The sequence below is a fragment of the Phoenix dactylifera genome, chromosome 2 (genome assembly GCF_051530095.1).
Source record: "Phoenix dactylifera cultivar Ajwa chromosome 2, Ajwa_hap1_PhDact_Kaust_v1.1, whole genome shotgun sequence".
In the NCBI taxonomy this organism is placed as follows: Eukaryota; Viridiplantae; Streptophyta; class Magnoliopsida; order Arecales; family Arecaceae; genus Phoenix; species Phoenix dactylifera.
In genome coordinates, this window is record NC_143191.1 from 9,598,569 (window position 1) to 9,670,657 (window position 72,089).

A 72,089-nucleotide genomic window follows, 5' to 3' on the forward strand; every position below is an offset into this window, starting at 1 on the left:
GATTCCGCTGCCATCTGAAAAATTTTTGAAATATCAGCGGCATGGGCGGGTTCCCAACAGTGGTATCAGAGCCTAGGCTTCGTAGATTAAGGTAAGAATTAAATATCTAAAGGCTTATTAGATCTGAAAATTGAATGATCATGCATGCTGAAAAATTCTGCATGCAGATTTTTCAGGGGTGCTGATTTTTTGCATGCTGATTTTTATGTGATAAAAAGATGATTCTAATTGCATTGTTAATGGGATTACAAAGTTTAGAATCATGATTAGCATGATCAGCGACCTAAGTCATGATATAATCAGTTAGTTTTCAGATCTGAAAATTATAATTGTTGCATACGGTGATGATCATAGGATTCAACCCCTTTTGGTATCAAATGTAATGACCTGCGATGTGATCTGCGATGTCATGTAATTTTTCAGATGCTTGCATGCATCTTATTTGATGTTTTGAGAGGCCTGCGTGCCTCCTAAAAGGAGATGTAATTTATTTTTATTTTTATTTTACATCTGGTTGTATTTCTGTGATGTGATGTACATCAACGATCAAGTTGAAGCAAAGGCATGAGATGAAAGGTGATCTAAGCGGTTGATGGCGATGGGATCAAGAGTTGATCAAGAATCGAATCAAGGAGGCTTAGAACCAATTCAAGAGTTGAAGACCACTTGATCGATTGATGTGCATGTGCTTGTAATACGACCTAATTAGAATCTATGATCATCACCTATTTAAAGTTTAGCTTTAATTTGATGCTGCGATTATAACTGCCTGTGATGAGCCGTTTGCATGTGATGTGAATGCGAGTCGGGTAGATAGGTTTACATATGATGTATCAAACCCAATTGAGACCTAAATCAAAACCTCCTCAATCAAGTCGAGAGTGAACCGACATGAGCAAGTCATATTAGATTAATTGATCTAATTGGTGTCTAGGAAAGCATGAAAGGTGGTTACTTAATTAGGACCTTACTCTCTGAGTAAGGAGAGCCTCCCACCTGCTTACCTGGCCAATTGTTCGATTACCTCTTATGAAGGGCTCAAGTTGCAAACACTAAGACCTGATTAACCAATATTAAGTCAATAGGTCTTCCACTGTAGTAGAGCTGCTAAGGCCTTTCTGATGTTGATTTGTCTCGGCTGGACACAGTGGTCAAGTTGCATCGGGGGGCTGGACCTCTCTATAGACATGAGATGTTGTAGGGTAAAGGTGGGGTTGGGCACCAATAACTGTTAGGTGAGGACCCAATGACGACTTTATTCCTACGGTTATACGGTGGGTCTGACTTAACTAAGAAATGGGACCAATAACTGTTAGGTGAGGTCTTCATGGCTTAGAGACCAAGTTACACTGCACCATGCTTGAGAAGCATTGTACAAGAGTTGTACACTCATCCATCTATGTGTCACCAATAACTGTTAGGTGAGGTGGTATTGTAAATCGGTGGGACCGCAGTACCCACTAGAAACCCTAGTCGTGTGGGATTTCCGTTTTCCTACCAGGGGAGTGTGAGGGATTCGAGAAAATAGTGGGAGTTACATTTGTTCTAAAAGACCTTAGAACAGATTAGGATCAAGTACAAAAGTCTAACTAGAATCTTTACTCTCTGCAGATACAATGTCAGCTTCAAACCCTTTGACCCGTATTCTTGAGACCAACCGACTGACCGGAACCAATTACAAAGACTGGCTTAGAAATCTCAAAATTGTTTTGGACTGTGAAAAAATAGGCTACATACTCGATTCAGATATCCCTACACTACCAACACGTCCTACTGATGTTCAGCGTGAGATGCATAAAAAGTGGTTGGATGATGACATTAGAGTAAAATGCTATATGATGGCATCCATGTCTAATGAACTCCAATGCCAGCATGAAAATATAAAGACTGCTAGGGACATACTGGCACACCTGCAAGAGTTGTATGGTGAGCAGAGTCGCACAGCTCGTTTTGAAGTGTCCAAGAGGCTTTTCAAAGCGAAGATGCGCGAGGGGCAGTCTGTCCATGATCACGGTCTGACCATGATCAAGGACCTAGAGGAGCTTGAGAAGCTCGGTATGGACATGTACAAGGAATTACAAGTGGATTTGATCCTACAGTCACTTCCTGATTCATTTGGTCAGTTTATAGTAAACTACCACATGAATAAGATTGAATGCACTAAGACTGAACTCATAAACATGTTGGTAACTGCTGAGGGAGCCTTGAAAGGTTCAAGGGGCAATGTCCTTGCTGCTGAGTTGACTTCTGGTTCCAAGAGAAAGTCTACTTGGAAGAAAAAGAAGTCTGCTAAGAAGCAGAAGAAAGACAAGAAGCCAAAGAAGGAAGTTCAAAAGAAAAAGGCTGACGACAAAGAAAAATGTTTCCACTGCAATGTCGAAGGCCACTGGAAGAGAAACCGTCCTTCATACCTCGAGAGCCTGAAGAACAAGAAAGGTGACACACCTTCAGAAGGTATAGACTTGCTCATAATTGAAACTAATCTAACGGTTTCTTCTACTTCTAGTTGGGTTATAGATTCTGGTTCTAGTGCTCATTTGTGCACTACCATGCAGGGTCTAAAGAAAAGTAGAAGGCTGGCGGAAGGTGCAGTAACCCTTAGGGTTGGCAACGGGGCAAAACTTGCTGCTGTGGCTGTGGGCACCTACCATCTGCGACTACCGTCTGGATTTAGTTTAATACTTAGAGACTGCTATTATGTACCTGTTGCTAGCAGAAATTTGATTTCTGTTTCATGTCTAGCACAGGAAGGTCATGTTTTTACATTTGACAAAGACTGCTGTTCTATTTATTTAAGAAATAAAATAGTCGCACGTGGTTTTATGATTGACAGTCTCTATCATTTACATATGGATGTATCTGTGAATGTTACCGAGCAAGATGTGAGTGCCAAAGGATCCAAAAGATCCAGAGATGAGATCAACCAAAGATATTTGTGGCACCTCAGACTTGGCCATATTGGAGAAGACAGAATGAACAAAATGGATAAAGATGGGCTTCTCGGCTCATTGACTTCCGAGTCATATCCAACTTGCGAGTCCTGTCTTCAAGGAAAAATGGCTAGACTGCCCTTTGTAGGACATGGGGAGAGGACCACTGAAATACTTACCCTAATACATACAGATGTATGTGGCCCATTCGATGTGCTAGCCAGGGGACGTTATTCTTACTTCATTACCTTTACCGATGATTATTCACGGTATGGGTATGTGTATCTTATGAGACACAAGTCTGAGTCTTTTGAAAATCTCAAAGAGTTCAAGAATGAAGTAGAAAAACAAACTGGAAAACCTCTTAAGGCTCTTCGATCAGATCGAGGAGGAGAATACCTTAGTGGGGAATTCTGGGACTATCTCAAAGAAAACGGCATAGTCTCACAATGGACACCTCCGGGTACACCTCAACTCAGCGGGGTGTCAGAGAGGAGGAATCGGACCCTATTGGATATGGTCAGGTCCATGATGAGCTTCACTGATCTACCTATGTTCCTTTGGGGAGATGCCTTACTCACAGCGATTTATTTATTGAATAGAGTTCCCTCTAAATCCGTTCCTACCACACCGTATGAGATATGGCATGGTAAGAAACCAAGTCTGGGTCATCTCAAGATTTGGGGATGTCCGGCCCACGTCAAGAGACTACAGGCGGACAAGTTAGAGGCTAGGACCATAAGTGCTCGTTTTATAGGATATCCTAAAGAGTCATTAGGATACAATTTTTACGTCTCAGAGGATCACAATGTGTTTGTGAGCCGTCATGCCATCTTATTGGAAAATCAGTTTATCCTTGATAGAGGCAGTGGGAGGAAAATTGAGCTTGAAGAGAAAGTCTCTGAAAAGCAACGAGTCATAGATCCTATAGAACCCATTCATAAAGAGCCAGTACACGATGTCCCTCGACCACCTCGTAGATCTAGTAGGGTCTCCCATCCTCCCGATAGATACTTAGGTATACTAGAAGAGGATACCGAGGAAATGTTCCTAGTGGGAGATAGGGATCACATACAGGATCCCAAAACCTACAACGAGGCGATATCTGATATCGATTCCGAGAAATGGCTGGAAGCTATGAAGTCAGAGTTAGACTCCATGCATTCCAACCAAGTCTGGACCTTAGTAGATCCACCAGAAGGTATTGTACCTATTGGATGCAAATGGATCTACAAAAGGAAGATAGGTTCGGATGGAAAGGTAGAGACCTATAAGGCAAGGCTTGTGGCGAAAGGGTATAGTCAACGCGAAGGCATTGACTATCAGGAGACCTTTTCACCTGTAGCCATGCTAAAATCCATCCGAACATTGCTTGCCATTGCAGCATTTCATGATTATGAAATCTGGCAGATGGATGTGAAAACTGCTTTCCTGAATGGATATCTTGATGAAGATATCTATATGGAACAGCCTTTGGGTTTCACTTCCAGTGATGGAGATCACAAGGTCTGCAAGCTGCAAAGGTCCATCTATGGACTAAAGCAAGCGTCTCGGAGTTGGAACACTCGTTTCGATGACGCAATCAAAGCATTTGATTTCATCAAAAACGAAGAGGAACCGTGTGTTTACAAAAAGGTTAGTGGGAGTGCTGTCGTTTTTCTCGTACTGTACGTAGATGACATTCTCCTGATTGGGAATGATATTCCCATGCTAACCTCGGTCAAGGTCTGGTTGTCAAAAGAATTCTCCATGAAAGACCTTGGAGAAGCATCCTATATTTTGGAAATAAAGGTCTATAGAGATAGATCTAAAAGGATGCTTGGCCTTTCACAGAAGATGTACATAGAGGAGGTGCTGAAGAGGTTCAGCATGGAAAACTCCAAGAGGGGTCTCTTACCCCTTAGGCATGGAATTCATCTCTCCAAGAAGATGTGCCCCAACACATCTGAAGAGATTCAACGCATGAGCAAGATTTCCTATGCATCGGCAATAGGAAGCCTCATGTATGCCATGCTGTGTACACGACCTGATATAGCTCTTGCTGTGAGTGTCACAAGCAGATATCAGTCGAATCCAGGTGAAGAACACTGGACAGCTGTGAAGAATATTCTTAAGTACTTGAGAAGAACTAAAGATTTATTCTTGATTTTTGGAGGATCATCAGAGTTAAAGGTAGAAGGGTACACAGATTTAGACTTCATGACTGATGTCGATGACAGGAAGTCAACATCTGGATATGTGTTCTTGTGCAATGGTGGTACGGTAAATTGGAAGAGTTCTAAACAACCGATCATTGCTGATTCTACTATGGAAGCTGATTACATCGCCACCTCTGAAGCTGCTAAGGAAGGCTTCTGGTTCAAGAAATTCATTGCAGAGTTGGACGTGATGACATCAGATGCCATAACACTTTACTGCGATAATAATGGCGCCATAGCCCTTGCTAAGGAGCCAAGGTCTCATCAGAAGTCTAAGCATATAGAGCGGCGCTTCCATCTCATACGCGACTATGTTGAGAAGAAATATGTAGAGGTGCAGAGAGTAGACTCCGCGGATAACGTGGCGGACCCGTTCACTAAGCAGCTGAGTCAGCAAAAGACTGAAGCCCACCTTGAGAAGATGGGCCTAAGATATATGACCAATTGGCTTTAGTGCAAGTGGGAGATTGTTAGATGTATGCCCTAGAAGCCAATCTGGCTGACACATTATTAATTCTAGGGACATAATTTTGTACTTGACTATTTATTATTGAATAAATAAAAGGCATCTTTTCATTCATATTGTTTATGTGTCTATGAATCGTCCAAAGAATTAATAAGATGATGATACATATTCTCAAGAGTTGAGAATTTGAGCCATGTATCATTAGTGATTAATTTCTAAATGCTCCTGATCAATGGATCATCACGAGGACGGTGATCGATCCGATCAGTGCACAGATCACTTTCCCTCTGGATGGACGAGACTTGAGTCCACAGTGTAGTGACACTGACGTGATAGTGCAGGTGCTTGTTAGAGAACAAGGGTACTGAGCGTGACCAAGACAAGAAGTCACTTGGATGTCTATCCACTCGTCAGTGACTTGCTTGATGTTGCAGTAGTGTGACTGGTCCTTTGACCTGCGGTGCTTCGGCTACTCACAGTGAGGTTATTGTAGTTTGACTGCACACATACATGGTCTCTAGCCATATGGGTCCATGCAGTGTAGATTGGCTGCAGTAGGTTCACTGTAGGAGTAGGGTATGCACCTACAAGGAATCTATCGACCTTGATAGAAGAGGAGAGATCCTATGTGATTTGTTAGACTGAGTTCTAAGACCTTGGCCAGGGCAGTAATATAAAGTGGAGAAAGAGTTTTCCACTATCGAACTCGAGTCGAATAAATCTTGACATATGACAGACGATGGGGTTTCACGAGTTGTCCATGACCTCCGTCCTGTAAGGATCCACGATAGTAGGACTGTATCACATGTTAACTGCACCTAGAGGTTCATCATTCCATTCTGCTGGGTAGCCACTACATCCTGCTAGGTGTCACTGGTGGATGGTGGGACTCACAGGGATTATCTCGATGATCGATAAACCCTAATGAGTTGAGTTGGAATCGTTCCAACCCATTGAAAGGAGTTTTCAATGATATTGAGATAGAGTTCACAATATATCTCACTACCAGTCAGAATAGAACCTATGGGGTCACACACACTAGAAGTATTGACCGATCCGATGGTTGAAATCGTGATTAGGAATCACAAGTAATCAATATGATTGATAAGAAGTTGAAGAAGGAACAAAGGGAATTAACTAATTGGACTTAAACACAAATCCTACTTCGGGTAGGATTCCTAGAGTCCTAATTGGATTAGGACTGGGAATCCTAGTTGGAGTAGGACTGGGATTTCTACTTGGAATAGGATTCCTACAATCCTAATGAGATTAGAAATTTTGAATTAAAATAGGATTCCTACTTAGAGTAGGATTCCTAGAAATCCTAATTAGATTAGGACTTCGGATTCAAATAGAGTCCTAATTGGATTAGGACTAAAATTAAACAAATCCTAATTGGATTAGGATTCCTTAAGTCTAAATTAATTATTAATCTAATGAATCAACATGACTCCTAATTGGATTAGGATTGAAGAGTTCAATTGAGTCATGGTTCATTCAAGTCCTAATTGGATTAGGACTAGCATAAATTGAACACAATTTGGCCAATCCTAATTAGATTAGGATTAAACCATGAAAGAGGGACCTAATCCTCTTTGGAAGAGGATTAGGTTAACCAAGTAAGAGGGGCATCAGCCCCTCTCCACATGGCTAGGGCGACATGAAGAGAGGGGGCCGGCGCCCCCTCTTTGGTAAGTTATCATGGAGCTCCTAATTGTTAGGAGCTCCACTCCCTTTAAAAGGAGGACTAGGGCCGGCCCCCCTTAAGGTTGAATCCCTCTTCCTCCAAGCCGTGGCCCTCTCCTTTTCCTTGGTGTTCAGCCGCAAGCAAGGTGCAAGCAAAGGAGAGCTTGGCGACATCCCTTCTTCCTCCTTTTGGCTTCAACGCGTGTGAAGAGAAGGAGGCTGCGAAGGGCTTTGATCTTCTTCCTCTTCTTCATCCTTCTTCTTCCTCCTCTCAAGTGCAATCAAGAGTTGATTGAAAGAGAGGACATCAGCCATCAAAGCTATCTCTGCAAGGGAGCTAGCACCCCGGTGAGATAGAAAGCTTGGATCGGATCCTGCTTCGTGTGGATACCTGTAGAGGCCGGACGTTTGAACGGCTTCAAGCGAACCCTCTTCCAAAACCACGAATTCAGATTTGCGATGATCATCTACCCGCGCAAGGTGAAGATTTGATCTTCCTAATAGTTCTAAAAGTTTTAATTCTTACCTAATTACGAAAGGTCTCGAAACAACGTTCATGCGATGAACGTCGAACCCGTGCATGCCGATTCCGCTGCCATCTGAAAAATTTTTGAAATATCAGCGGCATGGGCAGGTTCCCAACACTCCACAATCTCGACTATTGACTTGTGTTGAACAAAGCCTTCTTGCAGGAGGAGTATCTCGGCTTCCACCACCTTACAAGCATGCACGGTTCAACCATGCGTTAGATTGTTACATCATGACCCTAAAGTTGTTATACTATATCAGTAGTCTGTTGCGACATAATCTCGAGTTTGTTACGATATGATCTTGGAAGATTCGGACTCTAGCTATAAATAGGTCCGAATGATTCTCTAAAAAAGATAACATAGCAATAGCAATAAAAGTCATCTTAGCTAAGGAAGACTCTCTCTCTCTATTCTCTCTGGTTCATTTTTCATTCATAAAATATTTACCGACTTAAGCATTGAAGGGTCAAGCTGGAGCCAATTTGGCAAGCCTTCACCCTTTGTTTGTTGTTTTGTAGGTCCATGGAGGCAATCCCCATCAACGTCCCGCGATTGGCAGCAACAAATTGATACCATCTATCAAAAACAATGGAGAAAATCCATGAGGCTCGAAGGAGCAATCGTCAAGTACCCACCCAACCTACTCCAGATGGTTCCCCGAGTAGGCCTTTTGATGCAGCGGAAAAAGAAAGAAAGGGTGACTTGATCAATGAGGTTATCCTTCAAATATCAACATGCAAAAGAGAAGAAAACTGCATTGAAGAATTCTTCCCTTGATGAAAGAATTTATCTTGAAAAGAATTTTATCAATATCTCAAAAGTTATACCTTATAATATATTACATGCATATTTATAGGACGTGATACCAAAACCTTAATTCGGGCATTAAACCCGAAAAGAATTTTCTCTCAATAAGAAAATATACTAGAATTATTTTATTACAGATATAGAAACCTGACTAAAATTTGATAGTGTCAGCCAAAAAAAATCCCTACCTAAAAGTTTAGGCTCTACCGTGAGATCAAGAAGATGTGTCGCCGGATCTAGATGTTGGAAGAGTAGAGGGCCAACGTAGAAGATGACCTAAAAGTGATCAGCAATCCTTCTGTCACTAGAGAGATCTTGTAGGAGCCCCTACCGAAGAAATTCAAGATGCCACAGTTTGGACATTACAATGGAAGCACTGACCCGGTGGATCATCTAGCGAGCTTTGGGGTTCTCATGCTGATCCAAAGAGCTAATGATGCTATGATGTCCCATGCTTTTTTGGCTACTCTTAAGAAGCTACACAACTTTGGTTCTCTAGCCTGAAATGCTAGAGCTACATAAGCTGGACTAGTCCATTGTTGTGGCTGTAGTGATGAACAAGCTAAAGTTTCAACTTTTTATTGGATAAAAAGACCCCCCAAGATACTTAGTTGATCTTCTTTTCTGTGTGGCCAAATACATAAGAGCCGAAGAGGCTGGGGCTCCCTAAAAGGAAGCTGCAAGAAAAGAGAGCAGTGGAAAGCATCAGAGCTTCGAAGAAAAAATCGAGCTCAGACGTAAGCATGGCTGAGATTAGGGCTGGAAGTGGGCTCGGGCCAGCCCGAAGCCCATCGGGCCGGGCCGCCCGCGGGCCGGGCTATGGGCTAGGCTCTAGACAGTTCGGGCCGGGCTCAGGCTGAATGATTAAGCCCATATCTATTTCGGGCCGGGCTCGGGTATTTCATTGGCCCGGCCCGGGCCCGTCCAAGTCGGAGCCCACCTCCAGCCCGAATCGCGGGCTAAATGCCAAATAAAATATCGCATTCGCCTCAAGAGATGGACCAATGCGAAATAAAACAGAATAAAGCGGTGAAAACGATTTCCTTTTTTTTTTTTTTTTTGTTTTCTAGAGGAAAATTGGATCAAACCTTTCCGTGGCAGCGTCGGCGGCGGAGGATCGCCGTAGTGGTGAGGCCGAGGACGGCGCTTCTTCTTCAAGTAGCAGACACAGAGAATGCTCAATAGCAGCAGAACAACCACTGCGCCCGCAGACAACCCCACGACGAGCACGGTCGACGGGGAGCCGTTGGTCGAGGGCAGGGAGGAGGAAGGAGGAGTGTTCCTGGAGGGCGTAGAAGGAGAGGAAGGCGGCGGCGGTGGTGACTTCGACGGGATCGCCGGGGACGGAGGGGAGGGTCCCTACGAGCTGGGCGGAGGGGGCGGGGTGGAGGGGGCGGCGGGGGAGGGGGGAGGGGTGGAAGAGGGGGGAGAGGGAGTGGGGACGGAGGCGGGGGGAGGGGAGGAGGAAGGCGGGTAGGGGGGTGAGGTGGAGGGAGGAGGGGAGGTGGAGTTGTTGGACGGCGGAGGGGCGGAGGGGGTCGCTGGCGGGGGGGCGGACGCTGGGGCCCGAGGGGAGGGGAGGGACGTGGGCGCCGGGCGGCGCCAGGGGAAGGCGAGGAAGACATCGGCCCGATTTCCGGCGGCCTGCTTTCCTCTCTCTACTCTTTTTATATTTTAACGTACGCTGGCCTCCGTGATATTTTTGGTTCATTTTTAAGCGCTCGCTCCGTTTTCAGGAGTTTGGAGGGGTCTGGAGGGGAAAGATTCTCAAATTAGCTTATAAACAAATGGCAAGCCCAAACGGGCTGGCACAAATGGGCTGGCCCAAACGGACTCGGGCCGGGCTCGGGCTACATTTCTGTAAAATTGTTCGGGCCTCGACCCAGCCTGAAGCCCGAAAAATAATTTCGAGCCGGGCTTGGGTAAGGGTGTGGCCCGGCCCGGCCCGGCCCACTTCCAGCCTTGGCTGAGATAAGAGGGTTTACTAAATGACCTCATGATCCACCTCGAAGGTTTGAAAGGTAAACTGTTCTCAAATGCTCTGTGGGCCCAAATTATGGTGAAAATCCAAAATTGGTGGTACGTTGGTTAACCTCAAAGGATGAAGACTCTAGCCAGTAAAAGGAATCCAAACACGTTCTGTTAGTTCCACAAAGACCATGGGCAAGATATTGAAGAGTGTCTTCAAGTAAAGGATGAGATTGAAGCCCTTATCCAATATGGACATCTTCATCACTATATTGGGATCCAATGAAAAAATGCAGAGTAGAATAGTTGACCCCTAGATGAGCGAGATAGCAACAAACTACTCGTTGAAGTAATTATCCTGATCCATGAAGGACCAGCAGCAAAGGAGAGCCCATGGCTTGAAAGTTTAGGTGGCGATGCTAGACACTTGACAAGGTTAAAACCACTAGATGAGGAGAGCCCTGAACAATTGAGCTTTGACACACTCAAAGTTGATAAAGTAGGACTTGTAAAATTCATTCATGTTTTTGTCGCTCATGAGGTTGTATTTTAGCTCTTCTCTAATGCAATGCCTGAAACCGGCACAACCGACCTATGGAGACACTCCAAGGGTAACTAGGACCTCCATTCTATGAGCCTACATAGCTAGGGACCTAAACCTGGAGAACCAAACTTGAAGTACTCAGGCAGAGACACCCTAGAAGTAAGTGGGACCTCCGTTCTATAAGCCTACGTGGCTAAGAAGCTAAATTCAAAGTGTCAAACTCTAGGTACTCTCATGGAGATAACCTAGAAGTAAATAGGACCTCTATTCTATGAGATTATGTGGCTAGGGAGATAAACTCAGAGAGCCAAACTTCAGGTACTCTCACCAAGATACCCTAAAAATACTTATGGCCATCTTTCCTTCTTGACCGTATTGCACATTAGTTCAACTCATCCAATCATGGTCTTGTCTTATATGGTTTTTGGGTTTATCTTTCTTTTTTAGCTAATATTCAAGAGTATTATGCATTGTGGCCTTATCTTGAGTCATTCAAATGATCCTAGATGATTGCATTCCATCGACTACAACTCTATCCTAACTATCTAGCTTAATTTGCTCATCTTAACGTCCTGTGGACAACCTGACACAAGCAATCTAGGTGGCTGAGGTAAATATAAGAACCCTTTCATTATTTCATTTATAATATTTTATTACATGATAGGTCCAAGATCAAGCTAGGCTACTAAAAAAAAGAAAGAGAGAAAAGAAGGAGGAGAGGAAAGTTGATGTGTTCAAAGGTCTACTCACTGTGCCCGGGAGAAGGATGTTCTTCCGATGAATCCTACCTCTTCTTGGGATGACTCCTACAAGAAGCAAAGAAAATGAGATATGGCTGAAATCTAGCAATTCCCTTCTAGCATGTTTGAAAGCCTTGTTGGAAGAAATCAGTGATCTCTTGTTGGAAATCAAACGAGGACTTGTATTCTTCAACCACTTGAAGAGCTTTTCTCTCAGCCTCGATGACTTGCAGCTTTACATTCAACAATTTTCTATTGATCTCGAAAGTTCGAACTTCATCCACCTCAACCCTCAGTGATCCTTAGTTGGACCTCTATTTCAGCGATCCTTCATAGAGAATTAGTGCCCATAGAAGCTGATTCATCTATTAGCCTCACTCGAAAGGACCCTATCCTAGATTCCACTTCAGTCACCTTGTACATGGCCCATCAAAGGGCTAGCTGGAGTACCTTAATATGCTCATAAAGGCCTCCTCCCAAGGAAGGATCTATAAGAACACTATGTCGTAGTGGGGAGGAGGAGAAGAAGATTAAAAAAGGATTGAGCCCCTAGGAAGAAAAGAAAAAAGAGGCCAAAAAATAATCCTACAAGTTGATTTCAAGAGAGGCCATTTCCTATCTTCTTAGAGGCGACTTGACGACCTACACTGATCCAAACAAGTGAATTACTGGAACCTTTTTGTTTCTGAAAACTATCATCCTTTTGGAAGACTAAAGGATAGAATTAAACAATCTAGTGGAAGAAGCGGCCGATGAATCCATACCTTTTTTGGAGCGGTACAAATTTCAATGGTAGTTACTTTCTTCGCTCGAGCCAAGGTGATGGTTCGGACTCATGAGGATGTGATGTGGGGTAAGAGGATTTGTCCAACGCATGGCCCGTGCTGTGGTCCCTATACGTTCGAGGGTCCTCCAAGATAGTTTGGCCTGATCTTGTTAGTCATACATGGAGGGTAGGTCGAGTAGAGGAGAAGCATTCAACCCCCAAGGTCGACCTCCTCCTAGCTTGGCTTCTCAAATTCAATTATTAACCTATGCTAAATAGAGCCTTCCTGCAGATGGATCAACTCAGTTTCTATTGCCTTAAAGGAGTGCTCGATCCATCATGCACTAGGTTGTTATAACAGGACACCAAGGTTCTTACACCATTTTAGCAATCCATTACGACATGACCTCGAGCTTGTTAACCAGCTATAAGTAGGTCTGAATGGTTCTCCAAAAGAGGTGCCATAGCAATAACAACAAAAATCACCTTAGCTAGGAGGGTCTCTGTCTCTCCATTCTTTGTTCTTTCTTTCATCTTCATTTTTCACCCGCAAAACCTTACTAACTTAAGCATCGGAGGGCCCGGTCAGGGTTAATCCAGCATGCCTTCACCATTTTGTCCATGATTTTGTAAGTCTACAAAGGTGATCCATCTTGACATCCTAGGATCAGCAGTAATATTAGTTATATATAACAACCTAGACGAACCAAATAGATTTGCCATTAGACTTTTAGCAAATGGACCAAATTAATTTGCTGTTGGGTCGAGTAAGTTTATAATAGTGCTTCAATAGTCTAGTCAACGCTAGTCTTCATTTTTCAGATTTTTCTTGGCATCAATCGAACACCTCTTCCTTTTGGTCCTGCCTTTCCACTACCCTTAACATGATTGATAGCTGGAGCGCCCCCTATTTCTCCATGAACATCATTGGCAACAATATTGTTTGCCCCTATGGTGCTGCCACCATTTCTGACCAATAGATCGGTATATAAAGGTCATCTGAAAGGCCTCCAACCCCAAATCCACAAGTGGCCTCAACATCCGGCTACCCCTCATCATCTTCCTCCCCAACATCCTTCACCATCACCTCGAGTCCCTGCATTCTTCCTTCGATTTCACCCTCTATGTCGCCTAGTACCAGTATAGATAACTAATCAAGTATAATCATGTTCGTGTAGCTTAGGTCATTGCTGTTATGGTTGAGCCATATGAGATTTCGATAGTTGTCGAGCTCCATTAATGTCTCTTAAGAGAGTGAGTTGTTGCCCAATTGGAGGATAAATAGGTTCTAGAGATTGCCAATGCCACTAGATCCTCCTGATAAGATGATTTTTTATGGTACCATCTTCCAAGAATGTGATTGCCGAAGGACGCCTATGTAAGATTTACATACTTGGTGAGGGATTATGGAACACTTCTACTAACAATGCTATAACTAAGGACTAATGTCTCCACAATGGAAGACCCATTCTCAAACTAATCAATCCTACCAATTTTGTCGATTTTTCATCAATTTGGTGCATTGAAAAATCTAGAAACTCCCTCTCCTCATGCACTTTGATGTATCCTCTTCTTCTGCATCTCGCCATTGTTCTTTTCTTCTCCTCTCTCAATGCCAACAATGATTGTGTTCCTTTAACAGAGTTCGTCCTTTGATTTTGAATACAACCTCAACAACCAAAAAAACAAGTCAAATAAATCATAATCTAATGACCTATTCAAATGGACTCCAACATGTTGGGGATGATTGCGTGACCTCATCCCAACCTCCCAACCTGATAGATCTTTTGATGAAATTTCTTCAAAATATCATCTCATGGGCCCTACTGAGCATTCAAGGCATTGACAAGCATTGCAAGTCTACAACTATTCTTGAAAATGCTTGAGATAATAATGAAGCCTAATGGTTGTTACTTTAATCCTCTTGTCATTTGTCAGGGCACTTAGATTATGTCTTGGAGCTCTTAGGTTGTATTTTGGAGCAAGGGAGCAGGATACGACCAGCTGGTTCATGGACTAGCCTTGTAGGTGTTATGTCTACTAGAAAGAAGTGGTAGGAAGATAGATAGCTCGCAATCCAATTTATACCAAGATTGGATGCAATCAGAGTGACCTCGAAATTCTAGTGAGGATGCATTTTCACATTGGGATAGTGCAGATGTGCGATACTGGGTATTATAAAGGTTAAATAACTGGTAAGCTTATTTAACATTTACAATAAGATTGGATAGTGCATTCTCTCTATCATTTTGAGAAGTGGTAAGCTTGATGAGACGATGATAATAAGTGATGGATTATTTGGTCACTTTCCAAAGTGTTGTATTAGAAATATATTAAAACTTGTTGGGAATCAATGGCTGTCAATATTCTTGATTGTGATGATTAGTGGATTTGTGGTACTTCATATGTTCTTAATGCTTTTGGAAAACCTTAGGCTTGTGCTATTGAAAAATTACCATGTTTGGACAATTCTCAATTGGGACAAATTTTATAAACTACATGATATTCATTACATAATTTATATCTTATTAAACATGTGATTTTCAGACTTGAAGTTGTCATGATGTCTAATGGCTTCTTACATTTTTGAAGCATAGGCATGGGGTAAGTTAGAGTAATGAATACTTCTAAGTTTTGGAAGTCATATCTCGAAATGAAGTTTCAAAGTTTTAGATGTATTATCTCAAAAGAAATGAATATTCTTAAATGATCAATACTTATACTCAAGCTTTACTTCATCTTAACTACAAGCATATTGACCTATATCGTATGGAGTTAAATCTTGGCATGCTGCAAGTTGATTAGCATAATTTTATCCTAGCATGTGGTGCTCCATATCATGCTTAATAATGTATTGCTTAACTTCAAGTTTTTACTACCCAATTTTGAATTTTATTTCTTTTCCAAATTAATAGCATAATAATCACAAATAGGCCTAAACTCATCATATGATAAAGAAACTGATGTTATTGTGCTTCTAATTACTTGTATGATCTACCTGGGTAGCAAGCATGCCTATGCGATGACATCTTGATTAAGTATTTTGTCGAACATCTACTATTTGGTTGGAGACATTGTTGGCCATGATATTACCATAGCTAAAACTGACAAAAGCCGCCACCCAAGGTGTATGAAAGTTAAATCTATGGAATCATCTAATAAAAAAAATGTGGAACCAGAACCATTGTAAAGTTAAGGGATTACCTATGTTGGAGGACAGTGCTGGTATGCATGGGTGCAATAATCGTTGTGGGTGTCGAGAGGGTGAGAAAAAAAGGATAAAAACCAACCAAATCAGTAAAGGAGAGGAGTGTTTTCAATCCACCAAATCGGTGACAACAAATATATTGTGGTTAAATCAGTGAGCTAACGAGGCACTCAAGAGATGGGTGGAGTTTATCACTCGTAGAGGGGCAAATTTAGTCATTTTAGAAGGTGTCTTAATGTTATTAGGTGTCAAATGGTGCTCGGGATCACATTGCAACACTTAATGAACTTAAAGGATCTAACTAAAAATTTTTAAATAAAATAGGTGGTAAATAAAACTTGCCATAAGTTGAGGGCATGTTTTTGTAATTTTTCTTTCTTTTTTTGTTGTAGATTTGGCTTATCCATTAGAGCTTAAGAAAAGAAACTTCCCTCACATTAGCTTGAAGAAGTTGTGCAAGGGGAGGTGGGAAGGAGTTTGACCAACTTACTTAGGTCAAGATAGTACTCACTATTTTTGCTAGGTAATCTACAACCTGATCACCTTCTTACATAACATGATCATAAGAGAATTTGGAGAATGTGGTAAGGAGGGATTTGATACTCCTCAAATAAGGGTACCAAGATGTTTGATGACTATTAATCCATGATAGCATAGTCATAGGATCACCTTCCTACATGATCCTGTCAACTTGAAGGAGTGTCATGGCGATCGTTAGCCCAAGCCATGCAACAATGAGCTTGGCAAAAGGAATGGAGTCAGTGGTTAGGGGAATTGCCACTGCATAAACGACTTTACCTTGATAGGTGTGAATTACTAACTTTACACCTACCAAATTTAGATGGACCAAGCCATCAAAATTTATCTTAATGTGTTTTGGTTGTTGAGGATGCCAAGCGACAAGGTATTGGTGGAAGGGTCTTGCAAAGGCCCGGAGAATATGGTAACCCTAGATGCTAGAATCATTGAGCCTCGGCACCACAATCAACTTGGGATACTTAGAGATAAGGTAGGAGGCTTTGCAAAGAACTATGTCAAATCAAGGATCTAGTGCTAGAACACCTCATCATTCCTCCCTTCTATAGTAGCCACAAGATGTAGATCAGAAGAGTTAGGGAGAAACTCATATACATAGATGATGCTTTAGGAAAAAGCAAGCCCATAACCTGATGAACAGTTCTCAGGTCAGTAATAAAAGGGCTACCAAATTTAGCCCACACTAACCTTGATTTATGGCACTAGAGGAATAGGTTATCAGCCTTTTCTTCTTTCAAATTTCATCTATTACAAATTGGATACATTGTTGGAATTCTGGTTGTACGTAGAGAGGAGTTTAGGAGGCCACCTAAAATTAGCTTTCAAATAAAGCAAAGTTGTCAAAAATGGGTCCTCAACTTCCACAATCTTGAAGCATACCTATTGGTGTTATCTCTTCCTCTATGAGAGATAAATTGATATACATCCATGGCTGTGACCAATGCTCTAAATTCAGGACCTAGGTAGAGGGCATCCTCTTAATTCATCCCTCCAATTGAGGTGTTTTGAATCTGGGCTACAATAATAGGTGGAAAATTGATGTTAGTTAGAAAAAGATAAATAGCAAGAAAATAGTTAAAGGTTATTTCTATTATAGCAACCAAGGCCATTAGAAGAGAAATTACTGCCAATAAAGTTGGCAAAGCCCAAGAAAAAGTGAAAGGTATTTTTGCATTCATTTGAGGTGGAGCCTCATTATCTTGAGCTACAAACTAATATAATTTATCCATAACTTTCTCTTCTACGGGGACTAGTCCAAAGCCTAGCACAAGCTGATGGGAGGTGAGATTTTTTGGCTAGAGGGGTTGTAAATTAGATTGGTGGCGGTTGGTTATATCATAGTGGATATGTCTTAGTCTACTAGATCTTTACGGACATCATTTTATCTTTTATAACTTTTAGTTATGGATGATTTGTCTATGAATTCAGATTTCATAGTAGTTTCATCAACTAATTATAAATTTTCTATGATTATACTATTTGGATGATATGATATATTCGACGAATGTTATGACTCAATAAGAGTCACTTTTATATGCATATGTTTCCTATTGATTTTATACTTTATTTAATATATTTAATGGAAGACTTCCTACTTCACATTTATTTGAAAGTGCATATGACAAAATTTTATTTCATCTCCAGGATAATTGAGCACTAAAGTGCAAGTAAATAAACATAGTATGCTCAAGAAGCATATTTGATCATCTGAAAATGTGGTTCCTTTCAAAGAGTTTTGACTAAAGCAAGAAAAATACGATTTTCACCTAGTTATTCTACTAACGCCTAGCAATAGATACTATATGATGGTAGAGACTCAAGTTATTCTATCTTCATAAATGATGATTATTTTCATAGCTGTCAATTGACATTTATAACTAAATAAAGAATAGATTGGTCATATTGAACCTTAATATGTGTAACTGGTTAAAAAGAAAAATCTATCAGGAGAGTTGTATTTTTCTATGTGAAAGGATAATATAAATATTAAGTGGGAGTTTTTATTCTTCATAGTGTTGTGCATAATATTTGATGTTATAATATTAAGTGGGAGTTTTTATTCTTCACAGTGTTGGGCATAATATTAAGTGGGAGTTTTTATTCTTCATATAATAATTAGCACATGTATGCATAAAGTTAGAAAGAATTTAAGGGCCTATTTGGTATCTTTTCTCTTTTTTTTTGTTTCTTTTTTCTTTAAAAGAGAAACATGGAATCTAATGCAAAAATTATGTTTGGTTATCCTGTTTTTGTTTTCCTTTTTTTTAAACAACTTTCATTATTTCTGGCAAAAGTAAAGTAAAAAATTTTTACTTCAAGTTTTTTTAAAAGCGGGTTTTCACCCTTCTCCTTCCAACCCTTCTTCTTCTGCCCAATCTTGGCCTCGGCCCTGTCTCCCCTGCCCAACCATCGGCTCCTTGAGTCTCGCCCACCATCTCTCTATCTCTCATCTCCGAATATGTCGCCAATCCATCTCCATTTCTTTTTCCTCTGCCACTCCCTCGATTGCCTCTCCACCCAATGTTGAGCTCTGTTAGAACCCGCCCATGCCGCTGAAATTTAAAAAATTCAGATGCAGCGGAAGAGGCATGCGCGGGATCAACCGTTCATCGCATGAACGTTGTTCAAAAACCGTTCGTAGATAGATAAGGATTAAAAACTTTTAATCTAATTAGAAGATCAGATCTTCACCTTGTGCGGGTAGATGATCACCGCAAACTGAAGTTCGTGGTTTATGATGAAGGTTCGCTTGAAGCCGTTCAAGTGCCCGGCCTCTACGGGTATCCACACGAAGCAGAGGACTGATCCAATCGCTCTAATCTCCCCGGGGTGCTAGCTCCCTTGCAGAGATTGGTTTTGATGGCTGATCACCTCCCTTTCTTTCAACTCTTGAATGCTAGAGGGAGGAGGAAGAAGATGAAAGGATCAAGGAAGAAGATCCAAAAAGCTAGATGCAGCCTTTCCTTTCCTTGCGTTGAATCCCAAACGGAGGAGGAAGAAGGAGACCACCATGAATCTTTTTCTTTCTTGCTTGCGGCTGATCCAAGAGGAGAGGAGAAAGGGGGCGTACGGCCACAAGGGGAGAGCTTCTCATATTAATTAGGTCAGCCCCCAAGCCTCCTCTTAAATAGCATCTAGGGCTCCTATTTGGTTTAGTCCAAATCATGAATCAATTGGGTTCAATCTATGCTAGTCCTAATCCAATTAGAACTTGAATGAACTATGACTCAATTGAACTCTTCAATCCTAATCTAATTAGGAGCCATCTTGATTCATTGGATTAATAATTAATTGGGACTTAAGAAATCCTAATCCAATTAGGACTCTAATTTGAATTCGAAGTCCTAATCCGATTAGGACTCTAGGAATCCTACTCCAAGTAGGAATCCAAATTTAATTCAAAACTCCTAATCCAATTAGAATTATAGGAATCTTACTCCAAGTAGGAATCCTAGTCCTACTCCTAATAGGATTCCCAGTCCAAGTAGGAATCCCAGTCCAAGTAGGATTCCTGTCCTAATCCAATTAGGACTCTATGAATCCTACTCCAAGTAGGACTCCTAGTCCTACTCCAAATAGGATTCCCAATCCAAGTAGGAATCCCAATCCAAGCAGGATTTCTAGTCCTAATCCAATTAGGACTCTATGAATCCTACTCCAAGTAGGACTCTTGTTTTAAGTCCAATTAATCAATTCCCTTTGTTCCTTCTTCAACTTATTATCAATCAAATTGATTACTTGTGATTCCTAATCACGATTCAACCATCGGATCGGTCATTACTTCTAGTGTGTGTGACCCCATAGGTTCTACTCTGACTGGTAGTGAGATATATTATGATCTCTATCACAATATCATTAAAAACTCCTTTCAATGGATTGGAACGATTCCAACTCTACTCTTTAGGGTTTATCGATCATCGAGATAATCCCTATGAGTCCCACCATCCACCAGTGACACCTAGCAGCATGTAGTGGCTACCCAGTAGAATAGAATGATGAACCTCTAGGTGCAGTTATCGTGTGATACAGTCCTACTATCGTAGATCCCTATAGGACGGAGGTCATGGATAACTCGTCAAACCCCTTCGTCTGTCATATGTCAAGATTTATTCGACTCGAGTTCGTTAGTGGAAAACTCTTTCTCCACTTTATATTACTGCCCTGGCCAAGGTCTTAGAACTCAGTCTAACAAATCACATAGGATCACTCCTCTTCTATCAAGGTCGATAGATTCCATGTGAGTGCATAACCTACTCCTACAGTGAACTTACTGCAGCCAATCTACACTACAAGGACCCATATGACTAGAGACCATGTATATGTGTAGTCAAACTACAATAACCTCACTGTGAGTAGCTGAAGCACCGCAGGTCAAAGGACCAGTCATACTACTGCAACATCAAGCAAGTCACTGACGAATGGATAGACATCCAAGTGACTTCTTGTCTTGGTCACGCTCAGTACCCTTGTTCTCTAACAAGCACCTGCACTATCACTTCAGTGTCCCTACACTGTGGACTCAAGTCTCGTCCATCCAGAAGGAAAGTGATCTGTGCACTGATCGGATTGATCACCGTCCTCGTGATGATCCATTGATCAGGAGCATTTAGAAATTAATCACCAATGATACATGGCTCAAATTCTCAACTCTTGAGAATATGCATCATCATCTTATTAATTTCTTGGACGATTCATAGACACATAAATAATATGAATGAAAAGATGCCTTTTATTTATTCAATAATAAATAGTCAAGTACAAAATTATGTCCCTAGAATTAACAATGTGTCAGCCAGATTGGCTTCTAGGGCATACATCTAACAAGCTCTCCCTAGTACTTAATTCCATCATCAGCCCTATCACTCTCCCTCTCCCTCATTGCCGGCCAAATTGTGGGCTCTTGTTGTAAAAGAAAAGCGAACCAAACATATTTTTTATTAATAAAAATCTAAAAAAATAGATATAGAATTCTTCTTTTCAATTTTGTTTAAAAAGAAAAGTAACAGTAATGCCAAACCAAGCCTAAGAAAACTATTTTCTCATACTACTTAGATTGTTGGTTCTAGATACTAAAAAAAAATTGGTTCATTAAATGCATCATGATATTACTATATTTACCTAAAAGGAGATTATTGAAAGTGGGACATGCCCTAAAATATATTAGGACATTGAATATACTATTTTGATATATTTTACCAATATCTCTTCCATACACTATTACGAACACTAAGAGGACCGTGTCAAATGAGTCTGCAAGTATTGTTACAAGGCAAAATGACCAAATGGATGATTGCGAATTCCACGGAATGACTTGATCATTCTAGACACCTGAACATTGTTCATACTTATGGTTGAGGTAGCATTGCACTCATAAGACTATCATCGTATACAATATGCAATAATAGATTGGAGTGATTATTTTATTATAGTCATCAAAGTAGTTGACTTTATACTGGTATAGTAGATATATTTCATATTGAATAATTAATGACACCAAAGTATCTCTTGGAATCCACTATCGTAGTTAGAGATGTTGATTTCATGTGTACGGTGTGCAAGTGGTCCATTGAGATAAAGGCATGGCTATCCACTATGGATTTGGTTTCAATAATTTGGGATCAAACCCGTATATCGGCATTTAATATCCTGGATTTTATCCTTTGTAGGAAGCAATGATTTATGTGCTCTATTATGAGGAGGCGTGAACATAGGAGTCCTGTTACAAGATTGTGTTTTAACCAAATCACTTTCATATTGTAATTATTATTTACTTTAAATATAACATAATGTTATTCAAAACTAATTTTGCACTTGCAACGGTTTTTTAGTGCATCTCATGATTCAGGGTTTTGATTGACCATGAATTGATTGACTATGAGTTGATGGTGCTAATATTTTTCCAATAGTCAATCAAGGACAAAAATAGATGGAGGGACTCTGGAATAGTTGTTGTGCATGAAGGAAGACTTTTTTCTGATCACTCTACCTACTAGGAATTAACATGATTATATATCTTATCTATAGGGAGACTGGTCTGCCCTACTTTAGTATGACTAGTACACCTATTGGTAAGATAGAATGTAACATCCAATAGAGTTGAGCTTGGTCCACTTGACCGACCCAAATATCCACCCCTGCACCTCACACCCCCATCTCTACTCAGCTCCTCTTCTCTCTGTCTCTCTATTTCTCTCTATCCTCCTCCATTCTCACCCTCCCCATGCTCTATCCCCTACTATGCGGATTTGTCCCCTCCTGCCCTGCACGTCCACTCTCTCTCCCCATCCCCCTCCACCACAACCTCTTCTCTATCTCAACCTTACTAGACCTAGGGGTGTGCAAAAAAACAACCGAATGATGAATCAGGCCCAAATTGATCTTTTTGGTTTGGTTTACATCGTTTTTTTTTTAAAATTTGATTTAGTGTCAGCTTGAGAAATTCTTGAACCAAAAGATTTAGTTCGACTTTGATTTAAGTTTTCAAAAACCAATTCAACTAGCCCCAGCCTGACCTGACTCGTATGTGTGTGTGTATATATATATCATTTTCTTATTTTCTTTACGTTTTCTTTTATATAATAATTTTTTTTTATATTTAGACTTAGACTAGCCTATTTAGCCAAACTTTTGAACATCATCCTAATAATGAAACAAATCCAATTTTTCAGATTAGTTTAAAGTGGTTCTTATAGATGGTCAGCTCGATTTTGGTTTTGATTTTAGAAAACTGAGATTTATTGGTTCAAGTTTTGGGTATATATTCAAACTGATCCGATCTAACTCGTGCACACCTCCAATTGGAATGCAGCCTTCAATTTTGCCCCCATTGAGATTTGCCCTCCTCCGATCTTTTCCTTCACCATTGTGGGCTCACTCCGGTTCGATTTTGCTCAAGACCATTTAGATCTCGAGACGAGCCCAGGTAAGGCTTAGGTCTAACCCCGTAAAAAATTTTTGAATTTTTAGGCAAGCTCAAGCTGCATAGAACACAACATGACCAAGTTCCAACCCTACTTAATTATGGTCGCTTAAATTCTGATTATATCTGTTCTAAAATAATATCATTAGATAAATTATTTTAAATATTAGAATATTTTATTCTCTATTTTTTATTTTTTTGAAATCAAGAAAGGCCAATAACTATCTTTGTATCTTATATCTACGTCACCATTTGAGGGGAGTCCGATGCAAATCGAGCCAGTGCCTCTTCGCTTAGGCAGCAAGGAGTGAGATCATTTGCGCAAATACTCAGGGATGAATAAATTAATTATTTTATCAAAACAAAAAATATTTTCTAAAATATCAAATATGGACCTAATTTTATATATATATATATATATATATATATATATATATTAAAAAAAATGTTGTCGAATCCCCGCCTGGTGAATATTGACGGTGGTGATCCAATAACAACTTCCATCCTACCGCTAAATTCTCGCCCCGGTCTCCGACCTTACCCATGTTCGTACGGTCCCAGAAAGGTACGAATCAGAATCCACCGCGAGCCTCTCCGTAGATGGACGGCTGCGATCTTCCCGCCTGATAGCAAATAAAAGCGCGGCCGCCTCTCTCTCTTCGTCCCTTTGCTAGCGACATAGGAAAAGAAGCAGAGAGAGGAGGGAGAGGCAAAGGCCGGAGAACACAAATTCTACGCCCTCTCTCTCTCCTCTCTCTCTATCTCTCTCTCTCTTCTCGGCAAAGATGGAGTTTTCTCCGATCTCGTTATCCTGCGCCCAGAAGGAGACGGGGATGGAGGCGGCTCTCTTGCAGGTGGATCAATTCCTCTTGGAGGCCCTCGAGAACCCTCGCCATCGTCTCACTGGTGCGCCCTCCCCCCTCTTCTTCTATTTCTCGATGTCCTTCTTGTTCTTTAGAATTCTCGCGCTCTAATTGCTGGATTGGAAGGGATTTCTCCCTTTAGGGTTCGGACTTTCTGTAGGATTTTGATGGTTTGGAGATGGGTTTTTGAGCCTCGTAGGTTGATTTATTTGTTTGGATTTGGTCGAATGCTTAGATTTGGTGCGGTTTCAGTTTTCCTATAATTTGGGATTGCTATTCATATTATTAATAGATATATCGATCTGATGGTTAGGTTTTGATTTCTTCTCCTTAAAACCTTGGAGTTTGTTAGAGGATGCATTCTTTTCTGTTGTTTAATTCTCTATTCAACATTTTCTTGTGTTTGATTTCTTAATGTTCCTAGCAGTATTGTGTAATTTCCAGGATTTTTTTTTTTGTTAATGACATGTTGATATGGAATTCCTAGTTAGTCGATCTCTTGTTGTTGCTTGATCGAGCTAGGTAGTGGAAGGGAAGATTGGCAAACTAACGGCATAAGTGGCTTTTTAGTGATGAAAAAGAAAATGATTTTTTTTTAGTAGAAAAAAGAATATGATATGTAATGTGAGGTTTTGAGTACTTGTTAATAAAAAGAAGCATTTCTTATGTGCTAAGTATCATTATATGCGAATTAGTTTTGCCATATTAAGGTCCTCACCCCCCCCCCCCCTCCTCTCTCTCATGTCAACTGCATAGGAACAGAGTTCAATGGTTTGATGTTTGGGCTGAAACTCCAAAACCAAGGTCATGTGATATGAACACATGTGAAAATCATTGTGTTTTTCAGATTCTTGACTGAATTTGACTTACTAGGGAATATTTATTTTAATGTCGACTCAATCATTCTTCAACTTCCAAGAAGCATATTCTGAAGTTAAACCTTGAATTCTGCATATTTTCAGAAAAAATAGAACTGTTTTTGTATTGAATTCCGAAAACTTACTGAAGTAGCTTTTTTTGACATGGACTTGGTTATTCTAGGGCTCAAATCTCCTGAATTCCATTTACTAGATTGTAAGTTAACAGTTAAATGCTATACTATATGTAAAGGAGATCTGAAACTTGATCTTTAACTTCTTATTTTTTATTACATACATACATACCTATGTTCATATGTGCAAATATACACATGTATGTGTAGTATTGCTAATATATGTTCCTAAGGATATTAGTCCCGGTTCAGTTGGTCCTGCCCAGAATACGAGGGATCCAGCACCAACAATTGAAGCCATTACAAGTGACTATCTCTAAACTCCATGCTGTAAAACAAAAATCATGTAACTTGGAGGTCTCTCATTTATATATCAAGTGGTCAATTTTTGAACTACCAATCTTTGACCACTCTATGTATTATAGGCTACGAGTCTTTAAATCACATGATATTTTGATTGTAAGTAGTTTAGATATAGTAGATCACATCAAATGACTCAGATCGTTAGCGTCGGACCCTTTAGTTAGGTCCATTCTAACAAGTGCCAACATCTATATATGTATAGTGTACATGTGTATTTATGTATATATAGTTTTAAAGCAAACTATTGAAATAGTTTACCTAGAGTCTGACTTAACTTTTTTAATTGTTAAGAGTTTCTTTTTTTTTTTTTGGGGGGGGGGGGGGGGGGGTGGGGGACAGAAACTATTGAAACTAGACTCCGAGATTTCAAAATTGTGAAACTGAAATTTATTTTCTCTGGCCGAAGCAAAAAGCAAAATGAAATAATCAAACTCGTAGATTTCAATATCTTTACGTGGAACTGGAAGGATAATTTAATTGCAACGAACATCTTGAGTCAAATTGCTATCGACCTTAATGCTTCTTCCAGATTGCATTTATTTCTTCCATCCTTATGAAGTGCTTATATGCATTTGTTAAGTTTTTTTTCTTGACAACAATGTAATTCTAATTATGACTGCCTTTCAAAGCTCATCTGATGATCAGTTTAGGTGTTTTTTTAGCAACAGCATTCTTCCAATTTGACTGTTGTACTAAACTCATTTTTGAGTGTAATGGTTATTTCTTATTTAAATGCCCAACATAGCCAAAATAGTCCTTAATTACAATTACCTTGAATGTTTTGGGAGCCTGGTCCTTCAAGAAATATGCAAGGTGATGTTATCTTAGTTAGGATTTAAGGAATCAAGGAAGGAGATGGTTGTGCAATAGATGGCTACAGATCTATATATTATTTTGTCTAGGGTACCAAAGTGGTTATTTATGATGGCTTGGGCTTCCAGCTGAATTTGAAGATACTAGCATGATTCTTGATGATGCGAATAACCCACTGTAGGTACTTCTGGTTGATTATGAAATTGTTTGAGGTAATTTTGGAACAGAAATTGAGCTTTCCTAATTTGTTATTTACAGGAGCTGGACAACACAAGTGATCTATCCGATTGAAGTAGATTAAGATTGATAGTTGGGACTGGGATTGAATTTTTCCAGTATGTGCTAGTTGTTGGAAAGATTAGTTTTAGTTTCTGACAATGCCAGTATCAATCAGTCTCTGTTTACTTGTATAGCATAACCTTATTTGGAACTATAATCTTGACCACTGATTTTAAAAAAAAAACGAATTAAGTTTTTTTGTGTAAATTATAAAGGGAAGTAAAGGTAAAATATGCTGATGTGAAGTTAAAGTATGTTTCCTAAAAGATTTCAATTCTAGCAGGATATATTATTGGTTGGTGACAAGTCCATCGAGGAGGATATTTTATGGGTTGGTGGGAGAAAGTTACAAATTTAGGGGCTGTTTGGATGCTGAAAGATCTTATCAGGAGAAATAAGATTTCCTGCCGGGCCTTCTTTTTTAAAATTATGGTGGAATAAATGGTTTGGAGAGATTGGGAGAAATGATTTGAAGAGATGGGAGGCAACCATGGCACAAGTAATTCCTGCTTTCTCTGATTACTAGTTCTGTTGCCTAAAAATAGGGATTATTCTTGCCTGGGGCTGCCCCACTTCTTTAAATCACGCCTCTCCACCATAGTTTTAAAACAGAAAAAGCTTGCATAGAAGATATTATCTGTCTGATAGGGTCTTCCATCATCTAAACAGGGCCTTAGGTTAGTAGATATTTAATCTCGGATATCTTGATAGATATTATGTTTTTTACTATGGCATTAGACATGATTCTTTTTTTTTTTTTTTTTTTTGGTAAAAACGGCAGTTCATATAACTCTAACTTGAGTACATCCAGCCATATCAAAAGAAAGTAAAGATAACAACGGAGTGGGACTATCAGCTGCTGAAGTCCAAAGAAACTCTCCGGAATGCCTAGCTACGTAAGAGGCGACCCAGTCAGCAGCTCTGTTCGCCTCCCGATACACATGTGTAGCATGAGAATCACCCATCTCCTGAACCAGCCTTCTAATCTCACGGATGAGTGGATGACCATCACCGAACCTATCCACCCCCTGGATCCAATCAATCACCACCGAAGAATCACCCTCTAGATGCACCCGGGCGGCGCCGAGGACCCTCCTCGCGTAAGATAAGCCCTCCCAAGCAGCCCTCAGCTATGCTCCAACAATAGTAAGCCCTGGGATGCGACGGCCACTGGGGGCTATCAGTCTGCCCCTCCCGTCTCTGATCACAAAACCCACACCTCCAGAGATACCATCCACCGACCGACTACCATCACAATTCACCTTGAAATGACCAAGGGGTGGGGGTACCCAAGAAACAAGGGCGAACCTAGGCGCTGTAGCAGCGGGAAGGATACCCCAGATGTCCCTAGCCATTCCAGAAGTGAACCACGCAGTAGTCGCGACCATCTCCCCTGCATGTAGCATAGCTCGATCCACCACCATCCTCGCGGACCACCTCCTGCCCTCAAATAGACCAGCGTTCCTATCCAACCATATATGATAAGTCAAGTGGGCCATCATAATACCCGCCTCAACAGAACAAGGGCTCCGCGTAGAGGCTCTCAACACATGCATCAGGTCCTGGGCCGACTCCACTGAAAGGGGTAACATAACAGGAGACCTACTCCATATCTCTCTAGCCCTGGGGCACTGCAGCAAAACATGGTCAATGGTCTCCTCGATACTACCGCTCACAGCACTGAGAAATCTGCATGCCCCGTCCGGCTAGCATACCCCTGGTTGGTAGGCATCCCCATGCCACCTTCCAGAAGAAGAGCGCTACCCGCGGATGACATCGTAGCCGCCATATCCATCTGCCCTCAATCTGCCGGTCTGACCCCCTACTCGTCAAAGTGTGGAGATCCCTGGCTCGCACCTGCGCTCGACCCGTCGGCCACCAGACTAATCTATCTGGCACCTCCTGCAAAGGAATCGGAAGGTCCATGATCGTCACTGCCAACTCTTCCCCAAACACCTCCCGAATCAATCCCTCCCTCCAGCAGCCCCCCTCTGGGTGTATCAGATCACTAACCCTAAATCCAGCGATCCTCGCCGAGTCCACTAAGGTCGGGATACGGCTGATCGGCTGCTCAGTCACCCACCTGTCCTCCAAAACATTTATAGACCGCCCATCACCAATGGCCCATCTCATCTCCGGTAGCACCAACGCAGCCCTAGCACACATCTCCCTCCACACCGGCGAATGTAATCGGCCTCCACGCACTCCAGGTATCAGAGCTCCATATTTGGCCCTTATCAACGAGGACCACATGCTGTCTGGCTCTAGCACAAACCTCGCTGCATGTCGAGCCACTAAAGCCTCCCTCCTAGCCATCAGAGACAACACCCCCAACCCACCGAACCTGATCGGCTGACACACCACCTCCCATGCCACCAGGTGAACACCACCTCTGCCCCTATTCCCACCCCAGATAAAGTTTCTAAAAGTCTGCTCCAAGGTCCTCACAAGAGACACCGGAATAAAGGAATTGGACAATAAATAGATGGAAAGTGAAGAAAGAACTGACCGAACCAATGTGATCCTCCCCATCATGGAAAGAGTATGCATCTGCCATCCCTCCAGTCTGTGTCTGATACTGAGCTCGAGTGAGAGGCAGTCCCTGCTCCGCAACCGCCGGCCAGAAATCGGAACCCCCAAATACCTCAGCATACCCTCCTGCTCACCCACCTCCAAAATCTCCAAGATAGAGGTCCTCACTGCCAGCCTGATCCTCGGACTAAAGCATACAGTAGACTTCCCCAAATTAACTCTCTGTCCTGATACCTCGCAATAGTGGCATAGAATCCTTCGAAGAACCTCCGCGGTCCGCCTCGTAGCCCGGGCAAGTAATAAACAATCATCAGCAAAAAGAAGGTGAGACAATGGAGGAGCTCCCTCCGCCGGCCTGTAAACCTCCATCTCCTGAGTGACCATCGCCTGTCTGAGCGCTCTAGACAGCGCATCCGCACACATAATAAATAGTAGTGGTGAGAGGGGGCAACCCTGTCGCAGCCCTCCGGTCGGCTCAAAAAATCGGGATGGCGAGCCATTCACCAAGATGGCGAATGAGGGAGCCCTCACACATCCCATAACCCAGCTAATCCATACCTCGGGAAAGCCAAACCCCTGCATGGATTGCTGCAGAAAATCCCAACTCATCCTGTCGTAGGCCCTCTCCATATCGAGCTTGATCCCCATCAAGCTCCTCCTCATCGGGGCTCTATGCATATCAAACATAAACTCCTGGGCAATCATCACATTATCTGAGATACTCCGCCCTCTCAAGAAAGCACTCTGCTCCGGACTGATCAACCTCGGGAGAATCTCCCTCAACCTAACGGCAAGTATCTTCGCCGTCGCCTTGTACAAGGTCGTGCACAGGCTAATCGGGCGAAAATGGCCCGGCTCCGAGGCGTCCTGCCGTTTCGATATCAGTGTGATAAAGGTCCGCTGCCACTTAGTGGGCATCGCAGATATACTGAAGAACTGCTGTATGGCCGCCGTCACATCATGTCCGACTATCATCCAGTACCTCTGAAAAAATAACGGAGGAAAACCATCTGGCCCCGGAGCCTTATCCCCCTCAAGGGACCAGACCGCCTCCCTAACCTCCCTCTCCAATACTGGCCTGATCAATGCTGCAGTCTCCTCCTCCGACACCCCAGCTAAAGGCGCCGATATGTCCTCTGAGCTCCCGCCCCCTAACTGCTCGGTCCATCGCGCTCTGAAAAAACTCTCCACAGTCCGACTGATCTGAACAGGATCCTCCGTCATCTGCCCATCCTCACCCCTGATGGCTCTGACCCTATTCTGGTGCCTTCTGATAACTGTCGCTTGATGAAAATATCTGGTGTTCCGATCTCCCTTCAGTATCCACTGTATCCTAGACTTCTGTCTCCAAAATACCTCCTGCTGTCTAAGTAAAGAATTATGCAGTGCCAAGTGAGATCTAAGCTCCCCCACCTCCTCCTCCGATAAGCCCCCTCCCTGGGCCTCCTGAAACTGTAACCTAGTAATCGCCCCCTCTAGATCCTCCACCCTCCTAAAAATGTTCCCCACCTCCTCACGGTTCCACCTCCGAAGCCGTCTCCTCGTCATCTCCAGTCTACGAGATACTCGGTACATAGCATCTCCCCTAACAGGTACCCTCCAAGCCTCCCGTACCATCTCCCAGGATCTAGGATAACTGAGCCAAATCTTCTCGAACCTGAAGGGAGGGCGAACTAGTACAGGTGCATCAGTGCTCACCAATAGTGGGCAGTGGTCCGATGCAATCCTCGGCAAATGACTGACCTGGTAATCCGGAAAACACTGGATCCACCCCGCAGTAGCACAGGCTCTATCTAGCCGCTCCCATACTCTAGCCTGTCCCTGCTGATTATTACACCATGTGAACTTTGGGCCAGAAAAACCCAAGTCAACCAAACCATTCATCATGAGGAAGTCCTGAAACTCCTTAACCTTCCTGTCACAAGAAAAAGGCTTCCCACCCCTCTTCTCCTGAGGATCCACTATGCAATTAAAGTCACCTGCCAATAACATTGGATATCCCTGCCTAATCAACTGAGTGGCCTCCACCCACAAATTCCGCCTCACCCTATACTCTGTGCTTGCATACACCGCTGCCAAAACCCACGGACTTCTATCCCCTTCCGAGATAACCATGATTACCTCTTGATTACAGACATTGAATATATCCATTTGACAACACCCCTGAGCCCAAGTGACAATGATACCACCAGATAGCCCCTGAGATTCTACTGCATAGAATCCCCATCCTCTCAGAACTGCCCTCCTTGCCTTCTCAAGACTCCTTCCGGATAATCGGGTCTCGAAGAGGACACAAATATCAGGCCTATATTGGTGCACCAACCTACGAAATGCCGGGGTAAAGGACGGCTTCCCCGCTCCACGACAATTCCATAAGAGAGTCTTCATAAATCACCCGACAGATTGACGTGGCCTACTTCCCCGAAGCCACTACTACATGCTGCCTCATCATCCAACTGCTCTTTCCTCACAGAACCCTTGGGACTCACCCCCTTGATAGAGGCCAACAATTGGACCACAACCTGCTTATGCTTCCCCTTGGTGTCTGCCTGAGCCGTAGCCACAAGGCCAGACTCCTTGCCATCCCCCAACAAGCCTCCAGCACCCAAGGAACCGCCATCATGCTTGAACTCCCCCCCCCCCCCGAAAAAGATTGGCCACAAGGTTCGGATCACTGTTGGCCCGTGCCAAATGGCACGGTCTGTCAACAGGGTCTTCCTCGATACCCCCTGCAATCACTCCCACCAGACCATCACCAGGATCGATCTCCATCCCTCGATCCCCTGCTGTCTGCTCCGAGGGTGCACCGGTCATCACCACCGGCTCCAACTCCGCCGACTCCATCGTCGCAACCGTAGTTGTCCGCGTTGGCTTCCGCCCGAGCGTCGCCCCACCTCCAGCACGCAGCACTCCCCCCGCTCCCCGAAGCTCCTGGTCCACCCTAGGGGGTCGGTTGCGCACCGCTGACTGAGGCGGAGGTGAACTCCGGCTCCGCCACCGTCGGAAGCCCTCCGTCCTCCTCGATAGCACCGATGATGGCCGCTGCTGCCCCCCACCAACCTGGGCCCGGCCTCCCACCGGAGCTCTCGACCGCTTCAAAAGGCTTGGGCCCGGTCCTCCAGCCGTCTCCCGCTTGGGCCCTTCAGCCTGGCCCGTTGAAGAACTGGCCCCACTCGAGCCCAGTTTGTTCCCCGACTCGGTCCGCGACTCAGAGCTATGACCGAGTTGATTCGGTCCCTCCCCAGTCGCCCTCGCTCCGGCAACCGCGATGTCCTTCTCAAGCGTCCGCCGCCGGGCGACTTTGGAAGGCTTCTGCCATCCCTCGAGATCAATCGGAGAGGAAGAGGTAGAAGCCGGCGTGTTTCCGGTGGCCTTCGAGGTAGCTCGCCCGGGCGACGACCCCGGATCCAACCTCCCCTTCTGCTTGGCTGCCTCCTTCCCCCACCTGGATGCATTAGCCGGCCGCTGGAAACGGAGGCGATTCGTGACCAACCAGGGGCCAAAGACACCCTGCTCTCCCGCATCATCTCCTTCCCCAACCGCCATCGCCGAAACCTCCGAACGGCTCTCCCCAGCCGTTTCCTTCCCGGTACTTGAGCTTCCCTCCACACCTCCCCCCCCATCGCCGGTAATATGGGATCGCACTCCTTCATTTGATGACCAATCCTGCCACATTTAGAACATGGAACCGGCAGGTTTTCATATAGAAAACCTTGCCAAAATTTATCCTCAGCCCTCTCCGAGCTCCCCTTCAAAAAGATCCCCGGCTTCAGCGGGGCGGAGCAATCCAGCGCTATTTTTACCCTTGCAAAACCGAATCGGCCTCCCCCCTCCGTGAAACTGTCCATTGCCAAGGGTTCACCGGCCCTCGCCGCAATCCGAAACAGGGTTGACCCCTTCCAGTAATCCAGAGGGAGCCCCGGAAGACGTAGCCACACAACCACTCGGCCTAACCCACCAGCACCCGGAACGAAGTTGGGCCGCCACCGTTCCATGGCGAGCAGCTGCCCGGCGACCACCCATGGACCATTCATTAGAGCAGCCTCCCGGTCTTCTCCGTTGGCAAACCTTACTGCAATGAAGCCATCCACCAACGGATAGCACTCGACATCATACTGCAGCTTGCCCACCCTACGGATCTCCTTCGCGACCCAGACTGCCGGAACACTCCTCCCCATACTCCGGACTATAACTGTGGTGTTCCGCCACTCCGACCTCGTCCCCTCCAACTCCTCTGCCGGAACCTCCAATATCTCAGGATATTTGCTCTGCATTGCCTGTAACTCCCTTGGAGAGATCCGATGGTTCGACCACACCGGCTGCCTGGGAGCGCCCTTCGCCACCTCTGACCAAGTGGGAGCCTTCACCTCCTCCCCAGGGACAGGGAGGCGAACCCCACCTGTCTTCCCCGGCGTCGGCGTAGCCGCTGCACCAGCTCCGGGCTCCGTCATGTCGCACACCCACCGACCGTTCGGCAGAAAGTCCCTGTGACTCCGGGCCGATTCACGAATCTTAAAGCACCCACCCGCTCACACCCGCTCACCCACCGGGAATGTGTCTAACTGTCTAAGTGTCTGAGAATGTGTTATAAGTCTGTAACTGAAACTTTATAGACAAATGTAGCATTTGGGTCTTCTCGTCTTCCTTTTTTGGTCATTCTATAAATGATTGTTAATGTAAGATGGATCTTCAATTTTTGATGGCTGTGCTGTTTGAATTATTCAATATCCTTTCCCCTTTTTTTCAATAGGGAGTGTGCAGGTAGCATGATTAGGCCTCTTAGTGTTTTTGTGTATTTCTTATCAGTAGGTCGACAGATATGAATCTGGGATTTAGGGGAAAGTCCAGCACCTACTTGGAAGTGTTTGCTCAGCAGATCAGGAGGTTCTGCTCTGTTTGTGGGTGGCTAATGTTCTTTCTAGCTTGGCTTGGCATGTATCATTCTTTATTACATCCAAGATGAGAGAGACACAGCATTCTTAATTTAAAAATTATTAGATAGAATTCTATGGATGCTCTAAGTCTAAGATTCTCTGCTTCGAAACCAATATGTGATGGTATCCCAACTCATGTTTCTGTGACCGCCTCTCCTTCTGTTCCCTTTGTTTTCCTCTTCCTTTGCATTACAGAAGTCCCATTATTGTTTATCAACTAATAATGTGAATGAATTAGTTGTGCCCCATGTTTCCAGCTGTTCATTATCTTATATGTTGTGCCTTATGAGCTATCTGTGATTTCAGATTTTCTTGGAAGGAGTAAAACTAAAAGTTTGAGAGTTTTTTTTTCCTTTTATTTTATTTTATTTTTGTTTTTTTTTGGGGTGGGGTGGGGTGGGGTGGGGTGGGGTGATGTTGACCTGCTTATCAGAAGACAAGACCTCATGAAGCATGTGAGATGGAGGATTATTGTTGTCTGCGAACACAATCTGATTCAAGATTGAAAATTACCCCTGCTGTTTATTGGTGCACTTCTGTTGTTTCTCTTTTAAAGAAAGGATCAGAGCTGACCCAAGATTGGGTGCACTAAACCAAAAATGTGTATAAACTGAAATGTTCTAAGAAAGCGTTGATGTCTTGTTCAGTAGATTGCTTCAGTACAGGAGAGATCAATTGAAATCAATGAGGGTGGTGTTAAAATTGTCATGGAAGTCCTTTAGATTTCCTGCAGTGGTATTTTGCGCTTTGTCATTGAGAATAGAATGCATAGTACTGTTCTAGTGTCTTACTGCATCTTGCGCTTTTGGTACAAGTTGAAGCTCAAGAATTTTCAGAGGAGTCATAGTGCACCTTTTCAGGGAGGGGAATAGTGGATAGAGTATATCTTGGTTTCTCATTCTTGTTGTACTTTCCTTTTCTTTTACATGATGAAGCATTTTGGTCCACTTGTACAATGCTGCTGAAGTTTGGGTTATTCATATTCCTGTGCAAAATCAAATGGCTTTTTTTTTTTTTTTTTTTTTTTTTTGCTAAAGAAAAGGGGTAGGGGGGAGGAAGGGACAAGCCCACCCCCGCGTAGCAGCCCCCACTGGGCCCCCGCCCCGCCAGGAGAATGTTCGATGCGGGCAGAAATGGCCGTGTGTTGGGCACCCCGACCGGTTTTACTCATACCCTCCCCATCCGTGGGCCCGGCTCAGCTACTCCTCTGAGCTCTGGCTCGAGTCCCACGTGTGAGTACGTCACACCCGGCACCACTCCGGCTACTAGCGGTTCAAGAGCGGTCCTACACCACAAGTCCAAGCAGTGGCCAAAGTAGTGAGCTCCGGTCCACAATTTAATCGTCGCCGCAGCGATTCGAACTTGAGACCTTGTGGTTAGAATTGCTGCCCAGTACCACTAGGCTACCACCTTGGTGGCAAATCAAATGGCTTTCATTAAACCATGTTTTTATGTTTTTGTGGTAATTTTTGAATCCTTATACCAGGTACGCTAGAGCAGTAATTTTCACTGTTTTAATAATTAAACATATTGTAACACGTTTCCTAAGTCCTCCCTTTCCCCAAATATTCACTTCAGGTACTACTTTACTCCTACATAACTGCTTGTGCTTCAAACTACCAAGACATGGAAGGTTGAGCTTATGACCATTGTCGTTCCTTTGCTTTTAACGAATCATGGAGAGATAAGATATTAGTAGACAGATTAGAATGTTGGATAGTGAAGAGGGCCATAAAAGTTCAACATCAAAGGTGATACTGTTCTGCTGCATTTAAGAGTAATGATGGAAAAAGGATAGCACCAAAACTGGGGATCGATGAGATACTAGTTGACAACTCAAATCAGTTGGACAGTCAAGATGGGCCATCCTAAAGGTGATAGTGCTCAGGTGCATTAGTCAAGCTAAGGATAGTAACAAACTGAGTACTTTCGAAGAAAGGTAACTAGTATGTCGCAGAACATAAAACAAAGATTTAAGGTGGTCTGGAAAAGAAGAGGCTTGAATTTCTTCTAATAAATCACGTAAAATGAACACAAGACCCAATAAAGATTGAATAGAAATTATTGCTAAAGAGAAAAAAATCTGTGTTGATGGAGGTGTTAGGCATTGGTGGGCCATATTGAAATGGAACAGTGATCTGAATTCATATTATGTAGTAACACAGCATTCCCAACTAGCATGGCAGATTCATATTTCTCTTTCTAGTCATTGATGGCTTATTGTTAAAGTTGCCAGTCACTAGATCGATCCAAGCATTTGCACTTATATTTGGCATTATTCATAATGATTGTTTTGACAACCGAATACGATATACTGTATATTTAGGGCTGGAAATGGGGTGGGTTCAGGTTGGGCCGCCCCTTTCCAAGGCCACCCCAAATTATTGTACTTGGAATTTGGGCCTGAGTTTTTGGAAGGTTAGACCCAAGCTTGGCCTGAACTCAAACCCTTGAAGCCTAAGGTCTTATGGTTTCTGTCCTCCACTCCCTTTCCTCCAGTTAAGCCGTAATCCTTCTTGCTCAAAAGAAAAAAATCCTAATGATGAAACTATTTAAGAAATACAAATTTAGAGTTCATGGTGTCTTTTTGGAATAGAGGAGATTGGTGGGTGAATGTATCTGCGAGGGAAGACAAGATTCGGCTTCCCCTGTTCCTTGCAACCAAAGTTGGAAGTTCTTCCAGAAGCCAATCCATTTCGAGCAAAAGAAAAATCAGTTTTGGCCAAGTCCAATCCAAAATTGACCAAAATTTTCGATTTTGATCAGTTTCAGCCAGAACCAAACGAAGTACTTTTTTGACACGTAAATATTTTTAATATTTTCTAAAATTCATCAACTATAATTCAATCACATTTTTCTAAGGCACTAACGATCTAATGTGTGCTATTGTGCTATTTTCACTAGGCTTTGTTATTGTGGTAGGTAAGATACAATCCTGTTGTGCACTAAAAGTTTTTAACAGCATTGCAATTTGTAGAACTAAAAATGCATGTGCATGTATGGGAGCTTTTATTGTTTTGAAGAGTGATACATGTAATTAATTCTATACTCGTGCAATTATCTTGTTACTTAATGCTTGACTGAGTGATATTTGCTATTTTTTACTCAAAAGTTAGTGTACTCTTGTAATATGCATTTCAATACAATTTAATTTCTGCTTGAGATTGCCCAAACTACATAAATTAGACAGCTATTTTTTTCTCTTATATTAAATTAACTTAAATGACTCATAGTTGTCACTAAGTGTTTGTTTGAAAAGAATTATAACCCATCGTTCTTTGTTGAAATTTTGACCCTAGGGACTTCTAAAACTATTTGGGATGGTCTGAATTCTTTCATAGTTGTTAGATTGAAGTTGTAAGAATTTCTGTCAACATGCTTAAAGAATCAATGTAGTTTTCATGTAACTAGAAGGATCGAAGGTTTTGTGATTTGAGTGCAATTGTATTTGACTACTGAAATGGAGCTGAGAGAATTATTGCTTGGTCATAGAAGAGAGAGTTTTAGATTCAGACAGAATGCAGTAGAAAAAGGTAAGCAACCGTAACAGTATTAGCTGGGCAGCAGCTGTAATAAAGAGAGCAAAAAGTAGCAGGAGGGGAAGAGAACGGCAGCAGATGGATCAAGGAAGAAGAGGATATAGAAAGAACAGAAGAAAGGGGGTGGAAGTGGAGAAGAGATGGGTAGACAAGAGGATGTATTGTAATGTCTCAATCGGGGATCCATGCGACTCAATTTTTATTAGTAAGCAGGGCAGGACACTTAATTAGAATAAGTGGACGAAAATGTCCCTAAGTAGTGGCTGATTTACATGTATACCTACGAGGTCATATTATGTAATTTGGGATTGATTCAGGCTTAACTAATGACCTGATTATAATAGAAAAGGTATTATTTGAAAACACTAAACTAGATCAACGCTGATTATATCAATATTCATCAACTACAACTTCCCCTTTTCTAAGGGTTAGAACTAGGTAAAATTTGATTATTTTAAAAGCATCACTATGTGTAAGAATCAGCAAGATGGCTTTTGAGAGGCATTGTTTGTGCCAGGATCTGTGGCGTAGCAAGCAAGATGGAATTCTGTCTTCTTACCAAACAATGATTTCAATCAAAAGTAAGTGAGTTCACTTCGACAAGACTTGAAGGCACATTATATTAGTCTTTTGCACGTACAACTTTGCAGCATGGTGAATTCTTTGGTGCTAATTTGTGGTCTGAAGAGATGGACTTGGAGGGCTTCCAGGTGGATTGACAAAGCTGGTTGTAAATTATTATTGTACTATTGCATTTAGTTTCTGAGTTGGACACTAATACTGAAGTTTCTAATTATTTAGAGAATTCCTCGTAATATATCTTGCTTTCCTTCTTTACTCTGATATTTTCTTTTCATGTAGGAGAATAAGCTGTTGTGCTGGTGCTATTGTAATCAAATAAGTTTAGTTAGATTTAGAATAATAATATGGCACAAAATATGATTATGTGTTAGCTACACATCAAAGTCTGGTTGACATTGCAGTTGATCATTTCTTATATCATATATAGTTGCTGTTGTATGGATTGACCAATATTAAAGATTAGTAAGTTGGCCTGTGAATTGAAAGAGCTATTTATGAGCTGCTTGTTCTGCTCAAAATCTAGCTTTATATTGGCTCACTTGATTAGTAAACAAGCTGAATCATGAGTTAAGATTTTGAGATTTAAAAACAAACAATCTGAATACAAGTGTGGCCCAACTCAATCTAGTCCTGATTACTGTTGCCCGAAATATAAATAGGTAGATATATATGATATATAATTGACTAATTATTTACATAATCAGCAGTTCAATCTTAACATAGTGACTGCAATGTTTACTTGCTAGGAGACGTGGTTGCTGTTAAATTATGGTCTAATTGTTGAGATTGTTATGAGTCTATACCTTCCCCTTTTCTCCTTTGTCAAGCACTCAAGGCTGTAGCACCTTTCCCTTAGTTCCGTTCATAGCTTCCAGCATTTAGCTCAACCTCCTCCTTGGCAAAATCAATTCCATGTCTTGTCTTTCTTATCTTGAAGTCTGGCATCCCACTCAAAACTGTCAAGAAAGGCGTTTTGCTCCATCTCTGCCTTCTCCATCTCTCTACTCCATGCCCTAAGAGCAGTGGCCTCCTCCATGGAGGCTTAGTTTGGTGGAGGTTCAAATCACCCTCTTGCTATCGCCTGTTTTTGTAGCTGATTCAGATATCTTCTTGGCCATTGCATTCTACTTTTTGCTGCAGCCTCGGACTTAGTTGGTCTTCTGTTGGAATGAGCTGCAGAGTGTAGATTAAAATGTGAGATTGGGTTAAGAGAGGTAAGCAATGTGGAGGACTTGAGATTAAATCTTAAAGGACAATGTTGCAGTGATCCAAATTTCAAGCTTATGTGAGCCTACTTCGAGTTGGTTTGCTTGATATTTAATGGGCAAGCTTGAGTCTTGCAAGCTTGAATTAAACCCAATCTGGTAATGTAAAATTTCAACTCAAGCTTGAGCTGGCTCACCTAGACCATTTATTCCAATGTTTTCTTGAGTAATACTAACATGCTAAAAAAAAATCATCTGTTTCTTGTTCCCCCTATACTATGCATTCATATATTTGAGATTGCATTCTGTAAATTATAGTTCTCTCTGCCACTATTGAAGCTGTATATCTGGCATTCTTCAAATTTGTTGCGGACAAAATTGTATTTTTATTATCCTATGAGAATTGAGAGCTGATGCCTTTGTGCCTGAGAATTTGTACCTTTTGGAAAGCCATCATTTTTTAAATCCCCTCGATGATTGAAGAAATTGTTAGAAGAAAATATAAAGGGTCAACATATCTTGCATATACTTTTAAGTTCTGATATAGTTGCATCTTCTGTTGTCTGTATAATAGTTCTGCGGATGGAGTTGGACATTCAGAGGTTCATGCAGAGCTCTGATTTGCACCAGTTTGAATTCCAGCACCTCCCAACTTCATACCTTCGGTGTGCTGCTCATCGTGTTGCACAACACTATGGTCTACAGACTATGGTAGCAGATAGCACTTTAGATGGTTTGAATGGCAGAATAATTGCGAGAAAAACATCTGAAAGCAGATTTCCAGCTGTCTTTTTATCAGATGTTCCAGCTAAACAGACTGAAAATGAGAAAACTGAACATTTTAAAATTGCTATTCGTCAAAGGCCTAATAAAGTTTCCCATAGCGATTTAACTGAACTAGAAACCAAGAGAAATCTTGCGAGAACAGTGGAAGAGAGGAAGGAGGAATATGATAAAGCACGGGCCCGCATCTTCAGCGGTTCTAGCAGTCCAGACTCAGAAGGTCCAAATTCTCCAGCTGCAAATGATGGAAGAAACCATTGTTCAAGCAAAGACGAGCATGAATGCTACCAAAGTTGCATTGATGAGTATGAACAACTCAGCACAAAAGTTGGTGCTCCTAGGGTTGCCATTTTCAGGGACAGGGAAAAGGATCGCAGTGATCCAGATTATGATCGAAGTTATGACAGGTATCGCATGAGTGATCCAAGGCACTGCACCGTGATCAATGTCATCATCTGTCAATCAAACAATGCTTTTAATGCTGTGTAACTTTTGCAGGTATATTAAGGGCCTTGCACCTAGCCAGACCTTCAGCTTGCCAGCTTGCAATGTTCTTCAGGCTCCATTTTTTCAATACGAGGCAGGCTTTGCTCAGCTGGGTCAATTTCCAAGCAATCAAACTCCTATGAACTATGGGCCACCAGATTCAAATTTGAACCCTTATTGTGCTGTTGGATGCCAACAAGCTCCTGGAGATGCGGTCTATATGCAATGGCCTACCCCTGCTATGATGTATGCACACTCTTATGAACATTTCAGACATGGCATTTTCCAGGTAAGCATGCATATGATTATCAGATCCATCTACTGTCATTATTGGTGTCAAATAGAAGTGAGCTGAACGTTTCACAGACTATAGTTTTGCCCAGTTGGGGCTTTCAGGTCTTGTTTTCTTCAGGTCCTAAACCTCTTTTATGCATCCACTCAGCTCAGTCTAGTTGATATTCAGCCCACTTAAATCCCAATTTCTTTATAAAGTTAGCTAATAGTAGAATGGAACATTTGTTTGGAAAATAATACAGGTTGAAAATAGCCGAGTACATGGTATGTCATTTATGAAGTCTAATATTGTAGCGTTATGTACTTTCTGTTATGTTATGCATGCTGGTTCAATATCATAAAGAGTATATAAAATGAAGATGAGGCTGTCAGAAGTTGGCTTAAGCTTATTATGGTTTTAAAAATAAAAGCTATGAGATCCAAACCATTTATGAAACTGGTTCCATAACTGATGTGGTGCCCCATGGATGGCCCAACTTCCTGTCCATGACACCTACCTTACGTTGATTGCACCAGTACCTTGTTGCCTTGTCAGTTTGGGAATCTGTTTGGCAACTGTTTTGGGTCCCATCGTAGTACTCTTATGATACATGAGCTCTCCAATTTTTGTCATGCTGAGCTTATGCATGGCTCTGAATTCAACGTTTTCTTAACTTCAAATTGCCAGGATTTGAACTTATTATTTGTGATTGTGCAGGCTCCATTCTATCAGCAACCTCTGAGCTTTGATCATATGCGAAACCACTAGAGGCAGCAAGGAAAAGTCAGATGTATAACAATCTATGTTGTACCGTAGACCAGAGACTATAAGATACTCAAACTAATTTCGTTCAATTCTAGGGTTTGTGTTTGTATGAAAAGAACAAAGTACACAAATTGCACTTAGTATCTTTTAAATCTGGATCAGACTCTATTTTAGTTGTTCCCAAGTATTAATTTACTGCTTCTGTTATCATCCAATTGGTATGTTTTAGGTTTTTTTTTTTTTTCACTTGAAATGGTTTGTTCCTATTTTTCTATGTAAACGTGTGCTGCCAAGAGACTGAGTAGTAGTTCCTTACAGTAGATTCACAAATTACTTCGAAAGACGGTTAACAAGAAAACTAGTCTCAAGGACTCGTGTTAGACTTGGTAGAGGTACCATAGCATGTTGTTGAAGATTGAAACCTCTTGGCTGAGCTACATGGCCAACATACAAGATAAAGAATTGATTGGCTGGTACCATATGTTATTAAAAAATTTTATAGTTCACAATATGGTAAGAACAAGAAGATAGAGCAGTTGGTATCAGAACTATTCTATTACACTCCTCCGAGTCGCCTTTAATGTGTAATCAACTGCCATATGCATATGTTAAATGAGAAAAGCTTTAAGCAATCTAATAGTGTATTTTTTCGTAGCATGTAATCTTCTTCTTAAATGCAGCACTATATACTTAATTCCAAAACCTAGCTAAATGAAATGTTCCTTATGGTTGCAATTATGTTGCAAGAGGACCGGTGTGGAGCTTTGCTTTATTAATTGCTTGCATGAATTTGTGTGAAAAAATTATACATGGAATGATGATAAGGTTGGCTGCAGGAGGAAAAGACGGTTTTTGGTATTTCTTATTTGGTTGATTGCAGGAAAATATAAAGCAAACTTTACTGCAATCAAAGTTAGCTGAGAAATGAGGGAGCTGGGAGAAGAGTATGCAGGAGAAGGTTCGTCCTTGCATGCTGCGGTAGCTTGCTTCCATTCTAGGGATCCTGGAGGACCGCAGCCAATGGGGTGGTGGTTACTGATAATTGGAGGCTTGTGGTCTCTAGTTAGTACAGGAATCGGACCCAGATCAGCTCCATCTAACCTCTCATCTCCCCACTCACAGTGTCCCATTTCTCCTCGTTCTCCCTGGTTTGGAAGCCATTGCTTTCTTTCTTTGGGGTGCAAGACAAGTATGTTGTTGTTTCGCTTCTTAAACTGCCTCCGATTTGTTTGTCTTCTTCTACAATTTGCACATCTTCTCTCGCTAACTTGTTGGAAGTTACTCTCCTATGAGCGAAGCTCTAAGACTTGCCAAGCTATACAACATGCGGCCTTTCTTTCTTGTTTCCCTTTCGTATGGTTGGCGGCCACATATTATATGTTTCTCTCTAGATATTAGATGTTTTAAGTTTCGTTTGGAATTTTAAAGGACTCGACGGGGCTGGAAAAAGTATTGTATCAAGAATTCCATATATATACAAGGTTGTTTTCAGGAAGCTAAGCTAGACCAATTAAATGATAGATCCGTGAGGTCAATCTGTGTTAACCAACTGAACAAATGGGAAGCTATGGATGCTTTGGGATGTTTAATAGTGCTTAGAAAAAGAGTATATTTGGCGGATTGTGTACATTTGGTTGTCAACCATATATGTCTCTTAGACAGCTTTACGATGGTTCCAGAGGCAGTTAGATTTAGTTGGATTTAGCACCATTTGGGGGAGCAAGCATTTTTGAATGAAAAAAAGTTTTTTGGTAAAAATTTCGGAAAGTTCTTTTAACTTTTTCAGAAAGCTAAAAACAGCTTTTTGGAAGAAGCTCTATTTTGGAGCTTTTCGAAAAACTGTTTTGAATTTTGTCAGAAAGCTATTTTTTTACCAAAATATCTACAATAAAATAAAACAATTACATACTTTGTCTCTTTATAAACCTAAAAATATGATAGAGCTCTAACAAAGAACCCTAGCCATGGATCAGACTCCCTTTATTATTGTATTATACTATAAATATAATATTATATTACATTATATCATAATACATTAATATGTTATGTTAAATAATTTAATATTATGTTATATTATGAAAAATTAAAGTACACTAATAATTATAATATTTTATACCTTTATTATTATATTATACTATAAATATAATATTATATTAATATTATAATACATTGATATGTTATGTTAAATAATTTAATATTATATTAAATTATTATGCTATAGTATACAATGTTATATTACTATATTATAATAATATTATATTACATTACAGTAATATTATACTATATCATATATTTATGTATTAATATATGTTATATTTTATTATGCTTTGTTGTATAATACTATGTAATGTTCTTTATGTTAATTTTGTCATACAAAATTACTTTCTCAGTTTGTTTACCAAATACATGTTAAAGTGCCACAATATTTTAAAAATTTTAGTTACCAAACAGCAAATAACTTTTTATAAAAGCTTTACTTTAAAAATTTCTACTTCCAACAACTCTCCCAAACGGGGCCTTAAATATAAGGTTATTAAATAAAAGGAAAATCTGGAGGCAATGTTGGTGTGGTAGATCTTTCACTTGACGAACAAAAGAGAGAATCCAAGCTTGGTAAAATTAGATAGGTCGCTGACCTTAGCGGAATGGATATCGTCCATCCGGATTCTTTTTCTAAAGCTATTCCAAGTCGAGGACCTAATCATGTACCAACCCTATCGGAGTTTGGGTTGCCTAAGCCTGTTAATAATACTTTTAGATATAAAAACTCTCGCTTTGCTTCCAGGCACAAAATGATTGCTGCTGCTCCACGACATTTACAGATTTTTGGCAGAGTGTGGCTCCTATCGGCCATACATGTCATAGAGAGACGAATGATGCTGCTGACTGTATTGCCTCTTTCGCAGCTCATCACTCTGGAGGTTTCATCTAAGAAAACCACGTGTTTGCCCCTTATCCTATGTGCTATCTCTTTTTTTTCTGATTTTATTGGTTGCACGTTAATATACAAAATATTTTTTATGTCATAATTAAATCTTTATTTGCAAACAAGGGTATTGTAAATTAGAAATGTATTTGAAGAACCAAACATTAATTATACCAAAACAATTCAATGATAGAACTAGGATTTCCACTTACGTGACCTAGTTAGTCCTATTTAAAAGATTTTCATAATAATTGCTGCTAACTAGATATTATGTAATACAAGTAGCAGTTTCTATCCTAGACCCACCAACTTATGTAAATAAAATGGGTTTAGATGAGGGTTTTTAGTAATTAGTTAGGTTTAAGTTTACTGACCAAATAACAAATGGGCTGGATTTTGATTTAGGTCATGCAAGGAGAGTAAGGTGAGGTGCTAACCAACTATGAAAACAATTGTCAGCATGATTACTTTATCCATCGTCATCGACCAGTCAAGGCTTAATTTGGAATTAAGAAGGTTTTGCAGTTATTGGTTAAAAAAATAAAAAATTATTGAAGAGAAAAACGGATTGTGCATATTTAACATTGGTGATATTCTTATTCTTATTTTTAATGTCCACTCTCTCTCCCCCCCAACATCCATCCCCCCCCCCCCCCCCCCCCCCCCCGCCCCCCCGCCAACAAAAAAAAAAAAAAAAAAAAAAAAAACACTCCCAACCCTAGGTTCCTTATTCCTAGCCCTAGTCTATTTTTTCTTTTTATGGAATATGATACCTATTTAATTGTATATAATAAGCATGTTTCATATAAATTTATTCATTTTAGCTTGATTATTTTTTTGATGAAATCTTTTCAGCTTGATTATTGATAGAACAAAATATTGGTTATGGATTTTTGACCTAACATGAATTTAAGCTAACTTACCAATTGCCACCCCTATTCTCTTACATGTGGACCATATTTTCCTCCATACTACCGGAAAATAGAAATCAAGGAAAGACACATGCAAACACACGCACGTAAACATGCACAGGGTAACATCATAGGCATGGTGAAATTAAATTGTCCACCAAGGTCCAACAATAAGGTACCTAATTCCCACCAATTACTGAAACATCCAAGCCTGAGCAATTATATGACACTTTGAAGGACAATTTACTCTGCCACTTTCACCTTAATCTCAATTAGAAAATCTTTTTAGAAAACTGGGAATTTTTTTTTTTTTTTTTACGTGTGCAAATTCTTCGATTCTGGATTACAGATCATAGTACAAATCATACATCGTACGCAGATAAGACTTGCATGCATTAGTGCATTCATGCACAGGTAAACATGCACCAGTGGACATAATCTCTTACATACGAAGTGATACATCTCCAGCAAAACTAGGATATCCAATGAATCACAACTGACTTCTCATGGACAATGAATGCTACAATGTAATGTTGGTTCCTCGCTAGATGTCTTACAACATAAGATTACAACAAAGAATTAGCTCGTGGATTTGTGCGAGTAGTGCCGGATCTTATGAGCTGTATGTTTGGTGAATCCACATAATCAGGAGACCTTTTCAAGTGAAGGAGACCAAGATAACCTTCTTTGATTGATGCCATCACCCACCTCAATTCTCCTCCATTCAAAGACCCTCCGGCTCTTGTCTCCAACTATCAACAATTGAGTCATCAGAGATCATTGATCCCTCTCTCCATTGGGGAGGTGTCAAGAACTTGGAATCCCCTCCGGAAGAGTCACTTGGTGTCATAGGTGAGGAAGAGCGACTCACACGTAGTTGTTGGAGGGTTGCAAAAGACTCCCTCATGGCAGACATGGCCTCAAAGAAACGAGTGCAGGATGCCAAAGCAGCAGGGATTGGACGCAGCATTTCCTTCAAAGGATGAAATGTCAAAGACAGGCCTACCATAATATAAAAGTCAAGCAAACAAGAAAAATAGAACAGACAAAATTTAGGTGGCAACACCAATCAACACGAGGAAGATTCATATCAATAGATTTGGTCTACAATTTGAGCACCTCAATAATAAAAATTATCAACAATAATTTGTATCCAAAATCATTCAAAATAAGTATTTCTGCATCTGATGTGGAAAATTGGATGCAAAATTGGGTTCTCGAAAAAACATCACCATTTAGCTTTACCATGTGAATGGAGCTTTTAATTATGACGTAACAAGATCTCAGAGAATTTAAATAGAACACTTGCTTCAGGGACCAAAAAAATGATAGTCAGAAGTGCACATATGAACATTTACCAGTAAAGAAGCCAGTTGAATATCATGGACAGAAATTTTTGCTCAAATGCCAAATATACTTCTAATACTAAGAATTTTTATCAGCATTTTTTTTGAAACAAACAATAGATATAATCATTCTCACCTACAATACATAAAACACCTAGTGTTGCATACATTTTAACAAAAAAACTATCATGTTCTTTTCTTTACATACCCCCCATACTGATGGCGATTCTCTGAAGTTCTGGCTCCACTGGAAATCAGCGACAGATGCTGTCAAAGCCCCATAATCACTAGCAGCCTTCAGCAACAGCTCCGAAAATTGTTTCTGGATCATATGTAAGAGTTAATAATATTCAACTATGAATACAAGTTACAACATTTCTAGTCGAAATACCACCATTATCGCCAGCACCAACTATTATTTGAAGGGATGGCATGAACGAAAAATAATGATTATTTTTGGGAAGTTCTAGAAAAGGCTTTGCACGTTAAGCATCGATTCAAATGGCAAGTAATACTAGTCAATATATTCATTTGAAAAATTTCAAAAGCTTTCAAGAGGAATTGATAAGTACACATCTCCAGGTCACTGTACACCGGAGGCACCCATACATGAGCCCATGTAAAATATGAAGGAATTGATAAGCACACTCCATATTTTCACAGGTATATTTCCTTCTCTCTCTAACTCTCTCTCTAACATGTTTAGAAAGAGACATACAATATGAATGCATCAATTAAAAAAGATCTGTATTTTTAACAAAATGATGTAATGAAAAAAAGTAGTGTCCACCAATGCACAATCACATGGTCTGTCATGAACTAGAACTCTTCCATCACATGATAATGGTCCACCATCAACCCTACATGAAAACTCCATCCATTCTCACAAAAGATGTAAGATATACAGCCATCTACCAAATTCCTCTCTGTAATCTTTATCTTCACAAATCTGGATTAGTAAGACAGGTATAGCATGTGCCTGATACTAGGTGATTTTCAACTGCGAGAACAAGCGGTCAATAAGTTGTCAATTCACCCCTAAATGCACAAAAGAGTCAAAAACAGATGCTTAGGCAGCTTCCAGTGATCACCTAAGGCAACATATGCAACAGGTTTATCTATCTTAATAGTACAAGCAACAAAATGGACAGATGGATCATCTCTGCTTTGAGCCATTGCAAGCATCCATATAAGAGCAAAGTCGAACTATACCAATGCAAAGTCAATGATTTAGCATTCATATTAAAAATCCATACCACTAAACAAGATTTACAACACCCATATTGCCAAGAAACCAATAATTTGTATAAGCACAATTTAATGTTTTGATTTAATTGATGGTAGGGCAAAGGTGGTAGGGCAAAGGGCAAGCTTTGGCCCAACAATAAGGTTGTTCCATTGTGACCAGTGTGTCACGGTTTCGAAATACGAAAACAGCCTCTCCATACATAGAGGTAAAGCTGTGTATATTTTACTCTCCCTAGACCCTGCCATGGTGGAAGCCTCGTGCACTTAGACGCCTTTTTTTATAGTTCGGCTGTAGTTGTATCAGTTAAATTCTGGTTCCCATATGTTCCAAAATATGTAGAACATGATCAACAGTGAAGATTCTCCATTTCATATGGCCTACAATATATTTTAGCAAATAAGCCTTATTCATATTCTCCAGTTTGTATTCACCTGAGGTATTCCTATGAATTTTTGATAAAGGCAGGCAAGACCCATCAATATTTTATTCCAGTTCATGAAGTTGATACAAAAATTTAGGACATGGAAAAGTCAAGATCCTTCCTAACCTTGGAAGAAGAAACCCAAGCCCAGTCAGACCACAATAAAGAAATCTCATTTACAAGTAACAGAACAGACTTGGTGAAAACATAAAATCCTGGCATTCCTTTGCTACAATGATTTCCCCCAAATTACAGTTGCAAGAATATCCCACTAAAAAAGCTATTCTTTGCACTCAGAACTCTCCAGAAATATGAGGCATTGGGCATCTGACCAGAGTTCCAAATGAGTCTCCTTCTGTATTTATGTATTCCCACAAAAGCCTTCTAGATATGATCATTGCCATTAAAAATTTTTGACCATCATTTCCCTAGAGGGGCAGCATTAAGATCTGTGAGATCTTTCACACCAAGACCCCCCTCCCTCCCGCCAACATCAGATTTGCACAGACACTTCCAGCTAACTAAACAGTAGGCTCCTTTAGCATCACCCATACCTTCCAGAAACACGACCTTCTGATTCTATCAACTCTGTTAGAAAGCCTACTTGGAACCAAAAAGACTTAAGTACACCAGTAAGTTAGCTAACCCAGAATTTACCAAGTTAATCTTCCACCAATTGAAAATATCAGGCCGAGCTATCAAGCCTATTCTCTATTTTTTCAATCAGAGGCATCAAAGCTCTCTTCTTTAGACCATCAGACCTTAGAGGGAGGTCAAGGTACTTCACAGGGAAGTTAATTCTCTTACAGTTTTAAATGGAAGAAAGATACCACAATTAGCTCCGTTACCAAAATAAGCCAACCAAACTTAAGAAAATTGATTTCAACAATAAGGTTGCTATCAGTAACAGTAGAATTCCCAACTGCAACAACCTTCACTCTATTCCTTCTACTATATACAATTTTGTGAAAATGATAAGAGATTCCATCAACCTCCTGAGTCAATCCTCTCCATCTCTTCGTTCCACAAAAATTTCTACATCATTTTAAGATCTTCTTTATTTTCAGCTCTGGTTCTCTCTCAGTCCACTACAGAACTTATGTCTGCTCACTTAACATCTAATTCATGAATAGACTAGAGCAACTCCTCCATTCATCTCCTGATGCTGTAAATATTTTCAATTTTTTACCACTGCTTCAATTTGCCCTTAATATGTCTGAACTTGGTGAATAGAAGAGCAAAGGATATTATATTTAAAACTTCACACAGCACAGCTCTACTAAAGTAACAAGATTTAAATTACCAAGCCAAACCGTTTCAAATCTAAAGACCTTGTCACTTTCACAATCAAGCCCAAAAATCAGATATAAAGTCACATGATCAGAAGTAGGTTAGAGACCCAAAAAGAGCCTCCTTTACCTGAACTAGGTGTGACCCAAAGAGGGTCACCTCATTCATGCTGTAGTTAAAGCTATCCTGCATCTCCTCATGATTTAAATCTTCTCAAGGCCTAGACTCCTTATTACTCATTTCTTTTCCAAAATTAGCATAATGATCCATCCCAACTGAACAATCAATTGGCACTGATTCAATATTTACCTGGTTCAAATTTGAGATATTTACCAATCTGTCTCAGTGAAATGATATTTTCACCCCATCTTAATAACTCTCTCAATTCCCAACTCAAGAGTCTCAACTAGGTGCAAAGAAGAAACTCTACAAATTTCTACAGCAAATATTGGATTACCCAATTTCTTTAAGGTTTCCTTCTTCTAAATTCAATATAAACCTTCCTGTACCATCAATCCCAATTTTCACTAAATGAGCTGGGGGTTTCAGATTAGGAGATATGACATAGTTGAGCCAATTATCCACCCTGATCTTAAAACTATAACAAAAGGCACCAATATTTTCTTTCATAACCTTCGGTATTCTCTCAAGCCATCGCAGACCATCATAAGATTAAACTCCATGTATTTCCTTGAAAGACCATTGACATTGAACAATTTAAACTTTATGGCTAGACAAAAAGGTCACTCTTGACAACATGAAGAGGACCTCTATATGAGGTTTCCTAAATTTAGCTCCAGAAGAGAATTTAATAATAAAAGCCCCAACATCGTCTAAAGCCTTTACCTCCCACTTCCAATTCATATCAACATAAGAAATACAAAAGTGCTCTCCACCTTCCTCTATTTAGGAGCTTCATTAAAGGATAAGATAGTGGTTGAATCCTCATCAAATTACTTCTTCATGTGCTTCAATATAGGAATGGACATTGAACCAAGAATAATCTAATGCTCCACCATTTCTCACCAAATTCCAACTAGACCACCAAGTGGAAGCCTCCTACAAATAAAGCTTCTATGGCCAATCCTATAGTTGCAAAAACACTCAGGATATTTTTGCACTCCCTCCAATGATGCTCTCTATCTCTAGTCTTGAAGCAAACTCCTTTAAGGATAAGAAAATGGGAAAGATAAACCTTCAATTGATAAAGACCAAAAGATTTAGAAAAATTATCTTGTGCCCTACAAGGAACTTTTCCAATATGACCCATGCAGAACTTCCTATCAGATCTTTTCCCTCTGGGCTCCAGTACCTTCCAACCTCCATCTTTACCTTTGCCGTCTCAGAGGTGACTTGGAAGCACCACCAAGAATAATGTGGCAATAAATTGCCGAATAGGTTAAGATAATGTAAAAGCAAACATGGTGATCGAAGGCCAAACTGTAGGGTTCATGCAAAACTAGAAACTTGGAGGGTCTTGTAAGGCAAGAAGTGTTGAACTTTTAAGGAATATTTATCATGTTTTTAGTTATAATCTGCTGCAGTACTTCATGTTATTGGGTTTGCCATAAATTTGGCTTATTGGACCTTCATTAAAGCTCAAACAAGTAGCTAGCTCCCTTGTTTTAACAAATTTGGTGCCACAAAATGTGAGGAGTGTGTGGGGAGTGTGGAAGTATCCTTCTCCCTTTATTATTCTTTCTCATGTCATCTCCTACTCCCCTTCTCTTCCTTTTCTCTCACTTCTCCAATATTTTATTTCTTCACTCTTTTCTGATTTTTCCCTTAGCCTGAAGCCGTTACATGATACCAAAGCAGGATTAGGGCCTAATATGTGTTTGTTTTGCTGCCTGAAAACAAAGAGGGGAGGAAACCCTAGTTTGTGGGACGTTTTGCTGCAAATAAAGTACTCCTTTCTATCTGTAAGAGTGTTTCTTCTCTTATTTGTGGGATGCTTGTCAATCCCACAACTGTTAGTTTGTAGCAGTGCCCTATTTCTTCAAAAGAAGCACATGATGCTGTGGAAAGAGCATTGTTGAAGATTAATGGTGCTGTATTTGATGTTGTCTTTTTCAAGGAGTGATTCTGTGTCTACCTCATAATCCCAGGATTGCTAGATGTTGGCAAGAGCCTTCACTTTGTTTCTCAATCAGCACTCTGTGTATCTTCTGTGCAGAAGTGCAAAAAAATGATGCTTTTAATTCAGTTACTACCCTGTTAAAATTTCCTCATTTTTGCTGGTTCCGAGTGAAGCCAAATTTTTTGTTGGGTTTCCTACATTGTTGCTTTGCTGAAAGCTGCTGTCTATTGTTCCTTCAACTTTCATTGTGGCGAGTGGAGAAGTTGTTGCAAAAGTTGGGGTTACCATAGGAGATTTACTTGGCATCTATCAAGCTTTGTGGGACATGGAAATATCTTCAATGGGCCAAAACAGTTGATGTTTTCCTCAAGGCAAAAGGAAAGCATGATATCATTGAAAATCTACCTACTGACAGTAACAAGATGAAGGAATGGCAGCGAGGAAACTCACAAATTATGACTTTATTGTCGAATAGCATGGAACCCAATGCAAGCTGCAATCTTAAGTTTTATGACAGTTAAAGAAATTTGAGAGAGTACTTGAGAAACGTATTTTTTTTAGAAAAATATTTCTCGCATATATAAGATCAAGGTCCGCCAAACCGGTACCAAGACCCGTACGGGTCGGCACCGTACCGAAGCGGTAGGCATAGGGTGTGCCGGTTCACAGACCAGCATGCCCTTTTTTTTGAAATTTTCAAGAATATTTAATTGGTAATCACTCTTTTTGAACTTTTTCAATGAATTTAAATCTAATTTAATATTTTTTTGATTTTTTTAATGTTTCTATGATCCCAGTTTAACCTATATGATGCATCTTATTGTTTTAAAATGACACAAATCATAAAATGAATAATATAAAATATCCTCAAATTAAGTGGTCACATGAAAATTAAAAAATAATACAATTAATTGCATACATTTAAAGTCCAATATATATACCGATAACTAAAATCATCCATAGATCTACAATATATAAAAAAATCAAGCCCAAATCAAAAATTTTGGCATGGTCTTCCTTTTTTTTGCTATTTTTGAGCCATTTTTCAAGCCCCCCCCCCCCCCCCCCCCCCCCAAAAAAAAAAAGGAGGGAATGAGGAGTAGCGTGCTACCTACCTTGAACAGTGTGTGTGCTGAGTATTAACAAATTAAGCAACTCCTTTCAGTACTCGTAGATATCTTAATAGACTGACAAGCATGTCCTTGACTAACTATAACCTCTCAAAATGTAGGATCTCCTAGTGCTTACAGCATGTGCAATTATATTGGGTGTCAAGAAAACTAAGGAAAACTAGTGTTTGTTGAACCAATGACCAGAGAATTGAGCCAAATACTAGAGTCAGGAAAAACTTAATTCTAGAAGTATATCATGAATGAGAAGAAGGGTGATAATCAAAACATATCTATTTTTTTAATTTCCTTGCAAATTGTTTTAGTCCTATGAAGATAAACCCGTTAACTTGCTCTAAGAAACTTAGCTGTATTCTAAACCAATATCCAGATAAACTAAACTAACCAACAAATCCTTAGACCTAAGCTAAATGAAAAGGACATTTACATCACCACTCCAGCTATAGTACTTGCATGCTCAATAACATGTTCTAGAAATCCTTATTTGATGCTGTTAACACTTCAAAAAGATATATCTACAAAATTGTATATTATGAAGCTGAAAAAAATGTTTGGATGTCAAGTTATGGTCCTTAAAGCTTGCAGCCAGAATGTAATCTAAAAATAGCAATTTTAATAAAATAACATACAAACTAAAATCCTTATTTGAAAATTAGAAGCAATTTATTCCTCACAGACCACAGAAACTATGATGAGACAAATTCGATACCCCATGATATTATAATGAGGTGCTATAATTAGTCTTGGGATCAACATATACCTTCTAACTGTCATCGAAATATTAGAGAATTAAATATGAAGTAACCAGATTCTAATCCAAATAAATATTAGAGTTTCCCTTGCATTAGTATCAGGATGATAATTGAAAGAATGAAAATTCCCCATATCAAATACTCTATTAAGCATGAATTTAAATTTATTAAGCTTCTAACCTGATATTCAGCTTCCACTGGAATGCAATCTAGAGAATATGGTTGTTGAAGCCGAGCAATGATTCGATCCTGACAAAACAAGTCCACCCTATGAGAAAAGATTCTGATAAGTGGTATATCACAAAGTAATCCACTTCAATCGCTGATATATGGGTGGAGATTAATTAGGCTATCTAGGCTTGGCAAGTCTGATGAATTTCCTAAACTATAATGATCAAAGTTTCTCTTTCAAATGATTAAAGGAGAGGTTGGGCCTCATGCATACTACAGACTTAGAAATCTAACTCTTCTTTCGGCTTATTGAAGTCTGTATTCTGTATGAATGCATGACCTAGGATATCAATGGCCCACACTCCTATCAAGCACAAAATTTTACATCTTCTCTTACAAGATAAATATTTTTTCCCTGAAAGTGGAGATCACAGTTATAGGGTGTAGCTTTAAAACGCAAGCTTAGAATTAACTAGGCAATAAGAATCACAATCATTAAAGATACAGATGAAAAAAAGCAGCAGATGTAAAACGGAGGACAGAAACTAACACCAGGACAGAATACAACATATGAATGTTCCACTCTTAAATGTATCAACAAATTAAAATATTGGCAACATTACTTTTATGCACAATTTGAAGATCCAAAGAGGTCATAATGAAGAACCTTGGAGGTCGTAATACCTTGTTCTGGATAACATCTTTTAGAATAGCAGTAATTCTGGCCAAAGACTCACATTTCTTTTCCATTTCACTCACATGGGTCAGATGTGCAACATTTTTATCATCCTGTGCATTTGAAAAAATGCATATAAAAAAAAATAGCTTGATAAAAAGGATACATTGGTCAAGACACATAAGTGTCAGAAAAGTATGATTTTATTACAACACATACTTATCATCCAAAACAGTCAAAACAGCATAGATAAGTGGTATTTGCTTGATGCAATTGGCCAAATAGCACTAGAAGTTAGAATAATAACATTTCCATCATGAAGCAGCTAGTTCCTACAAAGCAAGGACATTCATATGGGCAAGCAATTCTAAATATTTGTTAAGTTCAACTGCTTCCAGTAAGATGCAAAATTATGCAAACAAAAGAAAAGAATAACAAGATATAAATGAAAATGGAGGTGGGAAATCAACATATGTAGCACCACTAAATTTAATCAACTATATTGACTTTTATCATGATTGATACATCAAGAAACTAGGAAAAAGAAAAAGAGAGAGCTTAATTTTAAACAAAACCGATACAGGACCAGTCAAAGAGCTTGAGATCTACTGTCCAAATTGATATCGGACAAAAACAAGAATGCAAAGCTTCAGGGATTTCTGAGATATAGGCAAAGAAAGCTGAAAATGTGGTTTGTATGAACATAAAATTACTTGTGAATTTGGATGGAAGTGAATTAGAAAAAGAAAATCACATATTGGTGATTGGATGAATGCAGCTAAAGCATAGTTAATAGAATTATAAGGTTTGATTGGGTGACCATGGAGGTTTTATGAAGGGACAAAAACACTCTTTGCCCAGCTAATGCAAGTACAAAATCAATATATCAGCATCAATTTTATAGTCTATCTTTTACTATCTTAAATGGATTTTTAATTAGTAAAAATCAAAAACGATGCCTCAAAGGAACAGTTAATCTCTGCTTTACTACAGTGGCTGATATTTTGCTACCTTGGTCATATATATTAGTTAATATCTCAAATTATCTTGGTTTTTATTTTTTAAAAATATTCTCATCATCTCAAGCAAAAAAATCAACCAAGATCTTGATTTCATATCAAAATAAGTCATCCACCAGAGCAGCCAATATCTTGGGTTTTAAAATCTTGCTAGTGATACAGGATTCTCCCACCCCAAACTATAAACTGTAACTGAAAAAGAACCTATATGCATTAGCCCTCCTCTGAAAAGGAATTTTGTAAAAAATTGGGGGAGGCGGGCGGGGACTCACCCAGAACTTGATAGTGCATTTGAAAATCAAAGTAAAAGATATAGTACCCATATATCGAAAACCATTTGCTAGAAATAAGGAAATATAGCACACCTTCCCTTCAAATTGACATCTAAAAGATGGTCTTCCCACACTCAAGCAGCCAATATACAAAGTTGACTTCCCAATTGGAAGAACAAGGAAAACTTCACCAATAAGTAACTCTCAAACAATATAAAATTGTCAGTTGTTGACATGATCTCCCGCACTATTCATTCAACCCTAGTTGTGAAACCTGTACTTGATGTTGCACTCTTTAAGTTAGTATACTGAAATATGACTACTTTAGAAAAAGACTTCGCTTTGGGTTGCATATTAACGACAAAGCAAGATGTGTTACTAGAAATTTAAAAAGACTGATCTCATTTAATGCAAATAACAAGTGGAATCTTTTTAAATAAAAAGAACTAAAACATTACTACAGCAGTGTCTCTAGTCTTGGTATTAGTACATGAAAGACAAAAAGAACAGCAACAGATCTCCAGAGTCAATTTGAGCTAAAAAAGCACAAGCAATTGTTTCACCTTTCGTCCTTGAAGTTCCACTTGCAAATTGGCAATGTTTTTTTGTACTGAAGTAAGTTGTCTTAAAATCCTTACCAAGTCATCACTTTTGTCACCACCAAAGGAGTTAGACATGCTTCGTTGATCTTCCTATAACATGCACAAGATTGAAAATTGGATCAAATGATGCTAAGGAACATAGTTTGAAGAGAAATTGCATGTCCAACAGAATAACAAGATATACTAAACAAGAAATCCTAGAAATTAATTCTTCTATTAAAAGAAAAGCTAGACAACCCTCAGAAGATTGAATATTAAATCAAATATTATATGAGGAGGCCCGCCTCATGAAAAATGAGAGGCCTATTGATTCGAAGTAACTACGAAAGGGTCGGTCAATAGCATAGCTCTTTCCCGGGTCTCCTTTCGGGAGGAGAAGAAAAAGCTTTATCCCACTGGCTCTCCTGTCCCCCAGCAACTCCCACAAAGGCTGAAGAAGACTCCTACCCTCTCTGGCTCACTGACTAGCTAGAAAAGCGGCAGTCCTTCCAATCAAGCAAGCGACCAACCAATTCCAACATTGTTTAAAGAGACAATTTCAAACTAAATAAATCAGTACATCTAGGTATTGAATGAATGCTCAAAACATATCAAATTAAAGAATGGATCATGCATGACACTCCTTGTTTGGGCGAGGACCAGGATAGCCTAACCACATCCAGAGTCTTTATCTCCTACCAGAAAGTTAAGTAGTACTTAGACTACATCTAGAGAAATTTAGTATCTCCAATAAATCACAGAAGAAGAAAAGGCAATAAAAGCATCCTCTAGCAGATGGGAAACTCCAAACCTTTAAGCTCTACTTAATTATGGAACTTAAATCAAAGCAGAAAACCCATACAAACATGATCACCCTATCAGCTACAATCAAGTCAACAGACGTGAAAACTCCAAATCCACTATGAGAAACAACATAAAAACTAAAATTTAATGAACTTAAAACAAAAAACAAAGGAACAAGTTCACATGAATGCACAATTAGATAGAAATGATAAAAATATATCCTGTTTTCCTTTGGAGTTTTGGCAATGCAAAGGTGTTAGAAATTTGAATTTCATCCAGTTCATTTGTTCGAAGAGATTACTACTACCAAAAATCGCAACTTTTCGAGGCAAATTCAAGCTGCCATTGGAGTAACACAAAATTGGAGTAATCCATCTGCCTGCCGACCTCGAAGAACTGGGATCCCATGCGTGTGTCGAAATTAAATACGAAAGCCGAGATCTCTGACGAAGAAAAGGTCCAAGATCTACAGGAAGAGGGGATTGAAAGAGAATCTAAGAAGGGAGGAGGGAGGACATTTGGGACCTGGAGGGGAGGGATGGAGAAACCGAGATCGGAAGCGATGGAGAGGGCTTCGGCCATGCCTCCAAGGCGCTTCGGAGGCTTCTTCGCGCCCCAACCCGCGTCGCCGGAGACCGACATTTGGGACTCCCGAAGCGAACTGGACGAAAGGGGAAAGAGAGCGGCGAGGTTTGTTTGGCCGGCCCCTTCCGTTTTGTACTCTGAATATAAAAATACTAATTCAAACTAAGCTAGTAAAGTTCTATTTGATGGATGGTCATGATATCATCAATCAAGATGAAAAATCAAGAGAATTAAATTTTGAATACAGTCCAAATCCTGTGCCTATTAAGAAGTCCAGCTAAGCTCAAAGAAAGGAGAGATAAGGAACTATCTTTTAATTGCATAAGGAACTATCTTTTAATTGCAATGGCAAGTTTGGACCAGGACACCAATGCAAGACAAAAAATTCTCATTGAAGGATGGAGGATGCTGTAGCTATACAAGAATTGGAGCCACCAGAAATCTCCATTGATGTCGCTTATTGTGCGCGAGTTCTGCAATTTCCTTAATGGAGATACAAGGTAGAATAGCTCGATGCCAAATTATCGTCTAGGTGGATTCAGGAAGTACTCACAATTGTTAAACAACCAAGATGCTAGAAAATTGGAGATCACTCCTAATACAAAAGGAAAGTTTGAAGTCATCATGGCAAGTTGAGAATGCATAGATTCCAAGCTTTGGGTAATACGAAGGAGGTATGATGATCTAAGGAATTTCAATTACTATAGATTTCTATTTACCTAATGGTTAAGTAGCTTAGGGCACATTATCTGAGAATTTTTTTGAACTACCCATGCAATTCAATCTTGATTAGAAGAGGGTTATTCTGAGAGACAGGCACGTATGGATAAGTTGGTGGATGAGTTTGAGATATCTAAGGGGTTTAAAAAAAATGAAGGAGTTCTTTTGCAGATCCGTGCTCGTTCCATGCACCCTCAAGATAACCCTCAACCTAAATCTAATTTGGAATTATCTAATCCAAAATTAGAGTAGATTTTTCAGTCATATGATGATATTTTTGAAGAGCCTCATGGGTTACTCCACCAAGAAACCATGATCACAAAATTCCTCTAAGCTAGGAAGGAGACTTGTTTGTCTGAAATAATATTGATATCCTCACTATATACCAAAAAAAGAGAGATTGAGAAATTGGTGGTAGATATTCAGGCTTCGAGAGTAATTCACCCAAGTCAAAGTCCTTACTTATCTCCTTTATTGTTAGCGAAGAAGCATGATGGGTCTTGAAGCCTCGAATCAAATCACCATCAAAGATAAGTTTCCTGTACCAATCAACGAGTAATCGGACGAACTCCATGGTATCAAGTTCTTCACCAAGTTGGTATATGATCTAGCTACCATCAAGATAAAAATGCACCCTCATAACATACCAAAGACTGCCTTCTAAATGCACCAAGGATATTATGTGTTTATGTTGGTGCCATTTAGACTCGCTAATGCTCCATCAACATTTTAGTCCTCGATGAACATGGTATTCGAGCCAGATCTTCATAAGTTCATTCCAGTATTATGTGATGACATTTTGATTTATAGCAAGTCAAGGGAAGAACACATGAAGCATCTTGAGATTATTTTAAATGTTTTGAGAACTCACTGGTTATTTGTCAACAAAAGGAAACTGTAGTTTTGTCCAACAAGAAGTGAACTACTTGGGTCACATAATTTCTAGCGAAGGAGTTGGTGTTTATTTAGAAAAAAATGGCTATCATAAAGTAGTGCCTAAGCTAAAAACAATCGAAGTATTTGAGCGGTTTCCTCGAATTAACAGGATGCTACTGCAAGTTTTATTCAAAACTATTAGGAAAACAACAATCCCATTAACTCATATGCTAAAAAGGGAAACTTCAACTGGACCCCAAGGGCAGAAGAAGCTCTTGAATTGCTCAAGAAGGCAATGACCCAAGCTCTAGTGTACGTTAGCTCTTCCCAATTTTAGCCAGCCATTCATTATTGAATATTATGCATCAAGATCGAGCATTGGAGGAGTTCTCATGCGAAGCAAGAGGCCGATTGCATTTTCGGTCATGCCTGGTGCGAATTTATCTTTATCAGCCTATGATAAGGAGATGTTGGCTCTAATTCTTGCAGTTCGAAAATGGAGGCCATACTTGTTGGAGAGAAAATTTATTATGCGAACAGATTAGCAGAGTCTTAAATACCTACGAGAGCAGAAAATCACCATCTCCGCACAAGAAAAGTGGTTAATTAGCAAATTTGATGGGGTGTAACTTTACCATTGAGTACAAAGAAGGAAAAGAGAACTATGTTGCATTTGCACTTTCACACAAGTATGAGGAGGCTATGTAATTGGCTGCCATATCAACACCAATTCCCTCTTGGTTAGAACTTAGAACCAATAAAAGAAGTCACAACATTAGTGAAGCTATGCCAACAAGTAAAAGCCACTGGACCTTTGGAATGGAAAGAACGTCTTCGCAGCCAATGTCTTTAAGATAATAATCTTCAAGAATAAAATTTATTTATCTGCTGACTGACTCTTCTTTGGTTCGTCTCATTGCTAAGGAAATGCACTCCAGCACCCAAGAAGAATATCACAAGACTCTTAAAAGAGTAGTCAGTTTTTTTACAGGCAAGGCATGAGAAAATCACTTTGAGAATATTTCAAGAACTGTGAAGCTTGTCAAAGGCAAACGGGGGAAAATCTCAATCCGGCAGGCCTATTGTATCCACTCTCAATTCCAGCATAGATTTGGTTAGATATATGCATTGTTTTTTTGGAGGAGCTTCCTAAGTCTAAAGGGAAGTCGGTCATTGTTGTTGTTGTTGTTGACAAGCTCTCTAAATTTGCGAACTTTATTCCCATCTCTCATCCATATTCGACAGCTTCAACAGCTTAAATATTCTTTGAGCAAATATCTAAATTGTATGCAATGCGTAGAAATACTGTGTGTGATAGAGACGTCACTTCCACCAGCATTGTTTGGAGTGAGAGCTTTTCAACTTGCAGGGAACCAGATTCAACTTTAGTTCAGCCTACAACCCCAATACTGATAGCCAAAGCGAGGTGGTCAACCAATCAGTCGAGATGTATCTCTGGTTTTCATTAGGCATAGCCCGAATGTGTACGCTAGACTCTTTGGGTCAAGTGTTGTTACAGTATAAGCATCCATGCAGTGGACCACGAGTTGTGGGATAGAGGCTAGTTATCAAGGAGTTGCATTCGCAATTGAATGTGGCCCAACAATGCATGAAAAAGTTTTATGATGCTCACAGAACCGAGAAAGAGTTTCAATCATGTTGGGGATTTTGTTTATATCCAGTTGCAGCCATATCAACTATCGACAGGCATCCTCTTCGAGGGAATCTTAAATTATCTCCTAGATACTATGGACCATTTGAGATCATTGAGAAGATTGGACTGCTGGCAAACAAGCTCAAATTACCATAAAGCTCTGAACTTCCATTCAGTGTTCCATGTCTCCTTGCATAAGAGGAAGGTAGGAGCAAATAATGCTATGTGGAGATCTTCATCCTAGTCCAAGTTTTAGGAGATCTTCCTCCTAGTCCTCACAAACTTCTGATGCAGATAATGCTATGTGGAAGGCATCTGTCACAGACAAAGAGGCTGAGGATGTTGTCTAAGAGCCTTGCTTGAGAAAAATTCCCTGGGCTCGGATGGATTTTCACCAGTATTCTATAAGGCCTTTTGGATCATCATCAGGCATGATATTGTTGAGGCCGGCAGGAGGTTGTTTTAACTGGTTCTATGCCACCTGTTTGGAGGTGGACTTTTTATCTCACTCATTCCTAAGAAGCCTAATCCGCAGCAAATCAAAGATTCAAGGCCAATAAGTTAGTGTAAAACATTATATAAAAAATTGTAGCCAGACTGTTGATCACCAGGATGAAGTATGTATTGCCTAAGTTGATTTCGGAGGAGCAGGAGGCTTTTATACGAGGCCGGCAAATTTCTGACAACATTCTAATTGTTCAGAAGATCATTCAATGGAAATTGCATCCAAGAGAAATTCCTTGATGGTGATGAAAGTTGATATGAAGAAGCATGCTCAAGATAGAGTGAAATGAAGCTACCTTCAAGCTATCCTTGAGCACTATGGTTTCCATCGGTCTTATGTTTATCAGATCACGTTATGCGTCTCCAATCCAAGCTTCTCTAATTTATTGAATGGATTCCGTATTTCCTGGTTCGATTCGACCATTGGATCGAGACAACACTGACCCTCATCCCCCTTTTTGTTTGTTCTTTGCTCTAATATGCTTAGCAGAACATTACAAGATACAGTGTCTAATGGAGATATGATGGCCTTTGAGCTGGCCAGAGGAAGGCCTCACATATCTCATCTTATGTTTGCAAATGATTTACTTCTCAGTACCAAAGCCTGTGCATAATGCTCCAAGAATATTATGATAGAATACCGTAATCAGTCAAGGCAATAGGTCAATGTTGAGAAGTCATTATTGATGGTTAGGCTGAAGCGCAAAGATGATACTTAAGAGCATAGTATGTCGCACCAGTCTGAACCGGACAGTATATAACGTACCGTACCATAATGATTCGGTACCGGTGGCGTGCCTACACTCAATACATCAAAAAAAAATTCATACCATACTGTATTGAACTGTATAAATATGGTACCAATACGAAGTCCGATACCGAGATGGCAAACTTTACTCAAAAGATATATATGTGTTCACTTATCTCTCAGTGTTCCTCTATCTGGTAGGTGTATAAAGGCATCTGAGTTCAATTTCCTCTTCGAGAAGATTCATATAATAAATTAGATGGATGAAAATGGCGACACAAGTTGGCTGCTTTATTTTGCTGCAGTTCTGTTCCTCTTTCATTGGTGGACAGGCTTCAGCGGATTTTTAAATCCTTTTTCTGGGGGACATCATGACATTGGACAAATAGGCATTCACCTTGTTACTTGGAAGGATATGCGTAGATCAAAGGATTTGGGTGGTTTGGGCATTCATGATCTCCTGCATCGGTGCAAGGCCGCCAATCTTATGCTTAATCCTGAATTGTTCTGGGCTAAACTCATCGCTGCTAAGTATAATTTCAAAACGTCTGGGGAGGAGCACCGATGTAGCGAGAAAAGTCTCGGCCATGTGGAGATCTATAGCTAAGGAGGCTGATCCTATTCAGTATGCATTTTAATGGCAGATTGGCAATGGTGGAAGTATCAATATTCTGGAGGATGCATGAATTGATAACATACCACAGTTACCACTCAACATAAAACTTATTCCAATGGACAGTACTTTGCAGTTAGATGGTAAAGCTGCTTTCCTCTTTAATTACTGATTTCATGGATGGAATGTGCCGAAGTTGCAGAAATTTTTCAGTCTAGAGACAATTCAATATATTATTGCTTTACCCGGTTCGAAGTGTATTCATCACCAGCTCTTCTGCCCGAAGCCTATCCTCTCCCAAGATTCTTGCGCAGTCCAATGAGCTTCAAGAGCTACAGGTCCTTGCATATGTAAAGGTGCGATCCATTTTGTTCTTTTAGAGAGCTCATTAGGCGTAGGTGGACTAGGCTAAGCCCGGATGCGGTCGCCTCGGGCCAGCCCACCGTTTCATCCAAAGAAAAAAAAAAACAAAATATTAATGAGATAGGATGGCATTTATGCTTTTTTTTTTTTTCTCCATTCTCGAGTACAGCACATATTCTTAATGAGATGGGACATGATGCATCGTCGATGCCTATGCCCATCCAAGACATCTCTCTCTTTCTCTCTTTTTCAATTATTTTAATTATTTCTGCATGGCTTGCGTTTATTTACATTTAGATCAAAAATAAGTATTTATTTTTACAAAATTAGTATTTACTTTCAGTGCATTAATATTTATTTTAAAATACTTAGTATTTACCCCTTTCAAATTTTTTTTTTTATTATTGTTCACTACGAGACAGATCGATCACCTGATGGAGGATAACCACATTTTTTTATTTATTTTTAAATATTTGTATTTATCCTCGCAAATTATATATTTACATTTTAGTATTTATTTCTATAAGCCGGGAGAGGGAGGAAAAGAGGGCTGGAGAACGGCACATATCCCAAAAGATGGGTGTCAGCATGACAGCCTGTCTTGTCTCGTTAATTCGAACTTCTCTCTTAAACAGTTATTTGGATACCTCAACATGTGCGCCGATCAATATATATATATATATATATATATATATACGCGTACTGCAGAAGGAAAACAGCCAACTTATGGATTGAAAGAGTGCGGAGTCCCTTCAATGTTTCTCTTCAATTATTCTGAAACTTTAGGAGAAAGCCCCCACAATAACAAAATTGCAACAGTACAAATTCAAAGACGAGGACCGTTTTCTGGAAACAAAGGAACATAATACCATACTAGTCAACCTATGCCACCTATCTTCCCATTGACATATCACTATTGCATCATCTCATATTGATATAAGAACTTGACATCAATATCTGAGAAATTGGAAACTAGCAAGTTAAACAGCATGATTAGTAATGCACTTCAATGAATGATGGTTCCCAACAGGAACCTTCCAATGTGGGGGGGTAATTGCAGGCTATAAAGCAGCAATGCTAAATGTGGAATACTGCTGAATAGATTATAAAATGTCCCCAAAAACTATACATGCATGTAGTCAACTGAAAAAATCCATCATTAACATCACATTTTACCTTTAACTACTGCAGCTTGAGAAGTTTGGGTTGAGCATGTCATCTAAGAAACTTCTTGCATAAACTGGAATTTGCTACTTCATGAATGGAAAATTGCCGTATCATCTTTGCACTCCAACACAGGTGAAGTATTTTTTGTTAACCATCACTACTGATCAAGCAATTTGCAGCTTATAAAGTGTGTTTAAGCTAATGTGCAGGTTCAAAAAAAAAAGAAGCTAATTTTTTAGTGTCATGGTAAGGCGGTTTGCTTCTTCAAACATGCTTCAGATTTAGTTTCAGATGCAACAAGCTTTGGAGATCGGAAGGCTAGATAAACAGGGCAGTTTGACCCCACTCAAAAGATACTTCTTTTCGTAATCAATAAAACAAGCAAGTTCCGACTTTGCTAACCACAAAGTTTTCATCAATTTCTTCCATAATGAATTGGTTGCTTGTTATGAATAGCACAAAAGTTCAGAGAGACAAAAAGATATTGCATGATTAATGAACATTTTGTTATTAAAAAAAAATTCTAGTAGAAAAATTAACATGACAGGATTCTGCAAAATAAATGAGCTATCTATTCCATTGCAGACCTTCGACAAACATCAGCTAAGCACTACAACTACAAATATGCTGTAATGTTTATATGGATACTGCAATTATTGTTCACCTAAAATAGAAGTCCCCTTTGATTCTTAAGCACCTGCATCATCGAAATTCAGATAATTTTTATAACCCAAATTTATAAGGGACAGATTCATCTAAAATCAGTTTTTTTTTTCTTGTTTTGGTTGAATCCTTATCATCAGGAAACTTCACTTGCTCCTATCTATTCTGCATAATCCTCTGCTAAAAATCTGTCATCCCTCCTCCTTCCCATCACATCTTTTGTGTTCCAGCAATAGACATTTGTTGCAAGTGTTTGGATCCATAATGGTGGCAAGATGTCGCAGATCCCACTTCATTCCTATTGTCTAGAGTACAATATTGTACCCTAGAAACAGGTTATGTATTGTGTATATTGGGTACCCATACGAATCCAAGGAACTTCAATAATACTATGTGGCTAGTCTTTTTGGGTAAGGTCCTAGCTTGTTAAGAATGGTATCAGAGCAGATCTGGCCCATAGCCGATGTAAGACTAGATACACGTCTGCACAGGCACTCACATGAAAGGCAAGGAACCAAGGTACTCAATTGCAGGTCTTAGAAGGCAGCAAATTGTGGACTTCATGCTTGTTAGTAGTCTGTTTCATATATATCATAAAAATTCTAGTGTTCATAATTTTTTAAAAAAGGAAAAATTTAGAAATCATCGCCTTTCCTGGTAAAGATGTAAAAATCTCCATGAGCATGTCCAGTTTCTGGTTATGGATAGGATTTTCAAATATTTAGGCACAATTTACATAATAATTTAAAAAAGTCTGTTCCACATTGTTCCAAATCGTCATTTATCTTTTCCTTTTTTTTTTTTTTTTGCTATTCAACATTCTGATCTCCCCGACTGTTTCTTACTTGTAATGATGAATGAATGTCAAATAAACATGAGAGTTAGTTATTGTTTTTCCTTTCCCTTCTTAAGAAATATGATGGTGATGCACCACCAGGGTTTAAAGCTGCACTAACACTGGTCAGCAACTAAACATGAGACTCCTTGGTCTCATTGGCAATCTCCAAATTCTTTCCTAAACAATAATAACATGATTATAGGATTTAAGATGCATAACCCACTGCTTAAGATGCACATCTCATCTTACTTTGCACAAAGTTATTTCAAGAGAAACAAAAACTGTGAAAAAGATGCTGTTTTTCTCTTATCCATGTATGTAAAACAGCTGATCTAACTCTGCAAGACCCTAAATAACCAGTTTCATCATTGGCAATTGATTCAACAAGATGGCTTCGGCCTAACTAGATGCTCCCGAATAGTCAGCATTCCGTATGACCTAGAGTGTTCTTGCACTCTCCAGTCTGCTGCAAAGGTTTCTAGCTTTTACCAGGAGGTTTCTTCGAAGTTGCGAACCTACGTTGTATAAATCCACCTATTATGTCCTCATATGCTCACAATCACAATCAGTGAGGACGATAATACATCTATGTCACCGCACCCCACCTGATCATGTGTCCACCTTGCATGCTTGCATTTTATCCCTCTATTCCTTCAAAAGACCACATTCTCCTTGGGGCTTCCTTCTCAACTATATGCATCATATCATCTTCCATGCCAAAGAATTCTCTACCTGAATCACACTAGTGAAGCCATGATGTTGTCACTGACGTGGCCCTCATGCCTGCCACACACACCTTTCTGCTTCAAGTCCCCTTCATGGGGCACTTGAATTTTCAAATTCCTTCAGGTCTGCCTTTTCCTACAACAATGGAATTGGACAAGCTCGCATGACATCATCATTAAGAACACCAACTAAAGCTGTAGGGGAAAAATGGCAATGGACTATTTCAGTAAATGCCAATCCCGTACCACTAAGCAAGCAGAAATTCTTATACAATCTCGTGCATACACATGAGTTATTCTAAATTGATGGCACTTGATATTCCAAAAACATTTATACTCTTGTCTTGAGTAAATCAAAGCAAAGCTATTTAGTCTCCTCTTCGACTACAAGATATATGACTCTCCCTTCGCATCAACACTTTCAGGCATTCCATATATGACCATCTCAAAGAACATCAGCTCATGTAGTCTTGCCTTAATTAATGTCCCCTTACCTTGGTAAGGAGTGCCTGTGCTCTCACATCCAAAAATCTCTCAATTTGACCTGCCCTCTCCTTTCCGCCTGCCCCATCTGCAGTTTATATGAGCAATATGGACCACCTTAGATGAAACCATACAAAAAATAGTTGACTTTAGGTCTTTATCAACCCATATTTTTCTGATTTTCTCGACAAATTCCAGCCTCATCCTTAGCCATATGGTTGAGCTCTCCCTCCCTCAGTCTTAATCTCTCCATACTCCTCATATTTACACCGAAGATCTATCTATTTTTGCACTCCATAGGCAAGATGTTAAGCATGGGAGACATAACTAATTCACATATTCCTAGATCAAGCTAGTGTTCCTTGAGCTTTGAGCTAATCAGGGCCAAAGTTTAAAAGTTCTAAACTAAGAATTTCAGCTTCAGCTCCTAGCAATTTGTGACAATATGGATGCCTATATTTATCTTCTCATAAAGTCATGCAAGAGGAGATTGCAAAACATAAAGAATTCTAATTTTCTTGTGAGAAGGAGATATGTTTTATATCCAAATAGACTTGATATGAATCCATTATGGGAATCTAGGTAATAAGTGTTCATGTGTTCTGTTCACGAACATAATGAACTGAATCAATTAGGACCTGTTTAGATGATTGGGCTGAAAATCCTATTGGATTCGTGGATTAGGCCAGAATAACCAGCAAAATCATAGGATTATATGCTGGGCTAGGCCCATATTCATAAGTACCTAGGCATAACTTTGGAGCACGTCTTTTTTTTCTACCTATGGGATTCAGGCCGGCCCACTCCAAAGTTATTCATAGGTACTTATGAATATAGGCCTAACCCAGCCTATAATCCTATGATTTTACTAGTTGTACTGGCCTAATCCACGAATCCAATAGAATTTTCAGCCCAATCATCCAAACAGGCCCTTAATGTCAAAAGGCTTAGGATAAGATCCATGTAAAGCACTTAACGGGTCTAATTTCGCCCTTGATCTTTGCTTACTTGGAGGAAAATTGCAAAGTGGATAATTGCTGGCTATTTCAAGATTGCCATATCCTCATTAAACACCTAAAAACAAACTCGGCACAATCACTTTTTAATATGTATCTAGACAAGCTAAACTCCATCATAGCAATACTACAGATTTAAAAGTCTCCATATATTACACATAGCAGATGATATAAGCATATGGATGAAGTCAGTGAACCAAATCCCAATGCCAAATTAAGTCTATTCACATCTAAGTCCTAAAGTAAAGACTTACAAACTTGGGATGACGTTGTTCCTTAACATTTCCTTCTAACATAGATCTAATCACTAAAATTGTGTAGCATGCCTGATGCTGTAACTGACATATAATAAACCCAACTGGAACAAGAGGATAAGTAAAACTATTGTGGCCACCTAAAATTCTGCTTATGCATTCTATTTTCACATTTGATTCTTTGGGATTCATACAAGGACATATTTCTACAATAGTTAGCTTCGCTGAGTCCTAAACTGAGCCATCTATTTATGAAGCATCTTAAGCATTCAAAATAAGATGTTTCCAACTAAATTTTCTTCCAATTCATACTGTTATAACCACCAAGTTCCTCCAAAATTGCTGTTTATCATATTGCCAAACACTCCAAGAAACAAAAAAATCTCCAGCATCATGTTTGCCATGTACTATTTTGGCTCTGCAAAGGGGTTAGCTACAAAAGAGGAAAATACGATCATTTTTGCAGCTCAACAAAAGGGCTAAACCTAGAGGCAAAATCTGCCCTTTTCTTGGGCCTATAGTTATCTCAGAGTCTTAGTTTTGTTAGGTCTAATTTTATTATTGTAACGGATCCTTTTGCATCAAGTCATTGGGGTTTTGCCGGATGTCTATATGGGATAGTTTTGACACCTAATAGGTCTTTAGTGTCTTTCAGGTTTCAACTTTCTGTTTGAGTTCTATTTGAACTCAAGTTGTGCTTTTAAGACCACTTATCAGGGCACTTTATTAGATGGAACTATCAGCAGTTCTGTTCCGTATTTAGGAGTCATAAAGGAATTCAAACAGTGGCCAACCGAGCCTTTATTTCCTGATTTAGCCAGCTGAGTGGCTGAGTGGCCCAGTGTTTATTTATTAGTTCTGTTTGGTTGCAAGGAATTCCACAAAAAAAGAAAACGGAAAGTAATTTTTCCGTGAAAAGAAAAGGTTCTTTGGAGATATCATAATAAGCGTTTCCAAATTGGAAATTTTATCCTGAAACAAACAAATGGAAAACTACCTAACTAAATTCCATTCTGGTGTTTATGGCTCTCTGTTACGGAGCAGAATACTGCTGATTACCCGATCAAAAATGATATTTAGATGAGTTTGCAGCACAGTTTGTTCTCTGAAACCTGCAAACAGATTTGCAGCTATTTTACAGAATTTTACAGATTAAAGGTTCTGCTGTTTAGAAGGAATTGAAATCTGAATTAAGGCCGCTGCACATTGCCATTAAGTAATCCCTAATTCTCCAGTGGGTTCACATCAAATTTCCAATTAAATTTGATCTTAAGGTCAGTACCAACATAAGAAAATAAAATTCTACACAAAGATCAACCTACAAACACCATATAGTTTTTCCAGTACAATCTCTTTATTTTTTTAAATAATGTAATATAAATAGAAAAGATTATCTCACTAATTTAGCCAGAGAGAAGTATCCTACTACTCCATTCTTTGTTGAAACCAATACCAGGTTTCATCTTAAAAAATAAAAGGCCCTTTGATCTATCGTCAGCACCATCTGGAAGCCCTTTGATCTAGACCCTGCTTTTTCCCAGTTCTTCTCTTTTCTAAGTTCGCCTTTGGTTTATGTTGCATATACCCAAGCTATTTCAAATGGTTCTCCTGCACCTTATTCTCTGATGGTTTCATTGTAACCTTGTCCGATATCCTCACCGTGAATCCACCTTAACATACCACCATGCTTATGGGTCCTAAGTATCATGCAATACTCATATAATAAGATACAAGTTTTTTATAACCCTATAAAATTTTCCTCTATTATTTACACTGTCAGATAGTCATAAATCAAGCCTTAGCTTACCTTAGCTAACCAGCCTTCATGACATATATCATGGGTCTTCCTCATTTATCAATCCCTTCTTCTGTAGAACAGTCTAACAGTATCCTTGATCTGTTACAACATTATCATCCTACATTTCCAGTTCTCCACTAGAGTTGTCCTCCATATAACTTTTCTATTTTGATGAACTTTCAGGACTTGTCTCCAAAATGTTCCATCCAACAACGTTTTAATGGTATCAAACCCTAGTACAAATAACAATTGATATACCATTAGCTGATAAGGCATGCCAGGTATCTCCCCCTGGACACAAGTTGGCACTGCAGATATAACAGGTGCAAAGAGGTAAAGGCTTACAACCAACCCCTAGTGAAGCATACTCAGATTGAGGGCTCTCTAAATAGTTGATTTATTTTTCTCTTGCATGTACAACTATTAAAATTGCCAAAATATCAATGTGATATGTTATTATTACTCACAGCACACCTGTGATTTCCTCTCTATTTGAATGAAACTTGCCAAAGTGTTTCAAATGGATTCAAAGTATTTCCAAGACAGACCATCTTACAACTTTGTAAACTTCAAGTCGTGTGTTATGGGCAAACACGTGGAAATGCATGTTTATTAAGGAAACAAAAGCAGCTAGCCACTATCTAATGATAACTAGAGATAACATCATGATTCATATAGCTCTTTCTACCAAGGACGAAAAGGAAGCCTTGGAGAAAAATAAAGACCAGTCCTCATGTAGGGAATCCTCTTATCTTGAATAAACGAAAGAGGAATGCAGCAAAGAGTGAGTGGAAAAGATAAAGCATGAATCACCCACAGTGATAATAAGATAAGAAGAAAACTTCTGCAGGAATGGAAGAAAAAAAATTGATTACTACAACTGCATCAAATTATGGCCTTTACAACAACAGTTGGAAGACCTGAATCCAATGAGCAGATATTTTCTAGACATTCTTTCAAATGATAGATGTTGACAAATTTGATTTAACAGAATCAGATAGATGTAGGAGCTTAAATACCAAAAACTATGAATTACACTGGAACTTAATTATACAGACCTTGGCTGTACAAAAGTAACAATTGGATGCTGATGAGAGAAGCATATTAAAATGAGTAGAAATATTCCTTTGTTGTATCCTTGAAGATTTTCTTGGTTCTAAAGTCCATTAACACCAATACTATCTACACTTAACATTTTGATTATGTTATTTCTGCTTAACAATTTACCAGTATTAGAGGGTAGAGATGCTTAAGCTCGAATTGAATAGAGAGTAGAACAGCTTATTTCATCATTTCTATCCATCATCACAAATAATGCTTCTTAAGGATCACAAAACTCAAGCATCTTACTTTTGGACATCTATTCCATAGAGGTTGTATTCAAAAAGAAATCCAAAAACTGCAGCAGATATATATGATGAAGTTGGAGCATCAACAACATTTGGGGGGAAATATACATGTCAAGCAATACTTAATGGACTATCCAAATTTATTTTCTAGAAAATCTTTAAATTAAGGAAAAGATAAACGTATCTACAGAGATTGCTGATTCAATGTTAAATTTTTAGAATTTCCAGCTACATTCTGACTTCTAGAAAGCAATGATTTACATTAACATTCTGACAATGATTGTAATGTTCTCAGAGGCCCTTAACATTGTGTTTGTCTACATACAACAGAACTTTCAGATGATGCAATTTTACAATGATAACTACCACAAGGAAACACCCTATCTTAAGTAGCTAT

General features: G+C 39.9%; 2 protein-coding genes and 1 pseudogene across 5 annotated transcripts in view; 1 reads left to right on the plus strand and 2 right to left on the minus strand.

The window, feature by feature from the left end:
• The first annotated feature begins 23,940 nt into the window (after positions 1 to 23,940).
• On the plus strand, positions 23,941 to 41,923 carry LOC103720587 (uncharacterized). Of its 2 annotated transcripts, none has more exons than XM_008810354.4 (4): positions 23,941 to 24,205; positions 39,975 to 40,590; positions 40,682 to 40,958; positions 41,661 to 41,923. In XM_008810354.4, the coding sequence occupies exons 1-4, from the start codon at positions 24,085 to 24,087 to the stop codon at positions 41,709 to 41,711; spliced, it is 1,065 nt and encodes a 354-aa protein (XP_008808576.1). In that variant the 5' UTR covers positions 23,941 to 24,084; the 3' UTR covers positions 41,712 to 41,923. The 2 variants fall into 2 exon arrangements, with proteins under 2 accessions (XP_008808576.1, XP_088571375.1); XM_088715249.1 differs by having other exon boundaries at positions 23,961 to 24,205; positions 38,131 to 40,590.
• A 3,993-nt stretch (positions 41,924 to 45,916) lies between these two features.
• Positions 45,917 to 58,055, minus strand: LOC103720586 (AUGMIN subunit 2-like). Of its 2 annotated transcripts, none has more exons than XM_017846047.4 (6): positions 57,862 to 58,055; positions 56,515 to 56,643; positions 54,669 to 54,773; positions 53,994 to 54,062; positions 47,100 to 47,213; positions 45,917 to 46,518 (listed from the first exon to the last, which is right to left on the minus strand). In XM_017846047.4, exons 1-6 carry the CDS (start codon positions 57,976 to 57,978, stop codon positions 46,270 to 46,272), a joined length of 783 nt encoding a protein of 260 aa, XP_017701536.1. In that variant the 5' UTR covers positions 57,979 to 58,055; the 3' UTR covers positions 45,917 to 46,269. The 2 variants fall into 2 exon arrangements, with proteins under 2 accessions (XP_017701536.1, XP_008808574.1); XM_008810352.5 differs by having other exon boundaries at positions 56,590 to 56,643; positions 57,862 to 58,047.
• A 13,877-nt stretch (positions 58,056 to 71,932) lies between these two features.
• The window catches only part of LOC103721848 (transcription factor MYBC1 pseudogene), a 2,102-nt pseudogene continuing 1,945 nt past the window's right edge, over positions 71,933 to 72,089 (minus strand). Inside the window, exon 1 of the transcript XR_015975059.1 lies at positions 71,933 to 72,089. This exon is cut by the window's right edge and continues 1,945 nt beyond it. The product of XR_015975059.1 is annotated as a transcription factor MYBC1 pseudogene (transcript).

Excerpts from the sequence above, each read along its gene's own strand:
- LOC103720586 (XM_017846047.4), bottom strand. The coding sequence starts at position 57,978 with ATGTCGGTCTCCGGCGACGCGGGTTGGGGCGCGAAGAAGCCTCCGAAG. Across the intron at positions 54,774-56,514 it reads TGGAACTTCAAGGACGAAAG|GATGATAAAAATGTTGCACA; the intron begins GTGAAACAATTG and ends TCAAATGCACAG. Across the intron at positions 47,214-53,993 it reads CAGTGGAAGCTGAATATCAG|AAACAATTTTCGGAGCTGTT; the intron begins GTTAGAAGCTTA and ends CATATGATCCAG.
- LOC103720587 (XM_008810354.4), top strand. The coding sequence starts at position 24,085 with ATGGAGTTTTCTCCGATCTCGTTATCCTGCGCCCAGAAGGAGACGGGG. Across the intron at positions 24,206-39,974 it reads CCCTCGCCATCGTCTCACTG|TTCTGCGGATGGAGTTGGAC; the intron begins GTGCGCCCTCCC and ends TCTGTATAATAG. Across the intron at positions 40,591-40,681 it reads TATGATCGAAGTTATGACAG|GTATATTAAGGGCCTTGCAC; the intron begins GTATCGCATGAG and ends TAACTTTTGCAG.